At 45.0% G+C, this 70,957-nt stretch overlaps 6 protein-coding genes across 6 annotated transcripts in view; all 6 read left to right on the top strand.

Moving 5' to 3' along the window:
• The first annotated feature begins 12,991 nt into the window (after nt 1-12,991).
• LOC117058553 (ribonuclease pancreatic-like) lies at nt 12,992-18,154 on the top strand. The gene is made up of 2 exons (XM_033169784.1): nt 12,992-13,010; nt 17,108-18,154. Exon 2 carries the CDS (start codon nt 17,124-17,126, stop codon nt 17,556-17,558), a length of 435 nt encoding a protein of 144 aa, XP_033025675.1. The 5' UTR covers nt 12,992-13,010; nt 17,108-17,123; the 3' UTR covers nt 17,559-18,154.
• A 10,106-nt stretch (nt 18,155-28,260) lies between these two features.
• LOC117058697 (ribonuclease pancreatic-like) lies at nt 28,261-33,026 on the top strand. Its single transcript, XM_033170032.1, has 2 exons — nt 28,261-28,306; nt 32,088-33,026. The coding sequence occupies exon 2, from the start codon at nt 32,104-32,106 to the stop codon at nt 32,536-32,538; it is 435 nt and encodes a 144-aa protein (XP_033025923.1). The 5' UTR covers nt 28,261-28,306; nt 32,088-32,103; the 3' UTR covers nt 32,539-33,026.
• A 4,018-nt stretch (nt 33,027-37,044) lies between these two features.
• On the top strand, nt 37,045-37,488 carry LOC117057479 (ribonuclease pancreatic-like). The gene has a single exon (XM_033168328.1). It carries the CDS (start codon nt 37,045-37,047, stop codon nt 37,486-37,488), a length of 444 nt encoding a protein of 147 aa, XP_033024219.1.
• Nucleotides 37,489-44,644: 7,156 nt separating this feature from the next.
• LOC117057478 (vomeronasal type-2 receptor 26-like) lies at nt 44,645-48,201 on the top strand. Its single transcript, XM_033168327.1, has 3 exons — nt 44,645-44,781; nt 46,514-46,640; nt 47,291-48,201. Exons 2-3 carry the CDS (start codon nt 46,514-46,516, stop codon nt 48,199-48,201), a joined length of 1,038 nt encoding a protein of 345 aa, XP_033024218.1. The 5' UTR covers nt 44,645-44,781.
• A 5,798-nt stretch (nt 48,202-53,999) lies between these two features.
• LOC117057477 (angiogenin-like) lies at nt 54,000-54,477 on the top strand. The gene has a single exon (XM_033168326.1). The coding sequence runs from the start codon at nt 54,031-54,033 to the stop codon at nt 54,475-54,477; it is 447 nt and encodes a 148-aa protein (XP_033024217.1). The 5' UTR covers nt 54,000-54,030.
• A 12,992-nt stretch (nt 54,478-67,469) lies between these two features.
• Nucleotides 67,470-70,957, top strand: part of LOC117057476 (vomeronasal type-2 receptor 26-like) — a 3,534-nt gene continuing 46 nt past the window's right edge. Inside the window, exons 1-3 of the mRNA XM_033168325.1 lie at nt 67,470-67,526; nt 69,215-69,341; nt 70,099-70,957. The exon at nt 70,099-70,957 is cut by the window's right edge and continues 46 nt beyond it. Coding sequence (XP_033024216.1) covers nt 69,215-69,341; nt 70,099-70,957 — 986 coding nt within the window. The 5' untranslated portion in view covers nt 67,470-67,526. The remainder of the gene's footprint in view (nt 67,527-69,214; nt 69,342-70,098) is intronic.

Genomic DNA, 70,957 nt, shown 5'->3' with positions numbered 1-70,957 from the left:
CCTTTGCATTGATGTGCTGTTCAAATATTAAAATATGTCTTAGTATATTTGGTGTGTGAAACATGATAGTACCTTTGAGCTCATTGCTATTAATAGCACCAGCAGCAATAAATGCTTTCTAATTCAAATCAGTCAGCAAACCCTTCTGCTATTTTTTTAAAAATACCAGTAACATTCCCTCAATGACTGCACTCACAAATAAAAACATTTTTAGGGCCAGCCTGAATAATACTGGTCAAAGTTTAACTAAGACTTGTAAAGGCTGGTTCACACGCATGGATGATTTGAACACTATGGATGCTTTAGTTGTGGTTCCTACATTGCAGAGGGTTGGACTAGATGACCATCGGGGTCCTTCCCAACTCTACAATTCTTTCATTCTATGTGATGTCTTGTGTCTGGAATGGGATCACTGTGAATAAAACCACCACAGAACTCTCGTCCCACTTCAAAGGTAGTGCTTTAGAATTAGTTACTCCTTTAGAACACATACACCCCACTTCAAAGTCCCAAACCACTCTCAAAATGAGTTACAAAAAACTACACTCAAATCTGGTAGCAGAAACAGAACTGACATCGTTTCTTCATATTGCCATGATTATTCTGATGTTCATCTTTCGTCTCCGTCATTCCTTTAGCGCATAGTCCCTGTAATGATGGGTGCTAGTCTGGACTTTTTATATGGTTTATATTTGTGGAGCATGGCATGACACAACTTTAGCATAAAACATACCCCTCAAATTGGTTCATGGAGGAGATTGCAAGCCTTGTTGCTTTAATCCCAACAGGAACACAATATAGTCTCCTGAGGAAACACCCCCCCACACACACACACACTGCCCAGGCTGCATTTTACAAATTGAAGAAAGGAAATCTAGTCAAGGGCCACATCTATTACTTCAGTCATTTTGTATATTCCGGTTCTTGTGAAAAATGTTTTGCTATGAAGAAATTCATTAAAGATTGGCCTGATTTTCTCTGAACAGAACAAGCTCTTCTGATTTCCTGCTTTTACTCGTAAATAGCTTGTAAACAATGGGTAGGCAAACTAAGGCCCAGGGGCCGGATCCGGCCCAATCGCCTTCTAAATCCAGCCCTCAGACGGTCTGGGAATCAGCTTGTTTTTACATGAGTAGAATGTGTCCTCCCTCAACCACATCAAACATTTATGCAAATACTGTACAGGGAAGAGCATAGAAGTGTTTGTACTGTGTTTGAGTTGAAGGCTGGGTTTCTTTGGAAATGCAGCAGAGATTTCTTTGGAAGAAGACGTTTCAATAAAGCCAGCCAATCATAGGAAATAAAACAGGAGAGCACTTTTGTGTGTGTTTTTAAAGGCCCGGAACCATTGGCTCAGAAAGCACAATCTGATGGCACCTACATTTGCTGTGGCTGCCCCTATTTTCAGACATATCTCCCTAGTAAAACCCTGTTCCCATTGTTACTGTTTGTCTTTGGGGCCACTTTCCTGATAGCTGGAGGTGCTAGGGTTGTTTCCAGCATTTAACTCCTTCTTTAGCCTCTTTAGAAAATTCACCTTCTGTATATCCACTCAGAAGAAAGATCCATGAAGTTCAATGTGGTGTAGTGGTTAAGAGCAGTAGACTCGTAATCTGGTGAACCGGGTTCACGTCTCCCCGCTCCTCCACATGCAGCTGCTGGGTGACCTTGGGCTAGTCACACTTCTGTGAAGTCTCTCAGCCCCACTCACCTCACAGAGTGTTTGTTGTGGGGGAGGAAGGGAAAGCAGAATGTGAGCCGCTTTGAGACTCCTTCTGGTAGTGATAAAGCAGGATATCAAATCCCAAACACTCTACCCCTTGTCTACAATAGAAGGCTATTTTTTCAGTGGCTAATGGATGCTTCTTGACTACTCCTTTTTCCTAGGGAAGGTTGGGCTGTCTGTGGCCCTCCAGATTTTGTTTTTGGACTCCAGTTCCCATCAGCCCCACCCAGCACGGCCAAGGATTTTCCCAGCAACACTTGGAGGGCCATGGGTTCCTCATCACCGCTCAAATGCACATGCATGTGAAGTATTCTTCATGCACACAAAGGCACCGCCATATTTTACACACTGCAGCTTCCAGGACACATTTAAAACCACCTAGAACATAATAAAATAAAAAATTCCTTCCAGTAGCACCTTAGAGACCAACTAAGTTTGTTCTTGGTATGAGCTTTCATGTGCATGCACACTTCTTCAGATACACTGAAACAGAAGGCACCAGACCCTTAAATATAGTGAGGGAGTGGGGAGGGGTATTACTCAGAAGGGTGGTGGGAATGGGTGATTGGCTGAAAGGTGTGGAACACCTGTTGACTACTGTTAACGACTGCAATTGGTCTTGCAGGAAAAGGCAAGGGGTGAGATGGCTAAAGATAGCTTTGTCATGTATAATGAGATAAGAATCCATTGTCTTTGTTCAGACCAGGTTTCTCCATGGTTTTTAAGTTTGGTAATTAGTTGCAATTCAGCCACTTCTCTTTCGAGTCTATTTCTGAAATTCCTTTGTATTAAGACAGCTACTTTGAGATCTTTTATAGAATGTCCTGGGAGATTGAAGTGTTCTCCTACTGGTTTCTCTGTCTTGTGATTCCTGATATCAGATTTATGTCCATTTATCCTTTGGCGTAGTGTTTGGCCTGTTTGTCCAGTATACCGGTAGAGAGCTGAAGGGCACTGTTGGCATTTGATGGCATACACAATGTGAGAAGATGAGCAATTAAATAGTCCTGAGATGGCATGTTTGATGTTGTTGGGGCAACTGCAGTCCTTAACAGTAGTCAACAGGTTTTCCGCACTTATCAGCTGATCACCCATTCCCACCACCCTTCTGAGTCAAGTGCTGTGGCCAGAGCAGAGAGAAGGAAACAGCAGAAGCCCAAAGGTTGATCGTGATAAAGGGCTTTTGTCAAAACCACATCAAACATTTATGCAAATACAAGGAGGAACATAGAAGTGTCTGTACTGTGTTTGAGTTGAAGGCTGGGTTTCTTTGGAAATGGAGCAGAGATTTCTGTGGAAGAAGACGTTTGAATAAAGCTGGCCAATCATTGGAAATAAGAAAGGAGAGCACTTTTGTGTTTGTTTTTAAAGGCCCGGAACCATTGGCTTGGAAAGCACAATCCAATGGCACCTACATTTGCTGTGGCTGCCCCTATTTTCAAGCCAATGGTTTCAGACATATCTCCCAAGTAAAACCCTGTTCCCATTGTTACTGTTTGTCTTTGGGGCCACTTTCCTGATAGCTGGAGGTGCTAGGGTTGCTTCCAGCATTTAACTTCTTATTAAGCCTCTTTAGAACATTCACCTTCTGCACATCCACTCAGAAGAAAGATCCATGAATTTCAGTGGTACATACCCCTTGTCTACAATAGCAGGCTAATTTTTCAGTGGCTAATGGATGCTTCTTGACTACTCCTGTTTCCTAGGGAAGGTTGGACAGTCTGCGGAGTCCTGTTTTTGGACTCCAGTTCCCATCAGCCCCACCCAGCATGGTCAATGATGATGGGATTTCTAGTCCAGCAACACTTGGAGGGCCATGGGTTCCTCATCGCTGCTCAAATGCACATGAATGTGAAGTATTCTTCATGCGCGCAAAGGCGCCACCATATTTTACACACTGCAGCTTCCAGGACACATTTAAAGCCACCTAGAACATAGTACAATTTCAATTTTTCTACTATATCTTTGGCCAAAAAACCACAATTTGTAGCATAAAAAGTAGAAGGCAGCCTTCAGCAAGGCATAACCCCATTTCCACCTGAGAAATTCAATTCCTTGGTTATTTGCTCACCTCTTGCAATTAAGGCTCTTAACTTGGAGGCATTAGAGCAGGCATAGGTAAACTTGGCCCTCCAGGAGGACTTCCGGCGGCGGACGCCATTATGGGTGGTCGTGGGTTGCTTCGGCTGCGAAGCACCCAGTTCATCCCGGGGGTCAGGAGCCCTGCAGCCGCATAGCGGGGCTCCGGTTGGGGTGCGGGAAGAGCGTCCCGCACCCTGGGCTCCCCGGCTGTGCCCGTTGTGGCTCCGAACCCTTCCCCCGCACCCCCTGTAAAGGGGGAGTGGGGGTGAAGGGACGACGGAGCCGGGCTATAGGGGACATGCCCCAACCGGGATGGAAATGCGGCGGCAAAGCCTGTGATGAGCGTCTAAGTTCTACCTGTCATTAAGGAGCTGATAAGAACCCAGAGGCTGTGAGTAATTGATTGACTCTTTGTATTCCTGGAACGCTCTGGGGGAAAGAAGAAAGGCAGCCCGCCTCCCTCCCTTCGAGTGGGGAAAGAGATTAACCCTTTAAGTGACTGCTGCTACAACAATCAATAGAAAGTACTTGGAATTTGAAAACTGAGTCTGTTGAGATCTCCCTTCGGGGGTTAACTGGGGAAAAAATATCTCCGTTTGAAGTTTTGGTCTTTATACTCCGGCTTCGGAGAAATGGCGGCGACTTGGTTTGTCGTGGGAAAAAATTGAAACAAAGGAAGGAAGAGACAGGAACTGAAATCTGATACTCACCCTCTCTCTTAAAATGCTGGACTTCGTGATTGCGCTGGCATCGAACTCTGATTTAAGGGATGAGGAAATGCTCACTATCTTGCAGATGGAATTGCTTAATCGAAAACTACAGGTCTTGAGTGGAATTATTCATAAAAAGGATGTACTTTCCACAGAGGAGGCCTTTCAAAAGTTTTACACAATGGAATCAAGCCTGGGCAAAGAGCTGGGAGGGGCGCTTGGAGAATGGTCTGAAATGGCTGGGCGAACCCGACAGGAAAAGGAACTTGAAACGGGAAAATTTACAATATCCAGACCCCGAGGTGGCAGCTCGGGGGCAAGGGACATGGAATTAAGATTTTTACAAGAAGAAGGAGGAAAAAAATCGGAGGAGCCCAGATTGGAGATGAGGAACGCCCTGAGGCTCGATGCTGGGTTTGTTGTGGACGTTGCCTGGATCTGTGGATACTCAGAGGAAGACAAAGGGAGATTTGGCTGTGGAGAAAGACAGGAAAAGACAATGGATAGAGGGGGAGTGGGTTGAAGTACTAAATGTATAATTTAAATGGTCTGCCATGGTATCCGAAATCGGAGTGTGAAGTCTGTTAATTACAAGTTTATTTTAATTAAGCAAGGAGATATTGAATTTTAAGTTAAAAGCAGCATGATAAAGGACAGAAGAAATAAGTTTAGCTATAAGAATATTTGGTGATGATTTAGGTTATAATGCAAAGATCGAGATAAGTATGTTTTCTTTTTTTTAAGTAAAGTTAAATCTTTTTATAGAAAAAAGTTGTTAAGGAAATAGTATATGGAATTAAAACCGAAGGTGAAAAGGCGGGGGAAGTCAAATGTCAAGATTCAGAACTAGAATTTTTTTTGTGTGTAAGGCATATAAGCAAGAAGAAAAATCCTGACTTTATGTGTATTTGTATTTGTTTTTGTATTTGTAGGTGTGGGGTTGGGTTTGTGTTATATTATGAAAATGCTAATAAAATTTTGTTAAAAAAAAAAAACTTGGCCCTCCAGATGTTTTGGGACTACAACTCCCACCATCCCTGACCACTGGTCCTGTTAGCTAGGGATGATGGGAGTTGTAGTCCCAAAACATCTGGAGGGCCGAGTTTGCCTATGCCTGCATTAGAGTTTCAGTGTGATGTGTTGGATACAGCATCAGACTTAGATGGGGAAATGCCAACTCAAATATTCTATGCCCTAAAATACAAATAAACAAGCCTCGCCACCACCACTGCTTCCATAATACTGGAAGCCCGGATCACCCAATGAAGCTGGTTGGTAGGCAATTCAGGGCAGGCAAAAGCAAGCACTCCCTCACAGAGCACACACTAAAACTCTGGAATTTGCATCCACTAACTTGGACATCTTTAAAAGGAGATGGGGCAAATTCAGGGAGGATAAGGCTGGTTAATCGCTATGGTTAACAGGATGCAGGACTCCACTGGCCTTTCAACCAATCCAGCAATGGTCTTTTGTGCTTCTTGGGATACTAACAATGGTTGATTCCAGTTCCACATTTCAGAGTTAAAGTTAATTATGGAAAGTCAGCTGTTATCTACCTTACAAACTTCTGGTATCTGTAGTGGGTGGTTGGGGAATGTTTGAGATGAAGTGGCTACTCAAGGAGTCTCTTGAGCTAGGAAAGGAGGTTCAAAAGTAAGGATTTCCTCATTCCAAACTGGGTTAGGGCACAGCTATGTTGGAAGAGATCCATTTTTGTAAGAAGATAGGAGTCATGTGGCCACTCAGAGGGAGATTGGGCAAACTCTAGAATATAGAAATGATCTATCTAAGCCAAAGAGACCAGAGGAGAAAGTCAATTCCCATCTAGCATACTGGTCTTCTTATCGTCACACATCCGTTATTATATTTTATTCTGAGGGTAAGTAGGAAATCATTACATTCTATCTTGTGCTGTGATATTTGCTTCCATGTATTTATCTGTGGGTTGTGTGGGTGGCACTGTGGGTTAAACCACAGAGCCTAGGGCTTGCCGATCAGAAGGTCGGCGGTTCGAATCCCCAGAACAGGGTGAGCCCCTGTTGCTCGGTCCCAGCTCCTGCCCACCTAGCAGTTCGAAAGCACGTCAAAGTGCAAGTAGATAAATAGGTACCGCTCTGGCAGGAAGGTAAATGGTGTTTCCGTGCGCTGCTCTGGTTTGCCAGAAGCGGCTTTGTCATGCTGTCAGTTTTGATGAACTGAAAAAGATATTTAAGTTAACATTCTTTAAAAAGCCAGAGGCCGTCCTACTGGGTATTTTAGGTAAAGACATTCCAATTTTATTTTATTTTGCTTTCTTTCTTTTTATTAAAGATTTTCAAAAGTAGTACAATGTCTCTCTCAAGTTTTTCCATATAACATTTTTATAAGTCAGTGTTGGTGAGACATTAGAAAAGAAAGGGGGGGAAGGGGGGAAGAAGTGGGTGGGACGGGGAGGTAGGTGGGGTGGGTGACTGTGTTTCTTTTTTACTTGATATGAATAGGGTTTGGAGTCAGCATTGTTTATGTAGGTTCTCTGTTGTTTGCTTGTGCTCGTTTGGCGGTGAGAGAGGTCGGAGTTGGCTTGGGATGTGGTTGTTCATTTGTGGTTGGCTGTGGTGATCTTTTGTTTCCTGTGTGAATTCCATTTTTTTTTAAGAGAAATCTTCCTCTATGCCATGCCTGCATCCCAAACATTGGTTGCAATGAATTGGATTGGGGGGGGGGCAGCTCCAACTTTATCCAATTGACAAAGCAAATTGCAGGAATATGCGGAAAGGGCACAATTGACCAACAGAGTGAGAGGCAATACAAGACAATCATTTATTCAAAAATGGGATATGTATAAGAGTTATTTACTGAAATATAATAGTGATATAATATCTATGGCAGCATTTGAATGACCCTTGTTTAAAGTAATTGTTAAGAAATAAGGTAATGAGTACAAACTGTTATAAGAAGGTATTAGAAAATACAGAAATAGTAAGGTAATAATGTTAAGTACATTCAATACAAGAAAGAAAGTTTACATTGGGAAATGATAGGAAGTCTATTTTATGTTAGTAAAAAGATAGGAGAAAAGAGATTGTGTAAATTTAAACTAAGTTTAATTTTTGTGAATCCAACGAAGAGCATTAGTTCATGGTTGTTTTCATTTTTGCTGAATTAAGAGTGTCTACAGTATGTATATTATGCACGTTATTTATGAATTTCAATAAAGTTATGTTAATAGAAAAAAGAGAACAAGAAAAGGAACTTGTTGCGACAGATCTGGGGGGCCTTTTCTTCATTGGAAGGCCATGTTTTTAAAACACCCCAAAAAAGAACCAGGACAGACAGTCAGAAAATAGGATGAATCTCCTTAGTCTCTCCAGGTGTCTGGAGGTGTCAAGCCCAAATTTAGACCGGACCCCTCCTTTCAGGCAACATATAGGAAATGCTTGAAGACAGGAGCTTTAGAAGAGAAGCAGGCAATCTATTGTTAAGTTTGCTGAAAAAACTTCATTTTCTCCATAGTATTCCCACATTAATCTGTTTTATATTTGCAGGTGTTTGTTTTTTTTTAATGCTGGTAGGTGGCAGTTTAGTTTTAATAGTGTATTATGACCACTTTTAGGTTTTATATTTTATTTCTGTACAGTGGTACATTGGTTTCCAAACTTAATCCGTTCCGGGAAGTCTGTTCCAAAACCAAAGCGTTCTAAAACCAAGGCGTGCTTTCCCACAGAAAGTAATGCAAAATGAATTAATCCGTTCCAGACTTTTAAAAACAACCCCTAAAACAGCAATTTAACGTGAATTTTACTATCTAACGAGACCACTGATCCATAAAATGAAAGCAATAATCAATGTAAAGGTAAAGGTAAAGGTAAAGGGACCCCTGACCATCAGGTCCAGTCGTGTCCGACTCTGGGGTTGCGGCGCTCATCTCGCTCTATAGGCCGAGGGAGCCGGCGTTTGTCCGCAGACAGCTTCCGGGTCATGTGGCCAGCATGACAAAGCCGCTTCTGGTGCACCAGAGCAGCGCACGGAAACGCCGTTTACCTTCCCGCCGGAGCGGTCCCTATTTATCTACTTGCACTTTGACGTGCTTTCGAACTGCTAGGTGGGCAGGAGCTGGGACCGAACAACGGGAGCTCACCCCGTGGCAGGGATTCGAACCGCCGACCTTCTGATCAGCTAGCCCTAGACTCTGTGGTTTAACCCACAGCGCCACCTGGGTCCCTAATAATCAATGTACTGAACTATAAAATAAACAAGACAGTATTGTAGATGATAAAAATAGATTATTATTATTTTTTATGTGCACTGATGATTTGTTTGGCTGGGGGGCTATTTAGGGCTTTAAAGGTCCCTAAGAACTAGACATCACTTTAACATTTCCCTTTTTATTCCTCCTCTCTGTAGTTTGCAAGACCCCAGCATGCTGGTCTCCAAGGTCTCCTGCTCACTGCTGGCTCATCTGGCCATCCTTCTTGGGTTTCTGATGGTGCAGTCGTGTGAAGCCCAGTCCCGACTAGCTTTTGAGTGGAAGCACATTGATTATCCAAAAAGCTACCCAACTTCCCATCCTGACACCTACTGCAAGCGGATGATGCTTCAGAAAGGGTTGACTCGATATGTTTGCAAGGATGTAAATACCTTCATCAACTACTTCCCTGTAAATGTGATACAAGTGTGCAGAGGCAGAGGGATTCCCCATGGTAATGACACTGATAGCACAGACTCCTTCGATATGGTCATCTGCAGATACACAGGTGGCCCGGCTCCTTATGACTGCAGGTACAGCGGCACACCCGCACACTTGCGCATTCGTGTGACCTGCACCGGCAGTTACCCAACACACTATGTGACTCAGATGCACTAGACAATGTGTGATGCAACTCACTCTCCATTTACAGAAGCCAGAAGTCTGAGGATGCGTTGGCTACAATTTTATTTTCTGTCATGCTTTCTCCTCAATGTATCTCTGCAACATGCCCACAATATAAGCTTTTACTGCTTTAAATGTTACTCACTTTCCCAGGAGCAGCTGTGGGAAATACCTTTGGATGATGTTTCTTTACCCCTGTTCCATTAAACCAGGCTTCCTCAACCTCGACCCTCCAGATGTTTTTGGCCTACAACTCCCATGATCCCTAGCTAGCAGGACCAGTGGTCAGGGATGATGGGAATTGTAGTTACAAAACATCTGGAGGGCCAAGGTTGAGGAAGCCTGCATTGAACCTTCCCAGGTTTCCAACTTCTCACTTCTCACTTTGCTAACCAAATATAGTGAAAACACACACATGTATGTATGTATGTTTGTATGTCTGTATGTAATCTGAACCTGTTTTAACCTAGAGAGGAATTGCCCATGCCCCCAGCCTCTGGAAGTGACACAACAATTCAAGAGACTTTGAAAAATGCCAAACTTTTGATGAACAAATTTAAGCAGCATAAAGATATTTATGGTTGGGTTTATGGTCCACAAGTTGAGCAAATCTGGTGCTGCCTGGTTGGGACCTGGGACACCAAATCTCCATTCAGCCATGAAGCTCCCTGGGTGAACTTGAGGCAGTCACTATCTCTCAGTCTAACCTACAGAAACCCACCTGTGAAATTACAGGCTTGCACCATGCCTTCAAGTTGTGTAGCAGGGCATAGAATTATTTGTGCTACTTTGATATCTTGGAGCGGGGAGAGACACAATATATTGTAGATGGGGGGGGGCAGATTGATCGACTAAGATGAGCTTCATACCAGAGACTGGTTTATACAACAGCTTCTAGAGTAGGGGAGGGGGAGGGTGCTGCGTGGTGGTTAGTTTAGAGGGTCAGATAAGGATTGTGAAGACTTCAAATAATCACAGACATCCCCAGGTGAGCTTTACAGGATTGTTCTGAAAATATAAAGGAGGGTGAGGAAACAATCAATGTCACCCTGGGCTCCCTGAAGGAAAATAGGCGAAATAAATGCAATAAATTAATTAAATAAATGTGGGGTGGATATGGATGAAGCCAACCTCCAACTCGATCTAACTTGATGGCACAATTTTACTTCCCCTTTCTATTGTTTTTATGAGAGGACATTGCAGAAACCCACCTGTGAAATTACAGACTTGCGCCATGCCTTCAGTTTCTAAACCTCAACAGAACTTACCTTGCCAAACTGGAGTCCAACGTTATTTCTCAACCAACAGCCAGAATTATAGGGGGCAGTTGTCGGGAAAGCAGTTAAAGGGATTGAGACATAGTCATTCATAAGGGGGCCATTGAAGGGTGGCAGGAGAAGGCTGAGGAAGTATCTCAAAAGTCTTGATTAGAAAGCTGAGCCTTTGCTTTATTTCACATTTGGCAAATAGCACACTTACCCTTGTACCTGTGTGTGTGTGTGGAAGAAGACAACAACATTGACACTCTGGTCCTATGCAGCAAAAGCCACTTTTCCTGAAAAAAGTCAGCATGATATAGAGTGTGGATAGGACTTCATATCCATGCACAGTTGTGAAGCAGACTATGATAGTGGGAGGCATCTAGATCTGGCATCTACTGGCAATCCAAAAACTTCAGCCTGAATTTTGGGAGGGCTTCAGTGAAAGTTCTTCCCTTCTTCCTCCTTTGGGGAGTGGAGGTCTGCCATGCACACCTGCAGCCTCTCTGATGCTGTCAAAGAGCTGTGTGGTGCTCAGGTCAAGGTGACCAGCAGAGAGCCCGCCAGAGTGCTGTTAAGTTTGGCCATTTTACCAAAATGCACCCCCACACCAGAAAATAGCCCAAATGGAATATGGCCATGAAAGTGTGATAACCACGGTCAGTTCATGTGGAGAGAGACAGACCTTGAGGTATTGGGGTCCTGGAGCACATTAGAATTTATAGGTCAGAACTAGCACTTTGAATTGGCCCCAGAAACTAATTGGTAGCCAGATGGCCAGGATTGGTACAATATACTCAGACCACCTTTCAAAGGCAGATCTAGGGGAGGGTGGCCGATTCAAGGAGCTTCTGGTGTGTCACAGCAGATGCCCAAACTAGGAAGAGCAACAAAAGGCAAGAGGCGGGGAACGCCAGATTTTGGCATCACCCAGGACACCACTGAAATTTGAGGTGCCCAAGTCCGCCACTGCCATCTTGTCCCGGTTAGCAACCTGGTAGCCAAATTCTGCACCAGCTGCCATTTCTGAACCATCTTCAAAGGCAGGCCCATGTATAGTGAATTGCAGGAATCTAACCTAGAGGTTACCAGAGCATAGACAACAGAAGTTGTCCTTGATTCAGACTCTGGAGTCTTTTTCAACAGTTGGGTGGCCTTAAGAAGGTTAGCCCACTTCGCTGGGTTGTCATAAACATAAAGTGACACAGCTCTATGTACACTGATGGTTGGGGACCAGGTTATCTGTGGAATAGACTGCACACATAGGATCAGCATATGAGCTCTTTTTCTGGCCTTCCAGTAAAAGTTGCTATCGGGAACAAAGCCTTTTCAGCACTTTTAGAGCTCCCTCCCCAGGTAAATATGTATGGCCCTATCAAAACTAGTTTTTAAAGAAAACTCTGCAGACTTCTTATTGTTGTTCCAGTCTCAGTTATTGTGCTATCCTTGAAGAATTTTAGCTGCTTCTGCTTGTAAATTATTATAATTGCATTGATAGCTTACTTGCCATTGTTTTTAGCCAGTGGCGTAGTGAGGGTGGGGCGTAGGGGGCGGGGCGCCCCGGGTTCCAGGGGAGGGGGGCCAGCCCCATCCTGCCCTGCCCTGCCGGCAGGCCCTGAGCAAGCCGCGGAGCGAGGCAGCCTTGCCCCACAGCCTGCTCGCAAACCTGCTTGGCGGCCTGCAAGTAAGCCATGGAGCGAGGCTGCTCCGCCCCGTGACCCATCTGGGGCCCGTCCGCCGGCGACGCTATGCCATGGCATGCATGTGTTGGGCCCTGGGCGGAGGCGAGAGGCGGGCCAGTGAGGCGTCACACTTGTCACTGGCATGACACCCCTTTTAGCTAGCCCACCCTTCGCCTCCACCCGGGCCAGGGCCGAACAAAATCCTGAAGAAGAAAAAAGGAAAGGAAAGCAGCCACCAGCCGAGCGAGCAAGCGGCTGCTTTCCTTTCCTTTCCTTTCCTTTTTTTTTTAAGGAAGGGAGAAGGGCCGAGGAGCAGACTGCACTCCATAGCGCATGCGTCGTGACATCACACAATCACCTCAACATTTTGAAGGAGAGAGAAAGAAGGAAAGAAAGAAAGAAAGAAAGAAAGAAAGAAAGAAAGAAAGAAAGAAAGAAAGAACTCTAACACTTTATTCCTCATTCCACTGTATTTCTCATTTACGGGAAGCTTCGGAAACATGCAGCCAATGGTGCAATTTTCAGATGAAAGCCCTCTGTCCTCCTTTTGCCATCTGTATGTTGCAAGTGCTTGAATTCCCCCCCCCTCTTTTACCCTCATCCTGGCCTAACTGAAACCTATATAATAATTCAGACAGCAGCTTGAGAGATACACTTGCTTCCACAGAAAGTGACATCCATTACCTTGAGACTTTTCTGAAGGTGGGTAAGTTGGAAGTGGAAATTCGCAAACTTCTGCCTGCTGTTTTACCCTTTAAGGAAACTGCACTTTGACATCCTCATGTTTAAGGAAGCTTTCTCTTCTTTCTTCAGTGGGTAGAGTAGAAAGGATTTCTTCTCCCTAAGATATTCTCTTTCTTTCTCTCTCTCCTTTCTGAATTGCCTTTTGTATGGACCTCAAGCCTACCATAAAAGAAACCAGAAATAATTTTTAAAACATCCCAGAAAACAAGGAAGCATATTTACTAATGGGCATCTTCTGTTGGGGCTCCTGACAGTATTGCCAAGTTTATGACACCTGGCATCTTTATTGTGTGTGATCTGTTCTTTGGAAGGACTGTGGCCCAGTGGCAGACCACATGCTGTGCATGCAAAAGGTCTCAGGTTCAATCACTGGCATTTTCATCTGGGGCTGGGGAAAGACTCCTGCCTGGACCTCTGGAGAGCCACTGCCAATCGCTGGAAAGGATACTGACCCAAATGGACAAATAGGCTGCCTCGTTATAAAGCTGCTCCCTAATGCAATGTCTTCGGGTGGCTGCCAGCACTGTGCTTGGCTTTTCTGAGAATTGCATCTTTAATATTTTCTAGCTGTGAAGTCCACCCACCTTAAATGAGTTGCAGAGCACAGCGACAGTTGTGGCGCATGTCTTGGGGTGAAGCCACCCACCTGGCGCTAGTACCAATGCAGCTTTCCTGGGCAGGGCTGGGAAAGGGCAGGGGCACAGCTTGATTCATGCAAGTGCCTCAGCAGGAATACCAGATTGATCCTGCCAGGGCAACCACCTGGCCAAAACCACCTGCTGCCACCCTGCCCTGCTCTGATCCCTTTCAGGCGATGCAGGTGCCAGGAGGAAGGCTCCACCCCATCACACGTGCTGTTGGTACTGCGCACTGAGCTGGTAGCCCTGTCTCTGGCTTATAACAAAGCTTGCGTGGCAAGGTCCCAAACCCTCCCGGGTAGTGTTTTAGGTTAATGGGCGAAAAAGGCCACAACTTTATTCGTTACAGAATGTGAGTGGTATTAGCTTAGGCTTTGGAAACCACACGACTATACTGTATCTGACTCCTGCCCATCCTCAGGAAGTGTTGAAAGGGTTAACCACCAGTAGGGGGAGCCCTGCTGATGCACATCAACTAGGAACTCCCCCAGGGTCACTGCTAGGGGTCATGCCATGGCCCTAGCTCTCCGTTTGGGGCTTTGGACAGAGACCACACCCCTCGGATTCCTTTAATGGAATACCCTTGAATTAGGAAAGGTAGGTGATGGCCAGTACCTTCCCTCACCATCAACATAATACTCCTAATCTTGCAAAGTTGTGACGATTTGCTACGAGGTATTTGGAAAAAAACCAAATGGCCGGTGCCAGTTTGCCAAGAGGGAATAAAAAAATCCTACTAGGCCCCTTGGACAACTGAGGTGAACAACCGAGGTCCATAGCAAGGTCAAGAAATAAAGAACCTAACCTAAGAGAGGGAAGGAGGGAGGAAGGGAGTGATGGAGAGAGAACCAACCGAGTAGGGAGAAAACAGGGGTGAGTCCTCGGCCGTGGGCAGTTTAAATAGCCCCCGCCCCGCCCCCGGACTGTCCGGATTGGGCGGCCTAAGGATGACGTGGCCAAGGACCATCCAATGGCGCAGGGACTATCTCGCCCTGTGTGTTTGGGGAGGGCTTGTTCCCAGCCCACAACATCATCTCCCCAGGAATGGGAAATGGCTTTATAAGACAAATGTCCAGGGTTTCACATGACAGTCCGTTCCTACACACACACACACAGAGAGAGAGAGAGAGAACCAGAGCGGGGGGGGGGGATGAAAATGGAAGAATTACATTTGGGTTGGCGGATAGAGGATAATGTTTGTTTATAGAAAGCAGCTTTGTAGTGGTTGAAGTGAATATTGTTTATATACAGTGGTCAGATGAAGAATCAGAAGTTCTTCAATTTCTGAACTATCCCCTCCCTCCCTCTCTTTTTTACTCCCTTGTCTATTATTTCTTCTTCTTCTTGTTCTTCTTGTTCTTCTTCTTCTTCTTCTTCTTCTTCTTCTTCTTCTTCTTCTTCTCCTCCTCCTCCTCCTCCTCCTCCTCCTCCTTCTCCTTCTCCTCTCCCTCCCCCCCTCTCTCCCCTGCTTTTCTTTTTCTCTGTTCTTATTGTATTTAGATCAATGTTTTAGTTTGGACAAAAAGAGAGATATTTGATATTTCTCTTTATAAATCCAAATAAAATGTATAGGAAGGAAGGAAGGAAGGATTATGACAAGAGAAAATCTAGGTCTGAAATCTTCGTCTCTTAGAGTTTACTGTGTGGAAGGCAGTGTGTGTGTGTGTGTGTGTGTGTGTGTGTGTGTGTGTGTGTGTCTGAAAAACCATTCAGTGTGTCCTCACCTGCAATTAAGAACCCAGAAACAGGTTTATTACTTCAACGAGAATTAGGCTTTGAAATATATACTGTATACACACACACACACACACACACACACACACACACATGTTTCAGGGGTGAAGAAGAAATTGACCCTGAAGAAAAAGGAGAGTGAATTTATCTAAAATTTGAGCCAATTTCTTTGTCAGATGAGGGAGGCTGTGGGTTTTACTTTTACTGTTCATTCTGTATGTGGTGGTTTTTTGTGTTTTTTTGTTTGTTTGTTTTGCTGCTGCAGCAGCAGCAGTGAAGATCTCCACAGTCTCCAAACCATCTTATTGGGAGAAAGAGAATGACCTTTTGAATGATACCACATCCCTATGTAGTGTTGTGCCCAGGATCTTTCAGTGCCTCTCAGGAACATTGCCAGGAGATTGGAGAAAACAGTAGTTCCTATGAATGACAGTGAAAAGAAAAGGAAACAAAATGGGAGAAGGGATCCTTAACCAGAACCTTCTACTAAACCAAGCCAAATAACCCCTAAAATGCTGGGCAATCTGGGGGAGTCTTAACCTCATCAGTGGTGTAGCAAATGAGGGGCGTAGGGGGCGGGGCGCCCCGGGTTCCACGGGAGGGGGGGTGACACTCCCTGGCCCCTACTGCCACTCCCCGCTGCCCAGCACTCCATCTGTGCTGCTCCACGGACGGCCAGGGCAGCCCCACGAGCCGCTGCTCATCCGGTGGCTCCCACGGTCGCCGCGGGAGCAGCAACACCAGGTGGGATGCACTGCATGTGCCAGGAGGTTCCAGGCATGCGCAGTGCATCCAAATTGGCGCCGCTGCTCCTGCGATGACCGAGTGAACCGCTGAGTGAGCGGCGGCTCGTGGGGCTGCCTGCCTATAAAGCAGCACAGACGGGGCAGCCCACAAGCCACCACCTACCTGGCAGCCCACCTGGTCGCTGCAGGGGCAGCAGCGCCAGGGCCGGATGCACTGCGCATGCCTGGAAATTCCGGGCATGCGCAGTGCATCCGAGTCTGCGCTGCTGCTCCGGAGGCAACCGGGCAACCCGCCAAGTGGGCGGTGGGGCGTGGGGCTGCCCCGGCTGCCCCACGCCCCGCTGCCCGCTCGGCGGGTCGCCCGGTCGCCGCAGGACATACTGAAATTAATAAATTTAAGTTAGTCATACTCAATAGTTTCATTGGGTCTACACTGAGCAGGTCAACTGCTGAATACCACCCTTTATTTGGCTAACATATAATGGCCAGTCTGCTGAATTTGCACTTTTTAAAAGAATATGTGAATTGAAACACAGCTACCCCTTTGAAATTTATACTTCTCTGTATTTTGCAATGCATTTCTCCAGCCAGAAATGCTTATATTACACAAATGCTTATATTAGGGCGAAGTGTGCATATAAAGGCATATATTCATGCGTTATATTAGAGAAAAGTGTTTTGAAAGAAATGTGCATTTTAGGCAAAACTGCAGACAAAAAAATGTGTATATTAGGAGAAATTGGAGCTAAAATGTTGCTGAATGTTCTTGAGGAATTTCTAAATAAATAAATAAATTGCAAACAACTGTGGAAATGTGGAGAATGGAAATTAAAGAGGGGGGGGTGAGAAACAGCCCAATCAGTGCCTCTTATTTTATTCTATAAGAAATTTGCTCCTTGCTTTAAAATATCCTCCCCTTCTTCCTTCCGTTCTATAGATTCAGAAGCCCCAACATGATCACCACCAAAGGTTCTTGCTGGCTGCTGCTGCGTTTGGCCGTCCTCCTCGTGGTTGTGCTGGTGCAGTCCAGCGAAGGAGCAAGCTACCGGGATTTTGAGCACAGACACATTGATTTTCCGAAAACCGGAGCAAACAACCCCAATGCCTACTGCAACCTGATGATGGCTCGGAGAGGACTGACCAGGCCGGCCTGCAAACCCACCAACACCTTCATCAACGGCAGCCCTCGTTCCGTCCAGGGAATCTGTGGCAGTGGGGGAACTCACTACCGGGGCAATTTGTATACCAGCAAGAGCCGCTACCGTGTGGTCGTCTGCCGCAACACAGGGAGATTCCCCAACTGTAATTATCGTGGCAGGGCACAGTCCAAGAAAGTCCGTGTGGGCTGCAGAAACAGACTGCCTGTTCACCTTGACAGACTGGTGTGATGCAACCCACCGTTCATTCACAGGAAGCAGAAGTCTGAGGACGTTCTGGCAACCGTTGAATTTCCCTTTGCTTGCTGCTTTCTCTGCCGCTTTACTTTGAGGGCATATCCACACTGCAGGCTTAAAGTGGATTAGCAATAGTTCCTTCCTACCAGGGGCCCTGCGAAATGTAGACCTGAGAGGAGGGGGCAGGGGTCACTAATAAATCTTTACAGATGTCACTTCTTTGCTCATTTGGTTCTTCTTCTTTGCTTTCTGCTTTTCCTGCAATGTACCTCCACAGTGCAGGTTTAAACCTGATTTAGCAATAGTTCCTTCACCCAGGGGCCCCTGGGAACTGTAGGCCTGAGAAGCGGAACTAGGGGAATTAAACTATTCCTTACTCAGCCAGATCTATTTCTATGTGCAGGGTTTGGCCAAAGGTGGAAAGATGCCAAAAGAGGACAGGCACAACTTTGGCACTTTTAGTGGTTGGGTACTAAAAAGAATAATCACGGAAGGTGTGGCTCATCACGAAAGCTAGATCTGCTCAAATTCCCTCATCTACACAACTGTTCAAGTTGTAGGGCACCTGCCCTCTTTTGCCTCTGGTAACCCTGCTCATATCCCTTCTTCATCTCCTCCAGCATCCCTTCCTCAGCACCCTCACCTGAGAAACATAATGCATTTCAAAGGAGTCAATTTGTGCACTGAGAAACTGAAACTGGGGTGGAGAATCTGTGGCCCTCTAGTGGCCATTAACTCACATCAGCCCAAGCTAGTATGATTAATGGTTATGGATTATGGGAGTTGTGATCCTGCAATACCCAGAGGGCCACAAAGCTCCCCAACTGCATTAAAACTCTGCTTCACCCAGGCATGCATATTGATTGATTTCTGTATACATTGTCACTCCCTAGCAGTGACTGGGAGCTGAAAGCATGACCTTCTCCTTCCATACAGATACACTAGAGTATAAAAATTGGCAGAAGGGTCCCTTGTGGTAGCTCCATCGCCCTTGGGAGTGTTGCCTGAGAGAAGACATTCTCTGTGACAGTCCCTAAGGTGTTAAATTCCCCTTTCCACACAGGGATGTTTCTGAAAGCTATATCACACAGCATTCATCCTATGATGAAGACTCATCTCTTTGCCATGATTTTCGACACATGGGATATATGTTTTTAGGATTGTAAATTGTTTCAAATGGTTTTAATCCTTTATTGTTACATTGTGGGTAATATATTGGGACAATATAATGAATGGCAGGCAAGAAATCTATATTCAGTGTTAATAAATAGCACTTTCTCCTGCCTCCTCCAATCTTAGCAAATATGTATAAACTTGTAGAGGTTTTGTCTTTCATAAGCACCCTTGTTTTAGCATGCAATAAAATGAATTTTTGCAAATGCAAATACTGAAATATACTTTCTTAATGTACTTTCGATTCATCCTTATTTCCCCCCGCACAGTTTTGATCTTTATTTCTCTTCCATCTATCTTCAATATGGTTTAATATTATTTTCAATTACAAGTATCACTCACTCTAGTTCTGCTAATATGGCCTTGTTATTACGATATATTCTTATGTATTCTTTAAGTAATTTCCATTCTCCAAAGCTTTTCTGTTTCATTTCTCCTCTAACTCCTTCCGTCAGTTTCGCCAGCTGTAAATAGTCTAACAATAAGCACCTGCCATTCAGTAATTGTCGGTACTGATTCATTCTACCTCTTTCCATCCATTCATCTTAGTACAGATGGGACACAACTGGCCTTCCAGATATTGCAGGACTACAGCTCCCACCATCTTTGGCCATTGGTCATTCTGGCTGAGGCTGATGGGAGTTGGAGTCCAACAACGTCCAAAGAGCAGCAAGTTAGGAGAAGACTGCCTCAGAGGAAAAGTGATGCAAACTTGGCAGATGGCTCGATTGCAGTCTCCTTGCTCCCAGGAAGCAGTTCCCCCTGAGGCTGACAAGCCAACGAAGCCAAACTGCGTTGGAATTTCCTATTCCTATTTGGGAGTTGCATCCAATCATTCCAAGGATGTTCAAAACAATTAGTCATGGCCCTTGGGCACTGTTGCTATTGAAAAAATCCGATTCTCTCCCTGCCAACCACCCACACTTTATGAGAACATTGGACAAGCTAGCAGCACATCACTCAGTGAAGAATATTTGAACGAATGTGCTGCAAATTCCTCAAATTCACATCAAAGGTTTCAGAATTCCTGAATGACAGGGAGAAAGCGAGAAACCAAGAGGGATTTTGAAAAAAAAATCCAGGGTTTAATAAGAGACAGGGCCCATCCCATTAAAAAACAACAACACAGGAAGTTGCCTTAGGCTGAGTCAGACCATTGGTCTATCTAACTTAGTATTGTCTACACTAAGTGGAAGTCATTCTCAAGGGTTTCTGACAAAGGTTTCTCCCATCCATATCTGGAGATGCCAGCGATTGAACCTGGAGTAGCACTGAGGTCCAGCCTTTCCTAATAATAATAATAATAATAATAATAATAATAATAATAATAATAATTTTATTTATACCCCGCCCTTCCCAGCCAGAAAACCGGGCTCAGGGCGGCTAACATCAATTAAAATCACAGCAAAAAAAACATAAAAACGATCAATTTAAAATAACAGATTAAAATACAAATTTAAAAATTCAATTAAAACTGCAGGTCTCAATTTCAAAATAACCCACCAATAAAAAATGAAGCATAAATATTAAATAGAAACCAACCCAAAGGCCAGGTGGAACAGCTCCGTCTTGCAGGCCCTGCGGAAAGATGCCAAATCCCGCAGGGCCCTGGTCTCTTGTGATAGGCTGTTCCACCAAGTCGGGGCCAATATTGAGAAGGCCCTGGCCCTAGTTGAGGCCAACCTAGCGTCTTTGTTGCTCGGGACCTCCAAAAGATTATTATTTGAGGACCTTAAGGTCCTACATGGGACATACCAGGAGAGGCGGTCCCTTAAGTACGAGGGTCCTAAGCCGCATAGGGCTTTAAAGGTCAAAACCAGCACCTTAAACCTGACCCTGTACTCCACCGGGAGCCAGTGCAGCTGGTAAAGCACTGGATGAATGTGGTCCCGCGGCAAAGACCCGGTAAGGAGCCTCGCAGCGGCATTCTGCACCCGCTGGAGTTTCTGGGTCAGCTTTAGGGGCAGCCCCGCGTAGAGCGAGTTACAATAATCAAGTCTGGAGGTGACCGTCGCATGGATCACTGTGGCCAGATCAGGGCGAGAGAGGTAGGGGGCCAACTGCTTAATACGGTGGAGATGGAAAAATGCCACCTTTGCTGTGGTTGCAACCTGTGCCTCCATAGAAAGAGAGGCGTCAAAGGTTACGCCCAAACTCTTGACAGAAGGCACTGGCACTAGTTGGGCCCCCGCAAGAGATGGGAGTTGGCCTCCCAACCCCATGTCGTCCCGACCCAGCCAGAGGACCTCTGTCTTCAAAGGGTTTAACTTCAACCGGCTCCCATGCATCCATGCAGCCACAGCCTCCAAGTACCTGGCCAGTGTGTCTGGGACCGAGTCAGGGCGGTCGTCCATCAACAGATAAAGCTGGGTGTCATCAGCATATTGATGACAGCCCAGCCCGAAACTCCGGACAATCTGGGCAAGAGGGCGCATAAAGATATTAAAAAGCATCGGGGAAAGGATTGTGCCCTGCGGAACTCCACACACCAAGGAGTGACGCGGCGACAACTCCATCCCTAGCGCCACTCTTTGTCCCCGACCTGAGATAAAGGAGCGCAGCCATTGTCGGACTGTGCCCTGAATCCCCACGTCGGCAAGGCGGTGGTCTAAAAGATCGTGGTCGACAATATCGAAGGCTGCTGACAAATCTAAAAGGATCAGCAGGCCCGAACCGCCTCGATCCAGCTGTCTACGGAGATCGTCTGTTAGTGCCACCAAAGCTGTCTCGGTCCCATAACCAGGGCGGAAGCCGGACTGAAACGGATCCAGAGCCAATGTTTCATCATATGTAGGCTGTTATGTTATGGTGTGAAGCCCTACCTCAGGGTGCAAATGGAGTTGTAGAGGCAAATTTAGAGCATCTCAAATAAACTGTTGCTGGGCTCTAATATCATCACTTCCCTTATGTCTTGCAGTTGTGGTGGGAAGGGGACCCATGCAAGATGGCAGTGGGCATGCTCCATTGTCACAGATTTCCTAGAGTGGCTACTCCCATGAGGTCAATGCCTTAAAGCAGTGGTGTTGAGAAACCTGATCCAGCCCCTACACCAAGCATTTTTTTTCTGATCCCCAAAGACCCTACAGATTTGATAGCGGGTCCCAGAGATGGAAGGAGGACAAAGTCCCTACCAGAGAAGAATGGCAAGCTAGGCTGATGGACTATGCTGAAATGGCAAAGCTGACTGGAAAACTCAGGAACCAAGAGGATCAAAACTTCAGAAAAGAATGGGGAAAATTTATCACTTATCTAGGAGACCACCACAAGCAGATGGAAACATTAGCAAGATTTTAATCTCACTTGTAATGTAACAGATACCATGGGGGAAATTTGGATTGATATAAAATATAGAATATGGAATAATATGCAGCTGTAAATGCTGATAATAGGATCCATGGAGGGAACTGGGGGAATTCGCAATATTCAGAGTAATCTCTACATATGGATATGCATTTGGATTGTTATAATTTTATATTTGTAAAATAAAAAATAAAAATATTTTTTAAAAGATTTGATAGTTGGAACAAAAAGAAAAGAAAATTAGCTTGGCACAACACTGGAGTGAGCAGAACCCAGCACCCTGATAGGAGGTGTATGTCTCTCCCTCCCTCCCTGCCCATCAGATCAATCATTTGATGAGCAAAGAGGGGGTGATAATCCCTCTTCTCAGGTGAATTTCATGGATCAAACAGGTAGGTAGCTGTGTTGGTCTGCCATAGTCAAAACAAAATAAAAAATAAAAAAAATCCTTCCAGTAGCACCTTAGAGACCAACTAAGTTTGTTCTTGGTATGAGCTTTCGTGTGCATGCACACTTCTTCAGATACACTGAAATAGAAGTCACCAGACCCTTATATATAGTGAGAAAGTGAGGAGGGGTATTACTCAGAAGGGTGGTGGGAATGGGTGCTACTGGTCTCTAAGGTGCTACTGGATGGATCAAACACACCACCTTAAATATGCCCATGTTTCGGTTGATCCCCACCTTCCTTTCTGTTCTGAACAGAGAAGAAGGGCAAAGAGTTTCTTCCTGAGTGTCGGTGCCACAGTGACTAACGTAGGTGCCTTTTTCCACTGATGGAGGTGGCTGACAGGGGCATACCTGTTATGAAAACTTCCCGCGGGGGCAAGTTGAGAGACTGACCCCAAGGCGGACGAAGCTTCCGTGCCCTCTGGCTTCAGGAGTCCAGGGGCACAATGTAATATGCGGTTGTTCCCAGCTTGAAAACAACACACACAAGCCTTTTAGGCTAAAACCTACTTTATTGTAGATAAAGTGCAGAATGTCTCTGCGTAGCCAGCTCATTATTCAGAGCTGTCTATTAAACCGTCCAGCATCTCCTGACGCAGGACTGAAAGTAAAGTACATATGTAAATTACAATGACATCACATGTGTGGAATGATTGTTGGATTTCCCACAGTGTGAAACATGACTCTTAAGTCAGGTGCCTCGCTTCTTGCAGCTTGGCTTGTACTGATATCACAACAATACCCACATCATATTGTGGTCCTTCCCCTTTCTACGTTCTTTTAAACATGGCAGCCTTTTTTGTTGCTATGCCCCACTCCCATGACAGCCATTTTGTGACCTACACCAGAGGCACTATCTAAAAATTACAAATGTTTCCACTGGCCCCCAAAAGTTTGCTGATCTCTGGATGAGACTGAGAGGGCAAAAGAGGGCGAGTTGAAACAAGAACAGAAAGAAACTGTTTTGCTACACACCCTTTTGGCTATTAAGATTGCTAGAGGAGGCCCCCTTGGTAGCTCTGTCACCCTCAGAGGTTTGGGAGTGGCCCCAGATAAGGCCATTCTCTGTGGCAGCCCCTAAGTGGTGGAGCTCCATCCCTGAAGAAGCAAATCTAGCAACTTCATTATAGACATTTTGGTGAATGCTGAAGATACACCTCTTTGCTCTCACATTTCACACCTGAGCTGTATATTTTCATGAGCGACTCCATTCTTTTCCAGATAGCATTCTTTGCAATTGCGATTTTTTAAAAAGGGGTTTTAAATTGCTGGAACCCACCCTGAGGCCTTGGGGGGGGGAGTAATTAGCCACAAAAGGGAACACAGCTCTTTCTATCTGAGGCAACAATAAAGATGAGACCACCAAGTACCTCAAAGTGTTGCTTTGGAAAACACAGCTCTCAGATGATGGGATTCCAAGTTGCAACATGCCCTACTGCTTTGAATATGAGACTGCCACTTGTCAGTAATTACTGGGAAGCATTGGGACAAGAATTGATTTTGACTCAGATCACTTCCTGGCCTTTTCCCTCCGCCCTCTTTGCCCTGTCTAGTTGCCTACTTTATAAAAAGCTCCTTGTTGAGCAAAGTCGGAGGCAACTAGCTCCTTCCAACCAGAGCGTGATCCATTTCTTTGACGTGGAGCTGAACTCAGTGGCAGGTAAGTGAATCTCTACCCATTGCTAAATCCAGGGCTTTTCCCAACCATAACTCAGTTCTGGCACCTCTCAGGTGGGCACCAGAGGTGTAGCATTGACGGGGTGAGGGGGGCATTGCTCCGGGTGCAGTTTTTCCAGGGCACATTTTGCTCCTCATGCCCCCCTTCAACATCCCAGTCTCGCAAAGCAATGTGGGGCTGGCAGGGCGGCAGGAAGACGCAGGAGACATACACCCTTCCAAACAGTCCAATTGGGCTGATTGGAAGGATGTTTGTCTGCCCTGCTGCGTCCTCCTCCGCTGCTGCTGGGCACCATTGCCATTATAAGAGAACAATATGTGCCTGCAGCTGATGGGCATAGCATGAAATCTGAAGGAGGCAAGGAATGGCTCAGGGTAAAGGCCAGATTGTAAGGTGATATAGGGTGAAAGGTGAACTCCATGGGGCCAAATGAGATGTGGGAGAACTGTGATCAGGACCTTCCATGCATGTTGCAGGTAGCAGCATTCACTGCACCACATTGGCTCTGTAATTAGCAAATAATAATAATAATAATAATAATAATAATAATAATAATAATAATAATAATTTATACCCCGCCCATCTGGCTGGGTTTCCTCAGCAACTCTAGGTGGCTCCCAACAGGATATTATTATTATTATTAATAGCGATAAAACATCAAACATTAAAAAAATCCCTAAACAGGGCTGCCTTCAGATGTCTTCTAAAAGTCTGATAGTTGTTTATTTCCTTGACATCTGATGGGAGGCTGTTCCACATGGCGGGTGCCACCACAGAGAAGGCCCTCTGCCTAGTTCCCTGTAGCTTTATTCCTCGCAGTGAGGGAACTGCCAGAACGCCCTCGGAGCTGGACCTCAGTGTCTGGGCTGAATGCCCAGGGTTGACTCGATATGTTTGCAAGGATGTAAATACCTCCATCAACGACTTCCCTATAAATGTGATACAAGTGTGCAGAGGCAGAGGGATTCCCCATGGTAGTGACACTGATAGCACATACTCCTTCGATATGGTCATCTGCAGATACACAGGTGGCCCGGCTCCTTATGACTGCAGGTACAGCGGCACACCCGCACACTTGCGCATTTGTGTGACCTGCACCGGCAGTTACCCAACACACTATGTGACTCAGATGCGCTAGACAATGTGTGATGCAACTCGCTCTCCATTCACAGAAGCCAGAAGTCTGAGGGTGCGTTGGCTACAATTTTATTTTCTGTCATGCTTTCTCCTCAATGTATCTCTGCAACATGCCCACAATATAAACTTTTACTGCTTTAAATGTTACTCACTTTCCCAGGAGCAGCTGTGGGAAATACCTTTGGATGATGTTTCTTTACCCCTGTTCCATTAAACCAGGCTTCCTCAACCTCGACCCTCCAGATGTTTTTGGCCTACAACTCCCATGATCCCTATCTAGCAGGACCAGTGGTCAGGGATGATGGGAATTGTAGTTACAAAACATCTGGAGGGCCAAGGTTGAGGAAGCCTGCATTAAACCTTCCCAGGTTTCCACCTTCTCAGTTCTCCCTTTCCTAACCAGATATAGTGAGCACACACACATGTATGTATGTGTGTATGTATTCTGAACCTCTTTTAACCTGGAGAGGCATTGCCCATGACCCCAGCCTCAGCTCCAACCCCTGAAAGTGACACAACAATTCAAGAGACTTTGAAAAATGCTGAGCTTTTGCTGAACAAATTAAAGCAACATAAAGATATTAATGTTTGGGTTTATGGTCCACAAGTTGAGCAAATCTGGTGCTGCCTGGTTGGGACCTGGGACACCAAATCTCCATTCAGCCATGAAGCTCCCTGGGTGACCTTGACCTTGAGGCAGTCACTACCTCTCAGTCTAACCCACAGAAACCCACCTGTGAAATTTACAGGCTTGCACCGTTCCTTCAAGGGCGTAGAATTACAGTATGTGTGCTACTTTGATATCTTGGAGGGGGGGGGGAGAGACACAATATATTGTAGATGGGGGAGAGGGGCAGATTGATTGACTAAGATGAGCTTCATACCAGAGACTGGTTGATACATCAGTTTCTAGAGAAGGGAGGGAGGGTGCTGTGTGGTGGTTAGTTTAGAGGGTCAGATAAGGATTGTGAAGACTTCAAATAATCACAGACATCCCCAGGTGAGCTTTACAGGATTGTTCTGAAAATATAAAGGAGGGTGAGGAAACAATCAATGTCACCCTGGGCTCCCTGGAGGAAAACAGGTGATATAAATGCAATAAATAAATTAAATAAATGTGGGGTGGATATGGATGAAGCCAACCTCCAACTCGATCTAACTTGATGGCACAATTTTACTTCCCCTTTCTCTTGTTTTTATGAGAGGACATTGCAGAAACCCACCTGTGAAATTACAGACTTGCCTTCAGTTTCTTCACCTCAACAGAACTTACCTTGCCAAACTGGAGTCCAACGTTATTTCTCAACCAACAGCCAGAATTATAGGGGGCAGTTGTCGGGAAAGCAGTTAAAGGGATTGAGACATAGTCATTCCTAAGGGGGCCATTGAAGGGTGGCAGGAGAAGGCTGAGGAAGTATCTCAAAAGTCTTGATCTGAAAGCTGAGCCTTTGCTTTATTTCAATAACAATTTATCAATCAATAACAGCTTTATTTCACATTTGGCAAATAGCACACTTACCCTTGTACCAGTGTGTGTGTGTGTGTGTGTGGAAGAAGACAACAACATTGACACTCTGGTCCTATGTGTCAAAAGCCACTTTTCCTGAAGAAAGTCAGCATGATATAGTGTGTGGATGGGACTTCATATCCCTGCACAGTTGTGAAGCAGACTATGATAGGGGGAGGCGTCTAGATCTGGCATCTACTGGCAATCCAAAACTTGAGGCCTGAATTTTGGGAGGGCTTCAGTGAAAGTTCTTCCCTTCTTCCTCCTTTGGGGAATGGAGGGCTGCCATGCACACCTGCAGCCTCTCTGATGCTGTCAAAGAGCTGTGTGGTGCTCAGGTCAAGGTGATCAGCAGAGAGCCCGCCAGAGTGCTGTTAAGTTTGGCTATTTTACCAAAATGCAAACCCCCACACCAGAAAATAGCCCAAATGGAATATGGCCATGAAAGTGTGATAACCACGGTCAGTTCATGTGGAGAGAGACAGACCTTGAGGTATTGGGGTCCTGGAGCACATTAGAATCTATAGGTCAGAACTAGCACTTTGAATTTGCCCCAGAAACTAATTGGTAGCCCAAATGTCCCCACGCATATGGCCATGAAAGTGTGATAACCACGGCCCAGCCTTATACCAACCCTAGATCATCCTGAGACCTCATACTACCTGTCAGTTGAAGGGGCATATGAAGGGGCGAGCAAGCTGCAGAGCAGGCCCGCTCCACCCCGGGGCACGCCCGGGGCCCCCCCGCCAGCGCTGCTATGGCATGGCATGCATGGGTTGGGCCCTGGCCGGAGGTGAGGGGCAGGCCAGCGAGGTGTCACACTTGTCACTGGCGTGACGCTCCTCCTCGCTGGCCCGCCCCTTGCCTCCGCCAGGGCCTGCGCCGAGAAAAACCCTGAAGAAAAAAAGGAAAGGAAAGCAGCCGCCGGCCGAGTGAGCAAGCAGCTGCTTCCCTTCCCTCCCCCCCTTTTTTTAGGAAGGGAGAAGGGCCGAGGAGCAGACTGCGCTCCATAGCGCATGCGTCGTGACGTCACAACGCATATGCTACGGAGTGAAGCCCCACTCCCAGCAGCCAAGCGGTTTTAAAAAATTGATTTCAGTGATGTCCCCTATCAGTAATGCCCACACAGTCACCTCAACATTTTGAAGGAGAGAGAAAGAAGGAAGGAAGGAAGGAAGGAAAGAAAGAAAGAAAGAAAGAAAGAAAGAAAGAAAGAAAGAAAGAAAGAAAGAACTTTAACACTTTATTCCTCATTACACTGTATTTCTCATTTACGGGAAGCTTTGGAAACATGCAGCCAATGGTGCAATTTTCAGATGAAAGCCCTCTGTCCTCCTTTCGCCATCTATATGTTGCAAGTCCTTGAATTTCCCCCCCCCCTTTTACCCTCATCCTGGCCTAACTGAAACCTATATAATAATTCAGAGAGCAGCTTGAGAGATACACTTGCTTCTGTAGAAAGTAGCATCCGTTACCTTGAGACTTTTCTGAACGTGGGTAAGTTGGAAGTGGAAATTCGCAAACTTCTGCCTGCTGTTTTACCCTTTAAGGAAACTGCACTTTGACTATCTCATGTTTAAGGAAGCTTTCCCTTCTTTCTTTCTCTCTCTCATTTCTGAATTGCCTTTTGTATGGACCTCAAGCCTACCATAAAAGAAACCAGAAACAATTTTTAAAACAGCCCAGAAAACAAGGAAGCATATTTACTAATGGGCATCTTCTGTTGGGGCTCCTGACAGTATTGCCAAGTTTATGACACCTGGCATCTTCGTTGTGTGATCTGTTCTTTGGAAGGACTGTGGCCCAGTGGCAGACCACATGCTGTGCATGCAAAAGGTCTCAGGTTCAATCACTGGCATTTTCATCTGGGGCTGGGGAAAGACTCCTGCCTGGACCTCTGGAGAGCCACTGCCAATCATTGGAAAGAATACTGACCCAAATGGACAAACGGGCTGCCTCGTTATAAAGCTGTCTTCGGGTGGCTGCCAGCACTGTGCTTGGCTTCTCTGAGAATTGCATCTTTAATATTTTCTAGCAGTGAAGTCCACCCACCTTAAATGAGTTGCAGAGCACAGCGACAGTTGTGGCACATGTCTTGGGGTGAAGCCACCCACCTGGCGCTAGTATCAATGCAGCTTTCCTGGGCAGGGCTGGGAAAGGGCAGGGGCACAGCTTGATTCATGCAAGTGCCTCAGCAGGAATACCAGATTGATCCTGCCAGGGCAACCACCTGGCCAAAACCACCTGCTGCCACCCTGCCCTGCTCCGATCCCTTTCAGGCGATGCAGGTGCCAGGAGGAAGGCTCCACCCCATCACACGTGCTGTTGGTACTGCGCACTGAGCTGGTAGCTCTGTCTCTGGCTTATAACAAAGGTTGCGTGGCAAGGTCCTAAACCCTCCTGGGTAGTGTTTTAGGTTAATGGGTGAATACAGAATGTGAGTGGCATTGGCTTAGGCTTTGGAAACCACACAACTACCGTATTTTTTGCTCCATAAGACACACTTTTTTCCTCCTAAAACGTAAGGGGAAATACCTGTGCGTCTTATGGAGCGAATGGTGGTCCCTGGAGCTGAATTGCCCAGGGGCCAAAAGCAGATTGTGCTTTTTATTTTACAAAGAGAAAAGGGAGTGTTGAAAGGACCCGCTCAGCAGCTGATCAGCAAGAGATCGGGAGAGAGATAAGAGTCCCCGGCTCCCTTTCAGCCCCGCCCTCCTTTGTTGAATGTGCTGCAGAGGGAGGTTGTTTGTTTCCCCAGGACATGTGACCGGCTGATTAGATTATCTGTCTGAAAACAGTAGAAATGGCTCCCTTTCCTTAAGATTTTTCAGAAATGTGAGTTAAACCCCATAAAAATGGGGCTTTTCCTCTTTGCTTTTCCCCCTTTGCAAAAGGAGCTTTGCTTTTCCCCCTTTGCAAAAAAAGCTGCAAAACCTTTAGCTGATCCTCAAAACAAAAACAAAAACAAAAAAAACCCCTAGGGCTTTTCCCTTTGCAAAAAAAGCTGCAAAACTTTTAGCTGATTCTCAAAAAAGGCCTTTTGCCTTTGCAAAAACAGCAGCAAAACCTTTAGCTGATCCTCCAAACCCCCCCCCCCAAACCCCAGGGCTTTTCCCTTTGCAAAAAAAAGCTGCAAAACTTTTAGCTGATCCTCAAAAACAAAACAAAAAACAAAACAAAACAGGGCTTTTAGAGGAGGAAAACCAGAAAAATATTTTTTTTCTTGTTTCCTCCTCTAAAAATGAGGTGCGCCCTATGGTCCGGAGCGTCCTATGGAGCGAAAAATACGGTATACTGTATCTGACTCCTGCCCATCCGCAGGAAGTCTTGAAAGGGTTCACCACCAGTAGGGGGAGCCCTGCTGATGCACATCAACTAGGAACTCCCCCAGGGTCACCGCTAGGGGTCATGCCATGGCCCTAGCTCTCCGTTTGGGGCTTTGGATGGAGACCATACCCCTCGGATTCCTTTCCCTTGAATTAGGAAAGGTAGGTGGTGGCCAGTACCTTCCCTCACCTTCAACTTAATACTCCAATGCCTAACCTTGCAAAGTTGTGACGATTTGCTACAAGGTAGGTGGGAAAAAAACCAAATGGCCAATGCCAGTTTGCCAAGAGGGGAGAAAAAATTCCTACCAGGCCCCTTGGACAACTGAGGCGACCAACCGAGGTCCATAGCAAGGTCAAGAAATAAAGAGCCCAACCTAAGAGAGGGAAGGAGGGAGTGATGGAGAGAGAACCGAACGAGCAGGGAGAAAACACGTGCAAGTCCTCGGCTGTGGGCAGTTTAAATAGCCCACGCCACGCCCCCGGACTGTCCGGATTGGGTGGCCTAAGGATGACGTGGCCAAGGACCATCCAATGGCGCAGGGACTATCTCGCCCCATGCAAGGGGGGAGGGCTTGCTCCTAGCCCACAACATCATCTCCCCAAGAATGGGAAATGGCTTTATAAGACAAATGTCCAGGGTATCACGTGACAGTCCGTTCCAACACACACACACACACACACACACAGAGAGAGAGAGAGAGAGAGAGAGAGAGAGAGTACCAGAGCAGGGGGAAATGAAAATGGAAGAATTACATTTGGATTTGCGGATGGAGGATAATGTTTGTTTATAGAAAGCAGTTTTGTAGGGTGTTATGGTTGAAGTGGTAGAAGTGAATATTGTTTATATACAGTGGTCAGATGAAGAATCAGAAGTTCTTCAATTTCTGAAGTTCCCCTCCCTCCCTCTCTTTTTTACTCTCTTGTCTATTTCTTCTTCTTCTTCTTCTTCTTCTTCTTCTTCTTCTTCTTCTTCTTCTTCTTCTTCTTCTTCTTCTTTCTCTCTCTCTCTCTCTCTCTCTCTCTCTCTCTCTCTCTCTCTCTCTCTCTCTCTCTGTTCCCTGCTTTTCTTTTTCTCTGTTCTTATTGTATTTAGATCAATGTTTTAGTTTTGGACAAAAAGAGAGATATTTGATATTTCTCTTTATAAATCCTAATAAAATGTATAGGAAGGAAGGAAGGAAGGAAGGAAGGAAGGAAGGAAGGAAGGAAGGAAGGAATGATTATGGCAAGAGAAAATCTAGGCCTGAAATCTTCTTCTCTTAGAGTTTACTGTGTGGAAGGGTGTGTGTGTGTGTGTGTGTGTGTGTGTCTGAAAAAGCATTCAGTGTGTCCTCACCTGCAATTAAGAACCCAGAAACAGGTTTATTACTTCAGCGAGAATTAGACTTTGAATATATATGTGTGTGTGTGCGTGTGTGTGTGTGCGCGCGCACGCGCATGTTTCAGGGGTGAAGAAGAAATTGACCCTGAAGAAAAAGGAGAGTGAATTTATCTAAAATTTGAGCGCATTTCTTTGTCAGATGAGGGAGGCGGTGGGTTTTACTTTTACTGTTCATTCTGTATGTGGTGGGGGTTTTGTGTGTGTTTTTGTTTGTTTGTTTGTTTGTTTGTTTTGCTGCTGTTACAGCAGCAGCAGCAGTGAAGATCTCCACAGTCTCCAAACCATCTTATTGGGAGAAAAAGAATGACCTTTCGAATGATACCACATCCCTATGTAGTGTTGACCCAGGATCTTTCAGTCCCTCCCAGGAACATTGCCAGGAGATTGGACAAAACAGTGGATCCTATGAATAAATAAATAAATTGCAAACAAATGTGGAAATGTGGAAAATGGAACTTAAAGTTGGGGTGTGAGAGAGAAACATCCCAATCAGTGCCTCTTATTTTATTCATTTAAAAATTTGCTCCTTGCTTTAAAATATCCTCCCCTTCTTCCTTCCGTTCTATAGATTCAGCAGCCACACCATGATCACCACCAAAGGTTCTTGCTGGCTGCTGCTGCGTTTGGCCGTCCTCCTCGTGGTTGTGCTGGTGCAGTCCAGCAAAGGAGCAAGCTACCGGGATTTTGAGCACAGACACATTGATTTTCCGAAAACCGGAGCAAACAACCCCAATGCCTACTGCAACCTGATGATGGCTCGGAGAGGACTGACCAGGCCGGCCTGCAAACCCACCAACACCTTCATCAACGGCAACCCTCGTTCCGTCCAGGGAATCTGTGGCAGTGGGGGAACTCACTACCGGGGCAATTTGTATACCAGCAAGAGCCGCTTCAGTGTGGTCGTCTGCCGCAACACAGGGAGATTCCCCAACTGTAATTATCGTGGCAGGGCGCAGTCCAAGAAAGTCCGTGTGGGCTGCAGAAACAGACTGCCTGTTCACCTTGACAGACTGGTGTGATGCGACCCACCGTTCATCCACAGGAAGCAGAAGTCTGAGGACGTTCTGGCAACCGTTGAATTTCCCTTTGCTTGCTGCTTTCTCTGCCGCTTTACTTTGAGGGCATATCCACACTGCAGGCTTAAAGTGGATTAGCAATAGTTCCTTCCTAACAGGAGGCACTGCGAAATGTAGACCTGAGAGGAGGGGGCAGGGGTCACTAATAAATCTTTACGGGCATCACTTCTTTGCTCATTTGGTTCTTCTTCTTTGCTTTCTGCTTTTCCTGCATTGTACCTCCACAGTGCAGGTTTAAACCCGGTTTAGCAATAGTTCCTTCACCCAGGGGCCCCTGGGAACTGTAGGCCTGAGAAGTGGAACGAGGGGAATTAAACTATTCCTTACTCAGTCAGATCTTTTTCTATGTGCAGGGTTTGGCCAAAGGTGGAAAGATGCCAAAGAGGACAGGCACAACTTTGGCACTTTTGGTGGTTGGGTACTAAAAAGAATAATCACGGAATGTGTGGCTCATCACGAAAGCTAGATCTGCTGAAATTCCCTCATCTACACAACTGTTCTCTTTTGCATCTGGTAACTCTGCTCATATCCCCTCTTCATCTCCTCCAGCATCCCTTCCTCAGCACCCTCACCTGAGAAACATTTCAAAGGAGTCAATTTGTGCACTGAGAAACTGAAACTGGGGTGGAGAATCTGTGGCCCTCTAGTGGCCATTAACTCGCATTAGCCCAAGCTAGTATGATCAATGGTTATGGATGATGGGAGTTGTGATCCTGCAATACCTAGAGGGCCACAAAGCTCCCAAACTGCATTAAAGCTCTGGTTCACCCAGGCATGCATATTGCTTGATTTCTGTTATACATCGTCACTCCCTAGCAGTGACTGGGAGCTGTTGCCTGAGAGAAGACATTCCCTGTCACAGTCCCTAAGGTGTTAAGTTCCCCTTTCCACACAGGGATGTTTCTGAAACCTATATTACAAAGCATTCATCCTGCGATGAGGACTCATCTCTTTGCCATGATTTTCAACACATGGGATATATGTTTTTAGGATTGTAAATTGTTTCAAATGGTTTTAATCCTTTATTGTTACATTGTGGGTAATATATTGGGACAATATAATGAATGGCAGGCAAGAAATCTATATTCAGTGTTAATAAATAACACTTTCTCCTGCCTCCTCCAATCTTAGCAAATATGTATCAACTTGTAGAGGTTTTGTCTTTCATAAGCACCCTTGCTTTAGCATGCAATAAAATGAATTTTTGCAAATGCAAATACTGAAACGGTGTATCTGTGTCCAAGAAGTTCTTAAGTGTTGAGGCTGTGGAAACTGTGTAGTGTGGGTAATGCATTCTGTGCATGCCCAGAGAATTCCTTCTTCATTCTATGGTAGTGGTTAGCTGTGGAAGAGGAGTGAGTACTTGTGTCTATGAAGAAATTCATAAGTACTGGGGCCCTGCTTTCCTTCACCTTAAAAATCCCTGGTCCTGAATGGGATAACTGTGCCCCTGAAGGACCAGGTATGCAGCCTTGGGGTCATTTTGGACTCGCAGCTGTCCATGGAGGCGCAGGCCATTTCTGTGTCCAGGGCAGCTGCCTACCAGCTCCATCTGGTGCGCAGGCTGAGACCCTATCTACCCACGCATTGTCTTGCCAGAGTGGTGCATGCCCTAGTTATCTCCCACTTGGACTACTGCAATATGCTCTACATGGGCTCCCTTTGAAGGTGATGCAGAAACTACAACTAATTTAGAATGCAACTTCCAGACTGATGACTGGGAGCAGAAACCAGGAACATATAACACCACTTCTAAAAGATCTATAGTGGCTCACAGTACATTTCCAAGCACAATTCATAGTGTTGGTGCTGCCCTTTAAAGCCCTAAATGGTTTTGGCCCTGTATACCGGAAAGAGCATCTCCATCCCCATCATTCAGCCCAAATACCAGGTCCAGTTCTGAAAGCCTTCTGGTAGTTCCCTCGCTACAAGAAATGAAGTTACAGGTAGCCAGGGACCCATCAGATGCTAAAGAGATAAAGAATTATACAACTTTCCAAAGACATCTGAAGTCAGCCCTATATTGGGGAGTTTCTAATGTTTGATGTTTTATTATTGTTAATATATTCAGTTGGAAGCCTCCCAGAGTAGCTTAGGTAGGATATATCACGATGATGATGATATTCTGGCCCATTTATCCAATCTCTTAAAATCATATTGAATCCCAATTCTGTACACTGTGGCATTAGCTACTCCTCCCAGTTTGGTGTCCTCTGCAAATTTAATGAGCATAATCTCAATTCCTGCGTCCAAATAATTCATAAGCAACGGGCCCAGGAAAGAACTGTGCAGCACCCCACTTGCCACTTTTTTCTGGGATGATGAGTAACTATTAGTGAGCACTCTTCGGATTCAATCAGTCAAATCCACCTAACCTTGTCCAGCAAAGAATGGGGGGGAGGGGAGGGGAGAGAGTTGCAGGATGGAGTAACAACAGAAAACCAGTATATCAAATTACAATGCTACATCACTAGGTATCAGATGATATTTAAATACCCCAAGCATTCTGTTGGCTTAGCTGAGAAGTGTTTGTACTCTGAACTCTTGGTTGTTGTCATTGTTTTTCAGGGCTGAACATCTCTGGAAATTGGGCAGATAATTCCGTGAAAGTAGATAAGAGCAGTCCCAGTAAAGCATGCCAAGTGTGAAACCTGAACAAGCAGAGCATTGGAGTTTCTTTTTCTTCTTTTTTTCTTTTAAAGGGCCAGGATCATTTGCTCACATGATGGTGCCTACAGTTGTCCCAGCTGTCAATACATTCTGACACATCATCTCACTGATAAATTATTGTCCACAGGCTTCTTTCTTTCCATTGGAGTTGTCAGCATTCATTTCCCTCCCCAGGCTCTCTAGAAGTCAACAGTGAAAGCTTATCCATATCTACCCAGAAGAAAACATTTACTCCATATTTACTGAACCCATCATCACCCTGGTAAATCCCCGTGCCTTGGTCTCCCCCTGCTCCCCTCCCTGCCATGCCTTTGGAAGTGCCTTCTGGATAGTTGGAGGTGTTGAAATTGTTGGCAGCATTCGGTTCCCTCTCTAGGCACTCCAGAAGGCAGCCTGATGCATATCTGACCCACCAGGTCTCTTCTTACATTCAACACTCAGAAATATTAAGATTAAAATTGGTTGTGGCATCAGCTGCTATTTGTCCACCATTGCTGCACTGTTAGTTGTGGAAACTCTCCAGTAAGCGTCTGAGATCTGCACTGAGTGAGATAAACATCAGGTGGATATATGTACTCAAGAGTCCCTTGACCAATGAATGGAGCTGAAACGTAAGAATTTCCCAATTCAGAGCTGGGAGAGTGCCTAACTACATTGGAAGAGATCCGTTTTTACAAGAAAAGAGCAGTCACATTGCCACTCAAAAGCTTGTGTGCTGGAGAGAGATTCTGCAACCTTATGGAATATAAGTGGGATCTCCCTAAGCGTAAGTGATCAGAGGAGACCTGGATAAAGTCTTTTCCCACCTGAAAAGCTACTCTTGTTCCTGTCATTCTTTCTTATATATATGGTAAGTAGGAAACCATTCCAATCAGGCTTGCTCTGAGTCTGTTCTTTGCATCCATACATTCCATTAACTAATAAGGGTTCCTTTGGTACCTTTAAGTAGTAACAAGATTTGCAGAAATCGGCAAGTGAAGATAAACAATATTACCTGCTAAATTTTCTCCACCACTGGCTGTGTCTACACCCCTCTCATTGGTGTTTCTTTCCCTGATTATGGAAATAGGTTTAATGATTGTTATTGCGGTATGTATTTTCATGTCTTTATATTGTAAACCACCCTGTGATCTTTGGATGAAGGGTGGTATGGAATTTTTACTAACAACAACAATGAACGTTCCCTACATCAAATGGGGTGCGCGTTTTGCGTCGTGAGTAGCCCCCTTGGATCACGGAACAGCTCCTGGCACCACCTTCCCAGGTTGGATACCTGTGGACTCCACCTACTCCAGCAGCCGCCCAATCCCGGCTGGGGAGGTGTTGCCGGGGGGGGGGTTGGCCAGCTAGAAGGAGGGATTATACAGGACACACAATACAGGACACACAATATACACAATAGCACTTGAGTCATTTCCCTCAGGGGCTGCCCGGGGTTCGGGGGACTCTGCCTGGCATGCAATTGCATTGCAAAATTTGGGGGGAAATGTGAATTTCAAAGGACAGCAGCATTTTGGTTTGTATATTGTTTCAGACAGCCTAGATTTCATGGATTTGCCTTTAAATGTGAACTGAATCTTATTTCTCCCTTATGCCTAATTTCAGCCCACCAGCACCTGAAGCCTGAAATGGTTCACTCTAGACTTCTACCACTTCATTTTGTATATGGCCTTGTTTTCATCCTACACAAATAGGCATCACTTTAACATTTCCCCTTTTATTCCTCCTCCTCCTCCTCCTCCTCCTCCTCCTCCTCTCTCTAGATTCCAAGTCCCCACCATGCAGTCCTCTGAGGTCTCCTGCTCATTGCTGGCACATCCGGCCATCCTTCTTGGGCTTCTGCTTGTGCGGTCCGGTGAAGGACAGTCCCGTGAAGCTTTTGTTTGGAAGCACATTGATTACCCCAAAAGCTACCCAACTTCCCACCCTGACACCTACTGCACGCTGATGATGATGCAGAAAGGGATGACTCGATATGTTTGCAAAGAGACAAGTACCTTCATCAACGACTTCCCCATAAGTGTCGTGCAAGTGTGCAGAGGGAGAGGGACTCCTTCAAGTAACTATTTTGACAGCACAGACTCCTTCGATATGGTCATCTGCAGATACACAGGTGGCCCACCGCCTTATAACTGCAGGTACAGTGGAAAACCCGCACACTTGCGCATTCGCGTGACCTGCACCGGCAACCATCCTACTCACTATGTGACTCAAAGGACATAGGCAAATGGGGAAGCAACTCACCCTCCATCTGCTAAAGTCAGAAGCTGTTGGACATGTTGGCCCAAACTCGGTTCTATTATCCTGCATGCTTTCTTCTTGGTGTATCTATGTAACATATCCACAATACAAACTTATCCTGCTCTAAGAGTCATTTGCTTTCCCAGTGAACGCTGGGAACTGGAGTTCTTCAAGAAGCAGCTTTGGGAAATACCTTTGGATGACATTTCTTTACCCCTTTTCCTTTTGGCCTCTTTGGGTATCTTTTCCCTCTTTCCACCATGATAATGAAAGTATCACCTGCTGCGTCCCCTCCTCAGCATTTTCACCAAACGACATCAGATTTCTAATCAGAAGTATAAACGTGCCACATTTGTTGCACCAAGGGATGGGTGACAAATTCATTTTGATTCACATTTTAATGTGGCACTACCTTATTCACATCTTCCAAAACTGCATGGGAACCAAAACATTTGAAATACATACTTCTCTGAATTTTGCAGTACAGTTCTTCATATGAGTAATGCTGACCAAAACGAATATACTAAGGGAATGTCAGCATAAAAATGCACATATTTGTGAAAATTATATACAGAAATGTATTGTATTCAAGGGTACTGCTTGCAAAAATGTGTATATTGAGGAAATGTTTACTAAAATGCTGATTAACTTGAAAAAATAATGATAAACTGGTGCAGAATTTAAGAATGGAAGACTGAGAAACTGGGAGAAATTTATATGGACAGATTTGTCCATCCCTATTTGTGCCTTGGCACTCATTTTAATAGCTAGATGAAGAAAGTGTTGCCTCCCTCCTTTCCTTACACTCCCTTCCTACCAATAGCCTAATCTGTCTTTTGTCCTTTTCAGCTGACAGGATTAAAAAACCCAAAAAATAAAAATCTCAGTACTGGAATGTTTATAAACTTTCCATAATGATATCATTCAAAAAGTAGAAACAGAAAATAGGAATCATTCCGGAAAAACTGTCTTTGAGACTTTGGGATGCCTTCCATTGAAACTTTTGAAAAACTATTTAGAAAACTTTACTTTTTAGATTTTTGAGACGTCTTCTGTTAATAACCATTGTGAGACTCACCTTTGACGCCTATCTTGAACACATGGTTTGATGTTCTGCGCCACTACTCTGTTACATTGTATATATCAACTCTAATAGAATGATTTCTACTTTTTGAATGATATCATTATCCTATTATATATGCTCTAACAGTTATTAGCCTACGTGTTGTGTCTGTATTTCTGTGATTGCTTCACATTGCAACACAGGGGTCTGTTTTTGGCATAAACCTTCCACAGCATTTCAGCAGCTGAGTCAACGGACTAGAGAGACCTCATTGCTACTAGCTGAACCCAGATGTGGGTCACATTTGCAAAGAAATACATGCTCTTTGGGTGGCATATTGTCTGCTTTGCTGTATGCTTTAATTTGATACAATAGTTTCTCTACAATTATCACATTTCTGAGGTCAATTGCTTAAAAATTGCTTTAACTTTGAAAGGGGGATATATTGGTAGCTACACTTCTCGTACAGGTGGCTCACAGCTGCACTCCAGTGTTCACTATGTGACATCATACTCCTCTTCTGTTCTCATAGGTATCAAGCAATAAGCTTAGTAAACATCATAAGACACACACACAGATCAACTATGTACACTACTGTGAAGGGGGGCAAGTGTACTGAAAAAGGAGGTTTTAAGAAGGAGAGTGCTGATTGGCTACACATACTTCCACAGAGAAGACAGTGGTTTTTAACATGGAGACTGCGTAACCTGCAAGTGTCCTGGGAAAACTGGGACATCCTGTTTTTTATCACAAGAGAAAAGTGGCCATTTTGGTTACCGTGATCTCACAAGATTGTGTGCCACTGTTTCCCCCCAGTCTTGTGTGGCTCCTCAAAAGGCACATTTTTAGGGAGCCATGGCCGAAAAAAGGGCAGCAACTGTGGCATGGAAATGAGAGAGATTGCAGCAATCAAAATGGCCATCTGCGATTAAAAAAATGGAAGATGGTGTCTGAGAAGATGGCATCCCAGATTTTGGCTTCCAAATGCTGAAGAGTATGAAACTGGGGCTGGGAAGTTGCCAACCACATTTAGTACTGTGAAATCATGTGCCTGTGAGTACTATACACATTTCCACTCAGAGAAAACATGCTTTCTCATTTTTAATGGCTGACACCTACTGTATTTCTTTTCAAATTGGTTAAATATTTGTTGTGTAATTTAAAAGGAAGTTCTCTTCCACAGAAGAATTGTGTGTACATAGGTAATAAACAAATAAGGAAGTTTTCACTAACAATTAAATTGATTTGCATGCCAAAGTAAATTATTAAAAACACAGAACTGTATACCTATACTGCTCATAGCACTGTTATAGAAGTTGTTTGCTTGCAGCAAATGTAAGAAAGGAACCAATGAGACTGTCAACATGCAACAAACATTAGTAAAAATTACATAACATAAATTCAAAGGTGAAAGGTAAAAAGGACCCAGTGTTTGTCCACAGACAGCTTTCCAGGTCTTGTGGCTAGCATGACTAAATCACTTCTGCTGCAACAGGACATTATGACAGAAACCAGAGCGCACAGAAACATGGTTTACCTTCCGGCCACAGCAATTATTATTCATCTACTTGCACTGGAGTGTTTTTGAACTACTAGGTTGTCAGGAACTGGGATGTAGCACCTTTGACTGGGCTTAACCATCCAGGAGTCGTTTACCTATAACTTTTACCTTTTGACTCCAAGTATGAGTTGGGTGGATGCAACCCTAAGCCTGGTGCTTCTCTGTTTCAAGGTTCACAATTCAATATATCTGTAGACCAGACCAGCAGTGGTCCCATTGCCAGTCATTTAGGGACACTTTCAATCACACCACAAGGTAAAGGGTTTTTCTACAGTCAGTCATCATACTTTGACTGCATGTGATTATCATCACTTGCATATTTTATCCAGAGAATAGTGGTTGCCACACACGCTATGGTTTGGGTCATCCCATTGTTTTTCTGAGCCAGTGTTCCCAAGGGAGAAGATCTTGGACTATAGCAGAAATCTCATTGGCATAAGAACTTTGCTTGTTCTGTGACTTGAGGACCTTAGCAAAACAAATACCTCACCCTGTAATTTTTATAATTATTGATCAGCATGACTACTTTTAAATGTCCTGTGGCAAATCAGATGCCAGGCACAATAACAGCCACAGAAACAGCCCTTTCCAAATGTGATGGTCCTGTGTTGTAGTCTATATAGGCATCTGTCCTATCAACTTACATGAATCCAGTTAGGGAGGTAGATTTGAGGCAGGTACACGCCTCCATGCAGCCAAGTTTCCTTATAACTTCAGCCAAGACTGAAATGCTGTTTGTGAAAAAATAGGTAAACATGATGGCTTTCAGTTCAGCCCAAGAATGGTTAGTACACCATCTGCTTTTGCTGCTGTTGGTGCTGCATTGTTCTTCTAGCAAGAGTTTGAGTTCTTGCAGATTGGGAAAAACAATTCAAACCAATTCATATGGTCCTCCAGCAGACCTGATCATTGGTGAATTTATATCCATTACGCTAGCAAACTTCAGAATGCAGGAATTTATGGAGTACCCACAATCCTCTTCATTATCTGCTCAGTAAGTAGTTACGTATTTGTTGGGGAATTTTCTGTTTGGTCCACCGATTATTCTTGACTTGATGACATAAATAGAAGGCCATCAACTTCTGTCTCCGGTTCTCCTGTCAGCCTTCACAGGGTACATTCAGATTTTTGTCCCACCACTTCAGTTAGCAGAAAGAAACTCGTCGTCATTAGTCTACGGCACCATATGCGACCTAATCAAATCCCTCTACTCCACAATGTTAACAGTTCCATCAAGGCCAATGGGATGCTTCCTCTCAAATATTTGGGATCAAGGAGAGCTTTCCTTAACACACGTTTACATGGGAGGAAGCAATTTCCAATGGAAGCTTGTGTGATCACAATTATATGGGAAGTGAATCCTGCTGAATAAAAAAAAGAAAAGGAAGGTTTTATTTCTCAAGTTTTTTTTTTAAAATAATACTCAGGACTTTGTGTGTACGTGTGTATAAATCTATTGGGTTATTTTTGTTGTTGTCTTTTATTTTCTGGCTATATCTGGTCAAAGGGCAGTTCAGAATATGAATAAAATACACCTCCACCCACCCCCACCCCAAAGGCAAGCATATCTATTGGGCTTAGATTCAAGGGCTGACTGAACTTGGTGGGGTTGGATATTGGGTTTCCAATATGCAACCCCACCAATAAATCCACAGCACAACAATGGATTTCCTTGAATCTACCATTTACATACTGCACATCTAAGCATAATATCTTAGGAGATTGCTGTAGTATCATTGATTTGAATAAAATGTTCTTGTCCTGTCGTCTGAAACATCCAAGTTAAATACATGCATGAACCAAAATGAAAACTTCAACACAGTTGTTTCTTTTCTGTCGTGTTTGCAGTCATTCTTTGTCTCATTGCAGTGTGATCCCAAAAAACTACCAGCATGTTCTTGCCTTCATCTTTGCCATGCAAGAGATCAACAAGAATGCCAAATTCTTCTCCAACATCACACTGGGATCAACATTTTATGAGAATGCTTTTAACCCTTCGCAAACTTGTTGGAACACTCTTGCTCTTCTTTTCATGGGACAACGAAATCCCCCCAATTACCAATGTAATGAAGAAGATAAAGTACCGGTAATTGCTGTCATTGGAGGGCTCAACTCCCAAAACTCTATTCAGATGGCCAATATATTAAACACCTACAAGATTCCACAGGTATGTGTATAGATACATAGATACAACCACAAGGGCAGACATGCACAGGAAAACCCCCAAAGAACAGCAAGGTTAGCTTTCAATCGCATTACATTATGTTTTCCACGCTTGTGTCAAGACTATGTTAAAGCCTCCTAGCTATGTGTTGCCTACACTGCCTTCTTAAATAGCATTGGGATTTCTGCTGGGGGGCATATAAACCCATAATACTAATAACCAAAGTTCTAATTCTACCAAACCTGACCATATAATCATGGGAGCATCCAGCCTCCTTCTTAGAAACTTCTCCTAACCTGAGATGTAATAATGCCAGGGGTGTAGACTTAGAAAAGTAATACCAGGTGGTTGACCACTACAATAATGAAGTATTCTTTCTATGAACAAATAGATGGTTTTTACATTCTTAAAAATACAAAAAAACCCCTTTAGTTCAGCTATGGCTCCTTGGATCCAGTGCTGAGTGACCAAAGGCGCTTCCCTTCATTCTTCCAAATGGTCCCCAATGAAGAAGCTCAGTATGATGGCATTGTTTGGCTACTCAGGAAGTTTGGGTGGAACTGGATTGGCCTCCTTGTTTCAGATGATGACAGTGGAGAAACCTTCCTTCGTACTCTGAGACCAAGGCTTTTCCAAAATAATCTCTGCATTTCCTGGACACTGGTGATCCCACTAGTGACAAGTTTTTTACCTAATGAGCTACTTCAACAAAAGTTGAGACCAATCATGTTTGCTCTCACACAGCGGCAAATGAATGTGATTCTTGTCTACGGAGACAGTCAGTCTCTAGAGGGTTTGAGACTGGTTTTAGTCTCCTGTGAGGTTTTACATATGTACCCTCTGCAGAGGGTGTGGATTACAACAGCTCAATGGGATTTCACTGCCGTGCTGGCAGGATACAAATTCCCTTCCATATCCTTCAATGGCACCTTGTCATTTACACTCCATTCAAATCCAGTTCCAGGGTTTCAGGACTTTCTAGAGACCATAAATCCATGGCAGCCAAATCTTTATTTCATCCAGCAATTCTGGGTCAGTGCATTCCTCTGCTCATTCCCAGATAACAATCTAATTGGCACAATTCAGGAACCCTGCACTGGGAGGGAGAAGCTGGAAAAACTCCCTGGACCTGTGTTTGAAATGGAAATGTCCAGCCAGAGCTACACCATCTACAATGCTGTCCATGCGGTAGCACATGCTCTCCATAGCATGTATTCATCAAGAGCCAAACAGAAAGTACTGGGTGAGAGACGGATGCAGCCAAAAGTTAATCCCTGGCAGGTACTGTCAACTACTCTCCTCAATGTTAGAAGCACAGGTGTTATTACTACTGCTTCATATGTTTCACAGCTGATCCCTGGCATGGAGGAGAGGCCTTGGGGATTTTCCCTGCTGAATTCTATCATTGGGAGTTACTTTATCTCAGTGAAAGGCCACAAGCTGTGCATGCTGTACATTAAAAGCTCTTTAAATTAATCCATCCCAGGATTCTCTTACTTGGGGCTGCACAAGGGGCAGGGGTGTCCTCTATTATCAGAACTGGGTTGAAACCTCAGGTGTATGCTGTATAGAACTGTGGCAATTCAGAGTAGACAGTTCTGGGCTACAGAGACTAATAATTTGACTCAGCACAAGGCAGTTGCATATGTTAATGGGGAAGGTTTTTGAAGTACCCAGAATCTATGTCGAGTCAAAAAACACACCAAGCCATGTCTCCTAGTACAGTGGTACCTCGGGTTACAAACTTAATTTGTTCTGTAGGTCCATTCTTAAACCAAAACCGTTCTTAACCTGAGGCATGCTTTCGCTAATGGGGCCTTGCACTGTGCACGATTTCTGTTCACATCCTGGGACAAAGTTCACAACCCAAGGCCCTACTTCCGGGTTTGCGGAGTTTGTAACCCGATGCGTTTGTAACCCAAAGCATTTGTAACCCAAGGTACCACTGTATTGGAACTGGAAAGGCTTGCAGCTCAATGTCAGAGCATCTGCTTTCATTCAGAAGGTCCCATGTTCAACCCCCAGCATCTCAAGATCATGCTGGGAAAGATGCTGAAACCTTAGAGAGTTAATAACAACCAGTGTGGAAATGACTGAGCTATACAGAGCAAGGATTTCACTAACGGTAAGGCAGCTTTTAGTGTCCTATAACATACTGCTGAATGGTAGTAAAAAGCCAAAAGTCCAACTGGCAAATGGAAAAGAGAGAGTGTATGAGCCTACAGGTCTCTCTCTCCCCCCTCCCCCCTTGCAATCTAGCTCCAGTCCTTCCTGAAAAACATCCACTTCAACAACAGTGCAGGTGAAGAAATCTCTTTTGACGAGAAGGGGCAGCATGCAGGTGGCTATGATCTCCTCAACTTGGTCACATTTCCCAATGAGTCCTTCCAGAGAGTCCGAGTGGGGAGGGTGGACCCTCAGGCCCCCCCAGGAAAAGAGTTCACAGTGGATGGAAGTGCCATTGCATGGAATCCCAAGTTCAAGCAGGTGGGTGGGACTATTTCTTGTTTTAATCATCATCTTTTATGAGGAGAGCAAGGGATCCAGGAAAACAGAGGAGAAGTGTGAGGAGGCAAGCTCTGGTACTCACTGATGAAATACTATTTTTGTTACTTTGTTCAAATTTGTTGATGCAGAGCTAGTTGGAAGCTAATTTGCAGCTCAGGGTTAAAGAACAAGGTCTTTCAGAGTACGGAATTGGCAGATGTTTAAGGCTCTTGAAAAGGGAAGAAGAAGAAGAAGAGTTTGGATTTGATATTGCGCTTTATCACTACCCAAAAGAGTCTCAAAGCGGCTAACATTCTCCTTTCCCTTCCTCCCCCACAACAAACACTCTGTGAGGTGAGTGGGACTGAGAGACTTCAGAGAAGTGTGACTAGCCCAAGGTCACCCAGCAGCTGCATGTGGAGGAGCGGAGACGCGAACCCGGTTCCCCAGATTACAAGTCTACCGCTCTTAACCACTACACCACACTGACTCTCAGCAGGGAGGTATAGAATTATCCTGTGCGCCCTGGTTACTTATGCAGTAATGGTAAGGTGAGTGGGGCTGAGAGACTTCAGAGAAATGTGACTAGCCCAAGCTCACCCAGCAGCTGCATGTGGAGGAGCAGAGACATGAACCCAGTTCCCCAGATTACCACTCCACCGCTCTTACCCACTACACCACAATGGCTCATTGTGGTGTCCCAAAACACTTTGTACGCAACAATCTTTGTTTGAGACTCTGTCCCACCATGTGGAGCCCAGGTAGAAAGATAACCATTTACCGGTACCATCTGAATTGTGTGGTCACTAATGTTGATGGATTGAGTGCCAGTGATATCCTGTCCCAGGATGTTGATCTCCATCAGGCTGATGGTGGGGCCAAACTCCATGGAGGTTTGCCCATAATGTTTGGGATGAAAGCATCCAAAATGCTCAGGAAAGTGCTGGTGCTCAGAAGGCTATGGAAGGCTATATGTGTTGTCATATGCCTGAATTGGTTGATTGACTGACTGATTGATTGATTGATAAAATTTATATACAACCCTATACCCGGAGATCTCAGGGAGGTTCACAGAATAAAACCGAAATATAAAACCACAAAATACATAATCAAGATAAAAACAACAACCCAATAGCCTCCCCCCACAAAAAAACCCAATTTTAAAAGGGCATAGTTATGCCAGTTTGTGCAGGTATGGCAGTTATCAGCAGTCTAAACAGTTAGAGCAGCGGAAATGTTCTGTTGTGCTGCTGTCAGTCTGTAACAGTATTTATCTTAGATATATATATATATATATATATATATATATATATATATATATATATATATATGATGTATTAGCAATGTAACACCTGCCTGTATTGTATCTTTTAATCTGCAAGTTCAAGTACACTAAGTAAAAATTAATCCTTATTTAAACTTTAAAAGAGAGCGTCTGCAGGAGGGAATCAGCATTGAGTTATGAGGAATCAATCTATCAAGAAGGAGAAGGTTGGCACTAGCATCTCTCTGCCATTCAGACCTGTGCTGGGCTGGCCAAGTGGTTCGGGGACAGCACAAAGCATCTTTGTCACGGGGCCTGATGATTGCCTAGGGAGCAAATGCTTGACAGTCACTCTCTAATTTCAGTCCATTGACCTTTTTGCTGCAAAGCAGACATAGATGACAATAAGAATTATGTAGAGAAGCCAACTTATTCCATTCACAACCCCTTGCTTGTCATTACCATTAGATGCTGCCCATTTCCACCTGTGTTGAGAGCTGCCACCCTGGACAGAGCATGTTTGCCCAGCAGGGAAAGCAAATCTGTTGCTATGACTGTGTTCAGTGCCCTAAATGGAGGATTTCCATCCAGAAGGGTAAGTGAAGAAACCCGAGTCAACTGGAATTCCAATCTTCCTCTCCAACACAGACATTCATGTCTTAGTGTGAAATAAAGTTCACATGGGATTAAACACCACTGAAACCAGGATGACATCCATCTGGGTAGAAATGGTTAGGATTTCACTCCATAGCTTCCTTTTCTCACCCTTGAACCCGCAGCCACCAAATTTTCTTCTTCAGTTATTAACAAGTAGTGAATACTTTTCTCTATTGTATCCACACAGTTTCAATGCTTAGTAACATTATTTCTTGTCAAATATAGATTTTCTCGATGACAGGCTACCGGGCTGTTTCATCCATTCCCAAACTCAATTACGGAAAGTGTAAAAAAGAAACACTTGGGTTGCTCACCTTGAAATGCAAAGACATGGGGTTGGATGCATAGATAGACATGTTTAAGGGGGAAAGACTGAAATCAATCAGTATACTGCAGCCATGAGAAATAAATATGAATGGATTGATTAGTAAAGCTGAAATGCTGAGAGAGTAACCATCACTTGGTTGAAAAATTAGACTTTGGTTCATCAGCTCAGTAATATGTTCTGTGTACTGCATAATGGACAGTACCAATAATATTAATAATTATTGCTTCCAGAAATGCTAAAAGCATGCGTCTCACTTTCAGATGCAGATCAGTGTGAGAAGTGCCCAGAGGATCACTACCCAAATACCTTTCAGGACCAATGTATTCCGAAAACAATAAGCTACCTATCCTATGAGGAGCCCTTGGGGGCAATTCTGGCTTCCTCGGCTCTCCTGCTTTCTCTGGTCACACTTGTTGTGATGGGAACCTTCGCTCTGCACTGGAACACTCCCATTGTCAAAGCCAACAACTGGGGCATCACCTGCACCTTGCTCTCTTCTCTGCTGCTCTGCTTTCTCTGCTCCTTCTTATTCATTGGCAGGCCTACAAAGGTGACCTGTGTCTTGAGGCAAACCGTCTTTGGCCTCGTCTTCTCCATCGCTGTTGCTTGTGTGTTAGCCAAAACCCTCACTGTGGTTTTGGCATTCATGGTGACCAAGCCTGGGAACAGCCTGAGGAAATGGCTTGGGAAGAGGCTGGCAGGATCCCTGATCACCTTCTGCTCTCTCATTCAAGCTGGCATCTGTCTTGGCTGGCTGGCATCCTCTCCCCCATTCCCAGAGTTTGACCTGCACTCCCAGGATGGGCAAATCATAGTGCAGTGCAATGAAGGCTCAGACATCATGTTCCACCTGATTCTGGGCTACATGGGTCTTTTGGCCATTGTCAGCTTCTCTGTGGCTTTCTTTGCCAGGAAGTTGCCTGACACTTTCAATGAAGCCAAGCTGATTACCTTCAGCATGCTGGTCTTCTGCAGTGTTTGGCTGTCCTTTGTCCCCACTTATCTGAGCACCAAAGGGAAATACATGGTGGCTGTGGAGATCTTCTCCATCTTGGCCTCTACTGCTGGCTTATTGGGTTGCATCTTCCTCCCCAAAATCTACATCATTATACTTAGGCCTGAGATGAACAGTAAAGAGAGATTAGTAAGGAAGAAAGAGGACCATAGTTGAGAAGGTGAAAGAGATGCTGTTAGTCAGGGACCTTATGTTGTGGCAAGGAGATGCTATTTCCTTTGCTTTTATCTTTTTTTCGTGTCAGCATTTCCCAAACCTGGGTCGCCAGCTGTTTTTGTACTACAAGTCCCACCATCCTTGACAACTAGCACTGCTATCTATGTATGTTTGGAATTGTAGTCCCAAAACAGCTGGAGACCCAAACAGCTGGGTGTTGTCCAAATGGAATGTTATGTGGAAGCAATTTGCAGCAGGATTGAAAATGAAGTAGTTGCTGAGTGATTGAAAAATATGGCATCTAAATCATTTGAGCTCTTGTTAATTCTTGCTAGTTTACCATTCTGCTTAGTAAAATAAATTAGAAATTGTTGGGACATGACCTTGATCACAGGAAACCATGACCACACAATTCCTAAATAATAGATGTATCTTTTAAACAAATTTCATTGCTCAAAGTTAGGATATATGTGTGAGAGAACATTGTATTCATCTAGCTCTTTTTCTTCTTTTGTTTTGTTCTTTTCTTATTATTATTTTCTGTTTAGAATAGTTTTTTTGTATTGTGAAAAGTCTGAATAAACTTTATACAAAAAAGACGTATGACTTGTGACGTGTGTGTGTGTGTGTGTGTGTGTGTTTGTGTGTGTGTGCGCGTCTGTGTGTTACGAAAGAAATCCCCAATGGACCATACAAACATGCAAAGGGATGAAGCGTAATATAAATCATCTGGCAGTGGACAGACATGTTTAAACTCAGACTTCTGGATGCTGTGAGAATATTTTCTGTGTTCCTGTAGAAGAGATATTCAGACCAGCCACCCTACTTACACACACGCTAGATACACTTTATTTAAAACAACAACAACAACAACAACAACAACTATCTCTGACCCAGTGAGTGTCATCCTTCCATAAGGACCCAGGTGTTGTGGGGGGTTGTATGTGAGGAAATTGCTGTCAGCAGAAAAATCCCTTCATGTAGCAGAGGATTCTGGGAAATGTTCCAGTGTAAACACTCCATTTTGAAGGAAGCTGGCCATTCTTGTTGGGTATCAGCAATGCAAAGTGAGTCTGTGCCCTTGAGAAAAACATGCACTGTTCCCCTTTCATTTTAATATCAAACATATCGAACAAAGTACTCCACTTAAATATGGACTAAGTTCCAGAAGGTAGATGCATTATCTGATGTTAATTATGTGTGCTGATTTTATTTAGGGTATTTGCTTTCCAACCCATAAATTAAGTCCACACTGGAGGGAATTCCAGGGAAATCGAAACATATTTATCCTATCCATATCTACTCGTCATATGGCAAGTGGCTGAACTTTCATCCTTCCCCCTTCCCTGCCCCGACCCCCAACCTCACCAAGATCTATATAAGAATAGAGGCAGCAGCTTCAGAGACAAACTTGCCCCTGCATGAAGCAATATCCATCACTTCACAGGACGAAACTTGGGTAAGTTGGAGGCAATCACAAACTCACTTCTGATGCTATGGCTACTGATTTGTATTTTGTTTTGCGGGCTCTCACTAGCATTATACCCTATACCCACATATCTGTCCACATCCTTCTTCCAGCAAAGTCCCATTCAGTTCTCACAGGTAAGTGAGTATACATATACTATGTGGGTTTGTGGGTTCATAAGTTGAGAAGAAGAAAGCAAGGGTGTTTGTGTAGTCACAGAAGAGGTAGAACATTCCGCAGTCTAAGCTCCTCACCCTCCATCACCACAGTTACTTATATTTCAGTTGAGCCAAGGAGGGGGATATTAAATAGTATGGGGAGGTAAAGAGGGGGGAGGGGTTTAGCTCCGCTCAGTCATTTCCCATTTTCATCTAAAAACTAGACCTCTCCAAGCCCCAATTGTAAACATGAATAATGCGAGTGATTTCCACAGTTTGGTTTTATGGAATTCTTGCCACATTGACTCATCTGCCATGGAGCGTCTTGCATGTGGCAGAGGATTCTGGGAAATATTCCAAGGCAGTCTCTCCATTTATGAAGGATGCGGGCCAGTCTTGTTGCAGGCTAACTTTGCACTACCTGAAGTGAGGATGTGCCCTTGGAGCAGACTCAGCACTCCCCTTCCCTGGCACCTTTCAGTTTCAAAACAGAAAGTGGTGAAGGAAGTCCCCTCCTGGATTTGGTTTTATCTCCAGATGTTCTTTGATTCGAGACGTGTTCTTTGAGTCAAGGCTTTATATTTTATTTAGAATATTTATTTTCTCATCACCTTCCACACAAATACCTATGGACGTTCATGCAAGCAAATCATGTGTTTTTATGAGTATTTGAAGTACACCCTTTCTTTCTTCAACTGTACATATAAAATGTCTAAAAGGCTGAAATTCCTTCCTGCCTTAATTCCTAAGAATTAAGGCAGCCAACTTGGGAGACAGACTTGCCTGTAGAAAGAGTTATTTATCAGCTCAACAGGACTGAACCTGGGTAAGTTGGAAGTGGGGTTGGGGATGGTGGAGAAATTCAGTTCAGATTCCATTTAAAAGCATATTTATTGAATTTGCACTGTCTGAAACAATAGGAGAGGTGAAACACAGCCATCCTTTAAAATTTGTATCTCTTTGGATTTTTCAACACAGTTGAATTTCCCATTGAATTTCTCCAGCTGTGTTAGATGGGTTAAGATCACTGGGGGCGGTGGGGGTGACACCCTGATAATTCCAGTGATTTTTATTCAGCACATGCAAGGCCACCTCTGTCCTGCCTCTGCCACCTCCATATCTCATTTTTTATGGCTAATGCTAGTGGGATACCCAGGGGCAGAGCAAGGGTGTGCAGTGGAGGCGGTGCACCCTGGGTGTCACCACTGGGGGTGACCAAATGCTGGGCAGCACTCACCACGGGGCCTGCAGCACATCCATGCCACGCATCTCTTCTGGGAGAGACACAGTGGCTTGAGCACCCGACAGGCTCTGCGCTGCCCAAACAGTCTGTCCGCCTCCTCTCACTCAGCTCTAGGGCTGCTGAGTGGGAGGAGGCAGGCAGACTCCGGAGGCCCAGCAGAGCATCCTGTCCCAGTTCACCCTACCCCTGTGGCCAACTAGCCCCACCCCGGGTGCAGGGCACGCGTGCCCCCAGGCTCCTGATCGGCTTGCTCTGGTGCTGCTCCCACTTGCCTTCATTTGCCCTCCCACCCTCTGTCCCTTTCCCCTTCTTCCCCACTCACCACCATGGAGCCCAAGAGGGAAGCGACGAACACTCGGAGCTGGGTTGCCAAGCCAGGCTCCTTCACCTTCTGTGCCCTGCCCTCCCCCCCCCCGCAGTGCAGGAGCCCATGCACCCCTCCAACATGTGTGCACCCGCCCCAAGCTTCGTTTGGTCACACAACCCTGCTGGATCAATCCTGCTGGGTAGTATCTTAGAAAACCTCCTTTCTCTCCACCATCACGGCTCCTCTCCCTCTCCTAGGTGACTGCCTCATACACCCTCCCAGTGGTAGCAGGAGCCGAGCACCCTGCGATGATGGAGAGGCATGGGAGTGATAAGGAATGTCTTCTCAGAGATCAAGAGGAGGGTGTGGACACTGCAGCAGGCAGGGCAGTGGCATCCAGTGGAAATTTTTGAAGGGGAACACTTAGGGTCAGAGGCACCAGCATTGCACCTCCCTTCCTAAGTCGTGCAGAAGCTTCCTGGGCTTTGGGAAGGAGGCACCAGAAGAACATTTAGGGGACTAATCTAGTCCCCCTAGTGCACTTACCATACAGCACTGGGCCAGGATAAGCACCTGTGGGTGGTGGGGAAGCTTACACTTTGATGAGGTAACTGCGTGATGGTTCTTCTGCTTACACCCCCTCATGCCCCTTTTAAACTTTAAACCAAGGCAAGCTACTCACTTTAGTAATCCCTTAAGAAAGGTCCTGGGAAATACTCTAGGTGGTGGTTTTTAGGTGCCCAGTGACACTAACCATGGGGGGGGGGGAATTTTAACAGGAATTTTTGGTAAGCAGGAAAATGATCCTTGGAAAAAACAACACACACATTTCTGCATTTGTTATGGGGGCACCTGATTTTGAAAGTGGAGCGAGTTAAGCAGGGTTTATTTCCAGGAGAGACGAGTGGCTTGGGGGCACTGCAGGCCCTGCAGTGAGTGCCGCCCGGCATTTTGTCACCCCCCTCAGTGGTGACACAGGGGTCAGACTGCCCCCACCGCACCCGCTTGTTCTGCCCTGCATAAAAGGAAGCCCAGCCTTTGAGGAACTGGAGTCTAGAGGCATTCCTTAGAAGCTAGAACTCATGGCGATTTGTTCCATGAATATTTCCTCAAAATCATCCAGCAGTTGTCCTCATAGAGGTGACTCAGCCAGCCATGGTCCATCATTTTGTGTCTAGAGTGTCCTAAGGAAACAATACGGAGGAAGAGTGCATGTTCTGGAAGTTGGGCAACAGAGGCAGTACAGGATTCCTTTTGGTGTACCGACCTCCCTGCTGCACCAAGGATTCCCTGCCTGAGCTTAGAAAAAGGGAAATGTCAGAGAACATTACATGCCTGGGAAGCATAAGCAGAATATAAAGCATGCAGTTGTTATTAGGGGAATAAATATATTTTAAGAGGGGTGAATGTACAAAGTTAAACCACATGATGAGATGAAGGAGCTGTTGTGTGCACAAAATGCAACATGCAAAAGTGACTTCAATTTAGCTCCTACTAAATCTTACTAGAAAAGGTGGGGAGTAAGCTTAAGATGCATTTATGTAAAAGGCTATGCGAAAAGATTATAGCAGACAAAATATAGCAACAATTGGAACAATTGTTTAAATCTACTGATGCTGCAACACCAACCCAGCTACTTATAGCTCATGGTGTTCCCAGTGCACAGCACTTTAACCTAAAGGTTAAGAAATAAATCTTATATCCCACTCTCTTGTTGAGCTCCTGGTGGTGCTTGGTGAAGACTTTCAGAAGGATTTTAAGGGAGTTTATACAAAAGGGAGATTGATTGATTGATTACATTTATACCCCACCTTTCCACCAAGGAGCTCAAGGCAGCATCCATTGTTCTCCTCTCCTCTCCTCTCATCGATCCTGTGAGGTAGACTAAGGTAAGAGACTGAGACTGACCCAGGGTTTTCCAATGAGCTTCACGGCTGAGTGGGGATTTGAACCCTGGTCTCTCAGTGCTAGTCTGGAGCTCAGATTCATACCAATGAGTCCCTTGCTCAGATCTCACTTCAGCTAGAAACTTAACTTAGCTTGTACAAATATCCTATCTTCTGGCCTCCTCTCCCTGAACCTCAACAATGGTCTAAGCTTCTTTTATAATTTTTTATAGGGTTTTATAACAAGGATGGTGTTGTACAAATAAGTATACCAAGTTTTCTCATGTCATTTGTATGTCACAAAAATAGCATAATAAATGTTGAAAAATATCTACAACATATGTTTCATTATTAGTGGTGAATGCATAAATTCTTGATTTATGAATTGGTTTAAACAATTAGGAAGAAGAAGAAGGGGGAAGGGGGCAGTAGGAGTGGGAGTGGGGTGGGGTGGTTATGCTTCTATTATTCTACTTAGTGTGTTGTTGTTTTTTAAAAAGTGTATTAAGCTTCTGTTATAAGACACATAAGCTGCAATGTGACTGGCTTGTATCAATATTCCCATGGATTTGTGATCATGACTAGATAACATCCACCACAACATTTGCAGATAAGAATTTACAAGGATATACAGTACAGCATTCATTTGAACTCCAAGCTGTTTCACAAAGCACCCTCTGGTGGCAAATGGGGAAAAAGCATTCACACATCCACATTACTTTCCCCCCCCCCCCCCAGGTATCTCTTTCAGGCGGTGGTCGCCCACGATGATGCCTTTCAAGGGATCTGGCCTTATCCTCCTCACCTTTCTGGTGTCTGTTCTGGCACTGGGAGCCTATTGTGCACCCACCTATAAGAAATTCCTAACCCAGCACTACGATAATCCCAAGAGCAGTGTCGGCAAGGAGTATTGTGACGCCATGATGAGAAAGCGCGGTCTGGACAAACCAGAATGCAAGGAAGTGAACACCTTCATCCACGGCACCAAGAATAACATCAAAGCTGTGTGCACTGCATCTGGAGGGAAGGATTATGGGGACGGGCTGAGGATCTCCCTCCACCCCTTCACTGTCACCACCTGTAAGCACAGAGGCGGCTCAACTGACCCACCTTGCAGATATTCCGATAACAGATCGCCCAGATACATCGTCATTGCCTGTAATGAGAAAGGAGAGCCTGTGCACTTTGACGAAAGCATCATTGTCATGGCGTAAGATTTTCAACGCCCAGATCCAAATATTCAGCTTTTTAACCATTATGCCATCCCTTGCAACTCCACTGAACCCCCCCCCCTTTGCTGCCATTCTGTCTAGCTCTGCTTTACAGCAATTAAAAAAACAAAACAGAACAAAATCCTAAACCATAGCGGCAAACAAACATGCTTTGATTCTGTTAAACCAGCAATGTCTGTCACTATTAAAATGAGGAGAAAGTTGCATAACATTTGATTTGATTTCCTTTTTCTTTTTCCTACTGCATCCAAGGGAGGGAGTGTGGAATGCAGTACTGCACTGTCCGATATTTTCTTTCCTGTTTCCGCCCACGTGGGTGGTAGGCTACAGCCATATCAAATCAAATCAAATATTTATTACAGTCATAGACCAGTGTAAGGAGGGAAGGGTACAATCATTTAAAATCTAAAAACGTTTTTAAAAAGGAGTTAAAACAGAAAGTATATATAAAAGTCTATCTCAGAATCCTAAAGAAACTAAGAGAGTCTAAAAGAAGGGCTAGGAACATTAGACAAGAGTGAAAGAGCGTAAAAGGTTAGTATATATAAGAATGTAGCGGTCAGTCTACAGAGCACTCTAATACGAGTGCTCATGATATCTAGTTTCTGACACAGGTCATCGTCCGAGGAATTTTGAGTGCTGCTGTGCAGAATCTGGCAACATAAGTTGTAGCAGGATTGGTATCTGAAAGGGGCAGGGAGGTATAGAATTGTCCTGTGTGCCCTGGGTACTTATGCAGTAATGGTAAGATGAGGCTGGTACAAATGTCTCTATAATAAAGACACTGGAGAAACACATGCTCTGTTGCTTCTATATGTCCAGAGTCACAGGGACATTGTCTCTCCAGGTAAGCAATCTTCCTGTATCGGCCTTCAAGGACAGCTGAAGGGAGGGCATGACATTGATCCAAGGTGCTAGACAGGGGAGGCAGAGTATCTGGAAGATTCATTGGGAATAAAAGTTGGGGTTCTGGCTAGATCAAATTGCGCTCAGTGTCTGCAACACACTTTATGAGAGCAGGTAGGCTACAACCATTTCCTGCCAGGAATTATACTACATGATGGCATACGGTTATTCCAAATGAATCATTGTTGGGGGAACATAGTGTCTGCTGGGAGATGGATAGGAGGTTTTTCGATGCTCATGACTGCAGCCAAACCAGGTTTCAGCAAGAAAGGTATAGGACTCAAATATTAGGGTGGGGAGCTGTCACCACTGCCTTTCTCAGTAAGACTGCCAATCCTTTTTTTCATTTCCCCATCCCCCAAATGTCTAGATCTTCTCCTTCCATTTAACCCCCACCCATATGGTATTCACAATATAGAGCGCCTATGGTTCAGCATTAATGTCCAGCAGCTTGGAATGCTTCCCCCAACACTTTCGCAACTCTGGTTCCCCACTCAGTTCTGTCCCAGTGTGCAGAGTTCATGTTTATAGACACAGCCAGTTGTCATCATGCAACCAGGCACCACAACCCCAGGGCTGCTTCTGAGCACATTCCACAGGCTGCATAATAAATACAGTGGTACCCCACTAGACGAATGCCTCACTAGACGAAAAACTCGCTAGACGAACGGCATTCGTTAGCGGAAGGTTGCCCCGCAAGAGGAAAAAGTCAATGGGGCTGCCTCGCAAGACGGGAAAAAAATTTCGGCACGAAAACCTCCCCGCTGCATTGCCGCTTCGCTAGACGAAAAATTCGCTCTACGAAAAAACTCGTAGAATGAATTATTTTCGTCTAGCGGGGCACCACTGTAGTCATCTTGCCGTTTGTGGCTGTGGGTAAATATAATGGACAATGTAAACTCCCTTCTTTGGAAGACAAATGTTCCCCTTAAATGTGTACCGGGATATTCAGACCCACATGGGAATCAAACTTCCATGTCAACTTGGAAACCTGTTGGAAACCGAGAGAGAAAGAAATCTTCAGGTGGTATCAATAGAACATCACCCCAAAGGTCAGATGTGTCTCTGCAGCAGGTATCCCTGACCATTTTTTGAGACAGTGTTTTTGAAGTGGAAGAAGCAGGGAAGAGGAGATACTTAACCTTTACCCACCAGCTATTGTTCCCTCCTGGACCCCCTTCTAACAAGCCATTTCATTTCATTTCATTTATTGAATTTTGAATTTATACACCTGGAAGTCTCAGGGTAGTTCACCAAAAAGATCACAATATATAAAATCAAAATAAAAACAATACTGCAATTACGCCCCCGCCCCAAGGAGCCACATTTTAAACCGTATAGGGCAGGCATGTCCAAAGTATGGCCCGGGGGCTTAATCCGGCCTGCCGGTTGATTTAATCTAGCCCTTGTGGCTGCTTGAATCCTAAAAAAAGCTCTACAACTTCAATCCTAAAAAACTTTGGGGTTAAATCACAAATGGCATAGGCTGTTGATCAGCTCAGCCAAAGGCCTGATTAAAAAGGAACGTTTTTGTCTGGCGCCTAAAGGTTGTTAATGAAGGTGCCAGGTGCACTTCACTGGGGAGAGTATTCCACAGATGGGAAATTTATACACCATTATGGAGGAATGAAAAATGTGTATGTGAATATCTTCAACCTTTACAGAAAGTTAATAAATGAAGATAATTTGGAAGGCGGACCAGTGACAGATTATCACCATTGATCAGAATTCATTAGTGCACATGCTCGTGTTGATGTCACCGGTCATCCTTGCACATTCTTAACTTAAGATAACGTAAGTGCCCAACTAGATAGATCAGGCCAAAGGAACAACGGAAGGTGTTTTACACTGAGTCAGGTCACTGGCCCACCTAGCTCTGTCTACACTAACTGGCAGTGGCTCTGCTTTGCATACAGGAAGTCCTATGTTCAATCCCTGAAATCTCAAGGCAGGACGGGGAATGTCTCCTGCCTGAAATCCTGGAGAACCAATGGCCTCACTCAGTATAAGGCGGAGAATGCAAGGCTATCAGTAGCACAGACCCATGCCACAAGATTCAGGTTTCAGCGAGGGAAGATGGAGAAGATCTGTGGCATTTCCCTTTCAGGGGGAGAGGAGGCTGATCTGAACTGCTCTTCCTTAGCTCCAAAGCGCAGTCATCTTCTTCAGTCTAATTTTCTCGGCAGGAGTTATTTCGTCCTCCCTGGGTCCTCCTAACTTGGTTGACGTGTAACAGAAGAAAGTGGCTAGTGATGTTTTTCCTTCCAAATATTATCAGTTCCAGGTGCTCTGCATCTTTTCTTTCCTTAGAAACATGTGATGTAACAAAATCTGCTCCTTTTACCTTATGGGGTGTCCAAGAGCCCATATAGAGTCCTTAAGTGGGTTCCCTATTGGTAGGAAAAAAATAACAGAAGTGAACCAGAGAATATTGAGAAGCAAAGCAGCTAGTAAGCCTGATCTTTATTAAACTGGTGCAACAGAGTTCTCACTTACCACATGAGGAGGGAGGAGGAACTCAGAATAATAGTGTGCAAGCCGTTATATAGACTTTTGAAATTACCCACCCTGTAGCTCAAGACCACCCCTAAAAACATCAATTTAGTTATTCAATTTAACTCTATAAGGGATCATTCCTCCTGAATCATTCCTTCCTGTTATCTGGTCTTTCCTGGATCCTGAAGCTTCTCCTTGGTAAAACGAATTAAAACAATTTAAAAATGGGTAGGGGAGGTTTGCACACTGAAGACAAAGAAATGTGGTCATAAATTGATCTAATCTAAATATTGGACTACACAATAGCCTGATCTGTTTGAAAGCATGAAGTGCATGAGAATCCTCCATTGGGGTGTAAGCAATCAGACACTATACATTAAACAAAAACAATACTGTCAGACATAGTTCAATACTGTCAGACAATACTGTCAGACATAGCATAATAACATATAATATGTACAATCATACTAATTAATAATTCTATATCAGTTGGACATCTTGAGGCAATAATGTGATATTGAGAAAATTATTGCTGCTTTTTTATACGTATCTTCAACCATGGGGCACAAGCAGGGGCGGAGCAAGGGGGTGCGTTGGGTGCGCTCTGACCCGGGTGCCACCCTAGAGGGGGCGACACTCTGGGAGACTCCCAAGCCGAGCCCCGTGGCCATCCGGTAAAAAGCCACACTCGGCGGTGGGGCTTGTAAAACTGCTTGGTGCATGCGTTGCTATTTCTGGCTTGGGCAGAGGCGAGGGGCAGGTCAGGGAGGGGCGTCAGCCGGAAACAGCAAAGCGCACTGAGCAGGTTTGCGAGCAACCCCCTGACACCGCTCTGGATTTAGGGGACAGGGTGGTGTGGAGAGGAAAGGATGACCCCGGGTGAATGGTGCCCCTGCCGCCCTGCGCTGTTCCTCGGCGGGCGGCAGTGTGGACCCCTCTGGAGTGAGGAGGATGGCGCTGTGTGGAGGGGCGGCAGAGAGAGGAGGCTCAGCCTCGAAAAGGTAGCCCGGAGGAGGAGGAAGTGGGGGGGGGAGTTCTGGACATTGAGCACGCTTTCCTGACTGCAGTCAAGCCCGCTTTGATCGCGAGTTTGGCAAAGCCGAGCTGCTGCCCCCGCTGGGCTCCTCACACTGCGCCGCCACTGCCGTTGCTGAAGTTTCCTGGTCCGCAAAGGGGTGGGGTGGTGAGCAGGGAGACCTGGCTTAAAAGGAGGGTGCCTTTGGTGCTTGTGTGTGTGTGTGTGCGTGAGGGAGAGATGGATCCCCTTTTCCTTACCCAGATGCAGGAGGAGGAGGTTACCCAGTGAGGTGGTCTTTTCCTTCCAGGCACTGGGTGAGGTCTTTTGAGGGGGTCCTTTGCGGGAGGGGTGGGGGACTCCTCCTATGAGGCAATAACCAAGGGCGCTACTGAACTTGGGGGCGCGTTGGGAAGGGGCTGGTTTCGGGGGGCAGTGGCGCTGGCAGCATGTGTGGCGAAGAGGCAGGCATTCATTACAGGGCCGGGGGGAGAGGAGACTTTCCTGTGCCTCTTTTAGGGGGGAAAGGGGTCCTGGGGATGCAGGATTTTAACTTTTGTGGGGCCTGCACTATTCCAGGGATTCTTTACCAAAAAAAAAAAAGTTGAGGTGGGCAGGGCCGGTGCTAGGGTTTTTTTGCGCCCTAGGCGAGATCACCTTCTGCCCCCCCCCACGCCACTTGAAGGAAGGAAGGAAGGAAGGAAGGGTGAGAAGGAAGGAAGGAAGGAAGGAAGGAAGGAAGGAAGGAAGGAAGGAAGGGTGAGATGGAAGGAAGGAAGGAAGGAAGGAAGGGTGAGAAGGAAGGAAGGGTGAGAAGGAAGGAAGGAAGGAAGGAAGGAAGGAAGGAAGGAAGGAAGGGTGAGAAGGAAGGAAGGAAGGAAGGGTGAGAAGGAAGGAAGGAAGGAAGGAAGGAAGGAAGGAAGGAAGGAAGGAAGGAAGGAAGGGTGAGAGGGGGGAGAAGGAAGGAAGGAAGGAAGGGGTGAGTGAGTGAGTGAGTGAGTAAGTAAGTGAGTGAGTGAGACAAGGAAGGAAGGGGTGAAAGAGAGGGAGGGAGGGAAGAGAGAAGGAAGGGGTGAGAGGGAAAGAGAGAGGGTGAAGGGGGATGGAGGGGTGAGAGGGAGAAAGAGAGACAAGGAAGGAAGGGGTGAAAGAGAGGGAGGAGTGAGGGAAGGAAGGAGGGAAGAGAGAGGGGGGAAGGAAGCTAGCTCTTGCGAGAGGCGGTGGCAGGATGAGCGCCCCAAAAGGAGCGCTTTCGGGGTGCTGATCGCGTCACCATCTCTCGTAGGGGCAACCGCATCTCCCTTCTCCCAGGCTCTCTGTGGGGTGGGGAGAGGGAAAGCGGTTCAGACGGCGGCTCTCCCAAAGCAGCGGGGCTAGGCAGGAGCTATGCGTCTCCTGCGCAGCCCTGCTGCTCCAAAGCAAACTGCGAGGGAGGTAAACGGAGCCCTCCTTCGAGGCTTAGAAGGATTTTGGGCTGCTGCCCCCTCCCCCGGCACTCTGCCACTTGCGGAGGGGGCGGAGAAGCCTGATTTCGGGATGCTCCCCCCTCCCCCAGCACTCTGCCACTTGCGGAGCAGCAGCGGGGAGCGGCGGGGCAGGCTGGCCAGCGCCCCCTCCATTTTGGCGCCCTAGGCAATTGCCTAGTTCACCTAAATGGACGCGCCGGCCCTGGAGGTGGGGAGAGTTTGCCACCTTTCAAGAAGCTCCTCCCTGGCCCCGCTTGTGATCTGCCTTGTTTGGCTGAACGTGCGTTGCCTCGGGGGGGGGGGGCTCCCACCTCCTAGGTCCCCACTAGGAAAGGGGGCAACTCTGCCAGCTTGGTTGAAAGCAGGGTGCAGAATCTGTCCTGCTAAGAGTGTGTCGATTTGGAGGAAGCAGGTAATGAGCTTTGGGTTGGTGGGTGGGAGGCTGGGAAAGGGTGGGTGGGGGCTTGGAGAGGGGTCTGTTCTGCAGCATCCCAACAGCGTCTGCTCCAGAGCCAGTTTTCTGGGGCCAAGGCCACAGCAGAAGTGCCTCTGAGCATGTGCAGACAGAGGTCCCATTTGCTGGCTGCTGAGCAGGCATTCATTGCCACTTTCCTGCTTTGTATAGTTTGTTGCATACCAACCTTCATCTCAGGACAGTTTGCAGCTGATGGTTGGACAGTGTTCTCGAAGCGACTAGCATGAGTTTGGCCAAACTGCAGGAGGCAGTGGAGGATAGGGGTGCCTGGCATGCTCTGGTCCATGGGGTCACAAAGAGTCAGACACGACTGAACGACTGAACAACAACAACATTTTTACACAAAGCACACAACGGGGCACTTCTCACTGCAGTTCCCTCAATGGTTCCCAGTTTTACATTAAGAAATTTGAATAAAGTTTCATGTGGAGGGCATAACTTTGTCACCTCTTGGTTTAAACCTTTTTCTTTTCTTTACTTTTTAAGCTAACTTAACCTCTGTACATGTACAGAGTTCATGATTCAGCAAATCTATCATACCATTTAAAGTGTTGTATCTCGTGACTTAATTACCATTTGAATAAAGACATGATTGGCTTTTCTTATCAGGGACTCAAGGAAGGGAAGGGGTAGATTTAAAAAATTGGATTTCTCAGGGGCAGAAACGCAGTAACTCAAGTTTTCACCCAAAGCCAGTAATAAAAAGTTGGTCACATTAAATTTCTACTAAAGCCTCAGTGCTAATGGATCATGTTTCCTGTATCAAACAGACATATCTGCACCCCAGGCTAAGAAAATTGGGAGCTACGTGCTTCATTTATCTACAGGAGATTGGGGAGATCTCTACAGGAGATCTCTATTAAAAAATGTTCCAAAAATGTGGGTTATTATTATTTTGTGTGCTGGTCATCAGCAGAACAATCAACTGCTCTTTTATGTATGAGTGAAATGGCCAGACAGTCAGAGTTCATAAGATTTCAATTTTAATTTCAATTGTGTTGTAGTCTATATAGGCTATATAGAATGTCAAACCAGTGTTCAAGATAGGCGTCAAAGGTCAGTCTCACAATGGTTATTAACAGAAGACATCTGAACTTTAAAAAAGTAAATTTTCAATGGAAGACGTCCCCAAAGTCTCAAGGCCAGTGTTTCCGGAATGATACTACTGTTTTGTGACACGGATCCGTAGCATGAATCTTACTTACATATTATAGTGAAAAATATTGGCTGATGAAGACTATAATGAAACAGTAGTATCGTTCCTGACACACTGTCCTTGAGACTTTTGGGGTGTCTTCCATTGAAACTTTTGAAAAACTATTCAGAAAACTTTACTAAATCATGTGCTATGCGTGTCCTGGGAAAACTGGGACATCCTTTTTTATCACAAGAGAATAGTGGCCATTTTGGTTACCATAATGTCACAAGATTGTGTGCCACCGTTTTCCCCCAATCTTGTGTGGCTCCTCAAAAGGCACATTTCTAGGAGCCATGGCTGAAAAAAGGGCAGCAACTGTGGCATGGAAATGAGAGAGATCGCAGCAATCAAAATGGCCATCAGCGATTAAAAAACGGAAGATGGTGTCTGAGAAGACGGCATCCCAGATTTTGGCTTCCAAATGCTGAAGAGTATGAAACTGGGGCTGGGAAGTTGCCAACCACTTTTAGTACTGCTAAATCATGTGCCTGTGAATACTATACACATTTCCACTCAGAGGAAACATGCTTTCTCATTTTTAATGGCTGACACCTACTGTATTTCTTTTCAAATTGGTTAAATATTTGTTGTGTAATTTAAAAGGAAGTTCTCTTCCACAGAAGAATTGTGTGTACATAGGTAATAAACAAATAAGGAAGTTTTCACTAACAATTAAATTGATTTGCATGCCAAAGTAAATTATTAAAAACACAGAACTGTATGCCTAAAGTGTTCATAGAGCTGTTATAGAAGTTGTTTGCTTGCAGCAAATGTAAGAAAGGAACCAATGAGACTGTGAACATTAGTAAAAATTACATAAGATAAATTAAAGGTAAAAGGTAAAAAGGTAAAGGACCCCTGGACAGTTAAGTCCAGTCAAAGATGACTATGGGGTTGTGGTGCTCATCTCTCTTTCAGGCCGAGGGAGCCAGCATTCACAAGGGAGAAGATCTGGGACTATAGCAGAAATCTCATTGGCATAAGAACTTTGCTTGTTCTGAGACTTGAGGACCTTAGCAAAACAAATACCTCACCCTGTAATTTTTATAATTATTGATCAGCATGACTACTTTTAAATGCCCTGTGGCAAATCAGATGCCAGGCACAATAACAGCCACAGAAACAGCCCTTTCCAAATGTGATGGTCCTGTGTTGTAGTCTATATAGGAGTCTGTCCTATCAACTTACATGAATCCAGTTAGGGAGGTAGATTTGAGGCAGGTACATGCCTCCATGCAACCACCTGCTTTGGCTGCTGTTGGTACTGCATTGTTCTTCTAGCAAGAGTTTGAACTCCTCCTCACGCCGAATGAGACCAACAATTCAAACCAATTCATATGGTCCTCCAGCAGGCATGATCATTGGTGAATTTATATCCATTACGCTAGCAAACTTCAGAATGCAGGAATTTATGGAGCACCCACAATCCTCTTCATTATCTGCTCAGTAAGTAGTTACGTATTTATTGGGAAATTTTCTGTTGGGTCCACTGATTATTCATGACTTGATGACATAAATAGAAGGCCATCAACTACTGTCTTCGGTTCTCCTGTCAGCCTTCACAGGGTACATTCAGATTTTTGTCCCACCACTTGAGTTAGCAGAAAGAAACTCGTCGTCATCAGTCTACGGCACCATATGCAACCTAATCAAACCCCTCTACACCACAATGTTAACAATATTTTTCAGAGTTGTCTTTCAGGTAGGATATGCATTCTTGTGAAAATAATTAAGAAGTACAGTACATATTCATAGTCCAATACAAACATACTGCACATCTAAGCATAATTTCTTAGGAGATTGCTGTAGTATCATTGATTTGAATAAAATGTTCTTGTCCTGTAGTCTGAAACATCCAAGTTAAATACATGCATGAATCAAAATGAAAACTTCAACACAGTTGTTTCTTTTCTGTCGTGTTTGCAGTCATTCTTTGTCTCATTGCAGTGTGATCCCAAAAAACTACCAGCATGTTCTTGCCTTCATCTTTGCCATGCAAGAGATCAACAAGAATGCCAAATTCTTCTCCAACATCACACTGGGATCAACATTTTATGAGAATGCTTTTAACCCTTCGCAAACTTGTTGGAACACTCTTGCTCTTCTTTTCGTGGGACAACAAAATCCCCTCAATTACCACTGTAATGGGGAAGATAAATTAATTGCCATTGTTGGAGGGCTCACTTCCCAAAACTCTCTTCAGATGGCCAATATATTAAACACCTACAAGATTCCACAGGTATGTGTGTAGATACATAGATACAACCACAAAGGCAGACATACACAGGAAAACCCCCAAAGAGCAGCAAGGTTAGCTTTCAATCACATTACATTATGTTTTCCACGCTTGTGTCAAGACTATGTTAAAGCCTCCTAGCTATGTGTTGCCTACACTGCCTTCTTAAATAGCATTGGGATTTCTGATGGGGGGCATATAAACCCATAATACTAATAACCAAAGTTCTGATTCTACCAAACCTGACGATGCCGCAAAGCATATAATCATGGGAGCATCCAGCCTCCTTCTTAGAAACTTCTGCTAACCTGAGATGTAATAATGACAGGGTGGTATACTTACAAAAGTAAGACCAGGTTGTTAACCACCACAATACAGAAGTATTCTTTCTATGAACAAATAGATGGTTTTCACATTCTTAAAAATATAATGCCTTTCCCTTTAGTTCAGCTATGGCTCCTTGGATCCAGTGCTGAGTGACCAAAGGCGCTTCCCTTCCTTCTTCCAAATGGTCCCCAATGAAGAAATTCAGTATGATGGCATTGTTTGGCTTCTCAGGAAGTTTGGGTGGAACTGGATTGGCCTCCTTGTTTCAGATGATGACAGTGGAGAAACCTTCCTTCGTACTCTGAGACCAAGGCTTTTCCAAAATAATCTCTGCATTTCCTGGACACTGATGATCCCACTAGTGACAAAATTTTTACCTAATGAGCTACTTCAACAAAAGTTGAGACCAATCATGTTTGCTCTCACACAGCGGCAAATGAATGTGATTCTTGTCTATGGAGACAGTCAGTCTCTAGAAGCTTTTAGACTTGTTTTAGTCTCCTGTGAGGTTTTCTCTAGGTACCCTCTGGAGAGGGTGTGGATTACAACAGCTCAATGGGATTTCACTGCAGTGCTGGTTGGAGACAAATTCCCTTCAACATCCTTCAATGGCACCTTGTCATTTACACTCCATTCAAATCCAGTTCCAGGGTTTCAGGACTTTCTAGAGAACATAAATCCATGGCAGCCAAATCTTTATTTCATCCAGCAATTCTGGGCCAGTGCATTCCTCTGTTCATTCCCAGATAACAATCTAATTGGCACAACTCAGGAACACTGCACTGGGAGGGAGAAGCTGGAGAAACTCCCTCGACCTGTGTTTGAAATGGAAATGTCTAGCCAGAGCTACACCATTTACAATGCTGTTTATGCTGTAGCACATGCTCTCTATAGCATGTATTCATCAAGAGCCAAACAGAAAGTACTGGGTGAGAGACGGAAGCAGGAAAAAGTTCAGCCCTGGCAGGTACTGTCAACTACTCTCCTCAGTGTTAGAAGTACAGGTGTTATTATTACTGATTCATATGTTTCACAGCTGAGCCCTGGCATGGAGGAGAGGCCTTGTGGATTTTACCTGGTGAGCTCTGTCATTGGGAGTTACTGGTACTATCTCAGTGAAAGGCCACATGCTTTGCATGCTGCATATTCAAATTCTTTAAATTACTCCATCCCAGGATTCTCCTACTTGGGGCTGAGCAAGGGGCAGGAGTGTTCTCTGTTATCAGAACTGGGTTGAAACCTCTAGTGTATGCTGTATAGAACTGTGGGAATTCAGAGTAGACAGTTCTGGGCTACAGAGAACAATGGTTTGACTCAGCTCAAGACAGTTTCATATGTTAATGGGGAAGCTTCCTGAAGTACCCAGCACAAGTCGCAAAGCATACCAAGCCATGTCTCCTAGTACAGTGGCACATTCAGTTACAAACTTAATTTGTTCTGGAGGTCCGTTCTTAACCCAAAACCGTTCTTAACCTAAGGCATGCTTTCACTAATGGGGCCTCCCACTGCTGCCACACCACCGGTGCACGATTTCTGTTCTCATCTTGGGGTAAAGTTCACAACCCAAGGCCCTACTTCCGGGTTAGCAGAGTTTGTAACCCGACGAGTTTGTAACCCAAAGCGTTTGTAACCCAAGGTACCACTGTATTGGAACTGGAAAGGCTTAAAGCTCAATGACAGAGCATCTGCTTTAATTCAGAAGGTCCCGTGTTCAACCCCCAGCATCTCAAGATCATGCTGGGAAAGACTCTGAAACCTTAGAGAGTCAATAACAACCAGTGTAGAAATGACTGAGCTATAAAGAGCAATGATTTCACTAACTGTAAGGCAGCTTTCAGTGTCCTATAACATATTGGTGAATGGTAGTAAAAAGCCAAAGGTCCAACTGGCAAATGGAAAAGAGAGCATATTAGTCTTCAAGATCTGTGTGTTTTTTTGTTAGGGCGCCAACAAGTTGGCGTGCTGTAGCGCAGCAGTCAGTCAGATAAGCCAAGGTCAAACAGTCCGGGTCAGAAGCCAGCCAAAGTCAGGAATCAGTATGGGGTCAGGAGAAGCCGAAGTCAGAACAGTCCAAGTCAGGAACCAGCCAAGTAAGTCAGGGAAAAGCCAGGAACCAGTATCAAGCCAAGGGTCAGGAACAAGCCAGGAGTCAGGAACAAGCCGAGGGTCAGGAGCAAGCCAGGAGTCAGGAACAAGCCGAGGATCAGGAACAAGCCGAGGGTCAGGACAAGCTGAGGGTCAGGAACAAGCCAGGAGTCAGGAACAGAACGAGCAAGAGCAACCACACACTCAGCATATCAGTTGCAGGTGCTAGTGAAGGGAGCATTCAGCCTTTGTTAAGTAGCTGGCCTGCAACCACGTCTCTTACGAGCTACAGCTGCCTCTAATTGTTCCCTGCGTCTTTCAGCTCTACGCTCTACAGCTGAGAAGGGAGGAGGGGAAGGGCTGTTTCTCTCTTCACAAGGGCCTGATTCTGGCTCGACTTCCTCCTCCTCCTGTTCTGGTCTTTCCCCCTCTCCATCTGACTCTTCCTCTTCCGAGGAGTGCCGCCACCAGTCCTCTCCAGGTACGAACTCCTCCATTTCCCCAGGTTCTTCCGTGGGTGCAGCCTCACCAGGGGAGGCTTGCCACCACTCCTCCTCATCCGGCTCAACCCTGACATTTTCCCCCCTCTTGCAATCTAGCTTCACTCCTTCTTGAAGAACATCCACTTCAACAACAGTGCTGGGGAAGAAGTCTCTTTTGATGAGAAGGGGCAGCAGGCAGGTGGCTATGATCTCCTCAACTTGGTCACATTTCCCAATGGGTCCTTCAAGAGAGTCCGAGTGGGGAGGGTGGATCCTCAGGCACCCCCAGGAAAAGAGTTTACAGTGGATGGAAGTGCCATTGCATGGAATCCCAAATTCAAGCAGGTGGGTGGGGTTATTTCTTGTTTTAAACATCATCCATAATCATCATCACTTATGAGAAGATCAGGGGATCCAGGAAAACAGAGGTGCTACAAAGGAGAAGTGTGAGGAGGCAAGCTCTGGTACTCACTGATGAAATACTTTTTTGGTTGCTTAGTTCAAATTTGTTGATGCAGAGCTAGTTTGAAGCTAATTTGGAGCTCAGGGTTAAAGAACAAGATCTTTCTGAGCAAGGAATTGGCAGGTGTTTAAGGCTCTTGAAAAGGGACTGTGGTGTTCCAAAATGCTTTGTTGGTAACAATCTTTGTTTGAGACTCTGTCCCACCATGTGGAGCCCAGGTAGAAAGATAACCATTTACCGGTACCATCTGAATTGTGTGGTCACTAATGTTGATGGATTGAGTGCCAGTGATATCCTGTCCCAGGATTTTGATCTCCATCAGGCTGATGGTGGGGCCAAACTCCATGCAGACTTGGCCATAATGTTTGGGATGAAAGCATCCAAAATGCTCAGGAAAGGGCTAATGCTCAGAAGGCTATAGAACACTTTGCTGTCATATGCTTGAGGTAATTGATTGATGGATTGAATGAATTCAATTCAAAATTTATTGCTGCTATAAGCCCATAAAATCATAAAACATAAAACATGAGGTTACAACATTCAAAATACACTTGAGCCACCAGGTCCATAGGAGACCATACCACGGCTATCATTGATAAACACAAAACACAAACACAGTGGTATGCAACTGCAATCAAGGGGAAAAGAACAGAAATCTTAATGGTCATGTAGTTGGCAGCTACGCCTTTTTGGGATAGAACAGAATTTAAAAACCTTGCCACCTGCAAGGTTATGTAAGAATTATTGTCTTGTAGGAGTAAGGCAGTAAGGCAAGGTGTGATTCTGCTGGCATACCAACAAGATTCTGAATTATTGGTCTTAGTAATTTAGCCCGAGACTCTCTATACAGGGGACAACTGAAAATTATGTGATGAAGAGATTACGTCGACTTATTATCACAATGAGTTTATATACAACCCTATACCCAGAGGTCTCAGGGAGCTTCACAGAATAAAACCGAAATATAAAACCACAAAATACATAATCAAGATAAAAACAACAACCCAATAGCCTCCCCACACAAAAAAAAAAAACATTTTAAAATGGCATGGTTATGTCAGTTTGTGCAGTTATAAGCAGTCTAAACAGTTAGAGCAGCAGGAATGTTCTGTTGTGCTGCTGTCAGTCTGTAACAGTATTTATCTTAGTTAAAAAAAAAATCTGTGTAAGATGTATTAGCAATGTAACACTTGCCTGCATTGTATATTTTAATCTGCAAGTTCAAGTACACTAAGTAAAAATTAATTCTTATTTAAACTTTAAAAGAGAGCATCTCCAGGAGGGAATCAGCATTGGGTTATGAGGAATCAATCTAACAAGAAGGAGAAGGTTGGCACTAGCATCTCTCTGCCATTCAGACATGGGCTGGGCTGGCCGAATGGATAAGTGACGGCACAAAGCATCTTTATTGGGGGGCCTGATACTTGCCCAGGGAGCAAATGCTTGACAGCCATCCTCTAATTTCAGTCCTGTGACCATTCTACTGCAAAGCGGACATAGATGACAATAAGACTGATGTAGAGAAGCCAACTTATTCCATTCACAATCCTTTCCTTGTCATTACCATTAGATGCTGCCCATTTCCACCTGTGTTGAGAGCTGCCACCCTGGACAGAGCATGTTTGCCCAGCAGGGAAAGCAAATATGTTGCTATGACTGTGTTCAGTGCCCTAAAGGGAGGATTTCTGTCCAGAAGGGTAAGTGAAGAAACCCAAGTCAACGGGAATTCCAACCTTCCTCTCCAACACAGACATTCATGTCTTAGTCTTATTAGGTCTGCTTACTTTCTGGCATGGATACCAAACACATGTATTTACATTACTGATACATATTCTCCTTTCCTCTCCCTCCCCTTTGGACGGCCGCTCAAGAATATATTGTGTGAAATAAAGTTCACATGGGATTAAACACCACTGAAACCAGGATGACATCCATCTGGGTAGAAATGGTTAGGATTCCACTCCATAAATTTCCTTTTCTCACCCTTCAACCCGTAACCACCAGATTTTTTTCTTCAGTTATTAACAAGTAGTGAATACTTTTCTCTATTGTATCCACACAGTTTCAATCCTTAGTAACATTATTTCTTGTCAAATATAGATTTTCTCGATGACAGGCTACCAGGCTGTTTCATCCATTCCCAAACTCAATTACGGAAAGTGTAAAAAAGAAACACTTTGGCTGCAAGCCTTGAAATGCAAAGACATGGGGTTGGATGCATAGATAGACATGTTTAAGGGGGAAAGACTGAAATCAATCGGTATACTGCAGCCATGAGAAATAAATATAATGGATTGATTAGTACAGCTGAAATGCTCAGAGAGGAACCATCAATTGGTTGAAAAATTAGGCTTTGGTTCATCAGCTCAGTAATATTTTCCATGTACTGCATGTATCAATAATATTAATAATTGTTGCTTCAAGAAATGCTAAACGCGTGCTTCTCACTTTCAGATGCAGATCAGTGTGAGAAATGCCCAGAGGATCACTACCCAAATGTCTTTCAGGACCAATGTATTCCAAAAACAATAAGCTACCTATCCTATGAGGATCCCTTGGGGGCAATTCTGGCTTGCTTGGCTCTCCTGCTTTCCCTGGTCACACTTGTTGTGATAGGGACCTTCGCTCTGCACTGGAACACTCCCATTGTCAAAGCCAACAACTGGGGCATCACCTGCACCTTGCTCTCTTCTCTCCTTCTCTGCTTTCTCTGCTCCTTCTTATTCATTGGCAGGCCTACAAAGGTGACCTGTGTCTTGAGGCAAACCATCTTTGGCCTCGTCTTCTCCATCGCTGTTGCTTGTGTGTTAGCCAAAACCCTCACTGTGGTTTTGGCATTCCTGGTCACCAAGCCTGGGAACAGCCTGAGGAAATGGCTTGGGAAGAGGCTGGCAGGATCCCTGATCACCTTCTGCTCTCTCATTCAAGCTGGCATCTGTCTTGGCTGGCTGGCATCCTCTCCCCCATTCCCAGAGTTTGACTCCCAGGATGGGCAAATCATAGTGCAGTGCAATGAAGGCTCAGACATCATGTTCCACCTGATTCTGTGCTACATGGGTCTTTTGGCCATTGTCAGCTTCTCTGTGGCTTTCTTTGCCAGGAAGTTGCCTGATACTTTCAATGAAGCCAAGCTGATTACCTTCAGCATGCTGGTCTTCTGCAGTGTTTGGCTGTCCTTTGTCCCCACTTATCTGAGCACCAAAGGGAAATACATGGTGGCTGTGGAGATCTTCTCCATCTTGGCCTCTACTGCTGGCTTATTGGGTTGCATCTTCCTCCCCAAAATCTACATCATATTACTTAGGCCTGAGAT

Source organism: Lacerta agilis, chromosome 14, assembly GCF_009819535.1.
Source record: "Lacerta agilis isolate rLacAgi1 chromosome 14, rLacAgi1.pri, whole genome shotgun sequence".
Taxonomy (NCBI): Eukaryota; Metazoa; Chordata; class Lepidosauria; order Squamata; family Lacertidae; genus Lacerta; species Lacerta agilis.
Note: the sequence above shows the minus strand (reverse complement) of the source record. Positions and strands in the feature narration are given on the sequence as shown.

Coding starts and splice junctions, on each gene's coding strand:
- LOC117057478 (XM_033168327.1), top strand. CDS start 46,514: ATGCTGCCCATTTCCACCTGTGTTGAGAGCTGCCACCCTGGACAGAGC. Junction 46,641..47,290: donor GAGGATTTCCATCCAGAAGG/GTAAGTGAAGAA, acceptor TCTCACTTTCAG/ATGCAGATCAGTGTGAGAAG.
- LOC117057479 (XM_033168328.1), top strand. CDS start 37,045: ATGCAGTCCTCTGAGGTCTCCTGCTCATTGCTGGCACATCCGGCCATC.
- LOC117058697 (XM_033170032.1), top strand. CDS start 32,104: ATGATCACCACCAAAGGTTCTTGCTGGCTGCTGCTGCGTTTGGCCGTC.
- LOC117057477 (XM_033168326.1), top strand. CDS start 54,031: ATGATGCCTTTCAAGGGATCTGGCCTTATCCTCCTCACCTTTCTGGTG.
- LOC117058553 (XM_033169784.1), top strand. CDS start 17,124: ATGATCACCACCAAAGGTTCTTGCTGGCTGCTGCTGCGTTTGGCCGTC.